The 72,089-nt window shown below is 36.8% G+C and overlaps 1 protein-coding gene across 5 annotated transcripts; it reads left to right on the plus strand.

Moving 5' to 3' along the window:
* Positions 1-29,869: 29,869 nt before the first annotated feature.
* Positions 29,870-31,928, plus strand: LOC131075305 (uncharacterized). Of its 5 annotated transcripts, none has more exons than XM_058012151.2 (7): positions 29,872-30,164; positions 30,254-30,358; positions 30,435-30,560; positions 30,679-30,798; positions 30,879-30,950; positions 31,056-31,226; positions 31,357-31,928. In XM_058012151.2, the coding sequence occupies exons 1-7, from the start codon at positions 30,156-30,158 to the stop codon at positions 31,594-31,596; spliced, it is 843 nt and encodes a 280-aa protein (XP_057868134.2). In that variant the 5' UTR covers positions 29,872-30,155; the 3' UTR covers positions 31,597-31,928. The 5 variants fall into 5 exon arrangements, with proteins under 5 accessions (XP_057868133.2, XP_057868134.2, XP_057868137.2 ...); XM_058012154.2 differs by having other exon boundaries at positions 29,874-30,164; positions 30,882-30,950; XM_058012143.2 differs by having other exon boundaries at positions 29,874-30,164; positions 30,682-30,798.
* The last annotated feature ends 40,161 nt before the right edge of the window (positions 31,929-72,089 follow it).

A 72,089-nucleotide genomic window follows, 5' to 3' on the forward strand; every position in this document is an offset into this window, starting at 1 on the left:
GTAAATGATGTAACACCAATTATGGATCTAGGCTTGGCATATCTGCATAGGACCAAGCGAAATTGATAGGACGTTGTTTGAAAAATTGTATGAATTTTTCCTTTTCTTCTTGGTTTAATGATTTTGCTAAGTGGATATTATGTACAACTTCTCCTTCTATCATATTGACTTCTTTAGTTTCTTCCATGAGTAATGTTGAATTCTCTTTTTCAATAGGGAGATTGTCTAACTCGGTCTTGCCATTACGTTCACTTTGATCCATATCTTCTATCACAAAGGAACTTGCCTCTCCAAAGTATGTTGTTCAGTCCAGGTCTACAACAAATCCTACCTTGTGATCACCTTGTGGAAACCCTTCTCTGACACCAAGGAATTATGCAATAGCTTCATCGTTCTCAAACCAATCTAGAGTTGGTTTTCCTTCTCATCCCCAATCAATCAAATGTGAGTGTACAAGGGGTAATTCATCACTCCCTTCTGTTGCAATAGATTTTGATAACATGCATACCTGGTTATTTGAGTGGCTTGATATACTTTTATCATTGATAGGCGATTTGTGGTCCTCTGTCATGTCTATTTTTTGTGGGCTGGAATCATGATCAGATAGGAATTCATAGTTGTAAGAATATGTCTCACTTTCTATGTATGTTTTAGCTTCTGAGGTTGTATCACTTATCTCCTCTTGTTCTTGCATCTGATTTTGTTGTAGATTCACGGGCCTCCTTTGTATAGTGATCACCCTTCTTAAGCCTGGTATAAGTCATTGTGGTCTTTCTTCATCTGATTCATTGGGTGTAGCTTGAGTTGTTTCTCCTGGCAAAAATATTGACAACAACCAAGGATTAGGCTCATTTACTGATGATAAGCCTATGTCTGTTACCATATTTTCTTGTGCGGATGTTTCAAATACTATATTGTTTGGTGACTTGGTGCTAGCTTCTTGTATAAGTTGTCTCATATCTTCACCATCTGATTTTGTACTTGATATGTTGGCACTTTCTTACTTGTCTAAGATGAAGAGGGAAATACTCATGTTGATAACTGACTTTGGGATATGTACTTTGACAGTAGCCTTGGTCTGTTCAGTATATTTATTGTACATTGTCTTGCTTCTGTTATATTTGGTACATGTTTATATCCTAACCCTTGATTCTTTGGATTTTCATTTGGTACAATGGGTTCTAATCTTCCTTGCTTTTGTAATCCCAATCCTGTGGTACCATCATACCCATGTTTTTGTAGCATCTTGAATCCGTTGCCATACTGATCTAAAGGTAACCTAGGTATTTTCATGTCATCTTCTTCTCTGTATATCCAGTGATTGACATCTTCATTTAGAGATTCTTCTGGTAAATCTCCCCACCTAATGAAGGAGCATAAATCTAAGTATCTTACTATTTATTTTCCTTTGTCTTGTTTCATTACTGTGTTTTGAGGCTTCCCAAAAGAACTAGGAGAAAGAGATAACTGTTTTCCATTTGAGGTATTTGAAATAGATTATTCCCCACAACCAACATCCTTAATATGCAAAGAAGATGTTGTAGGCGTATTCTTCTATATTTTTGTGATCGTTAATGACTCCATTTGTGTAGTGAGGGGTGCTGCTTGATTAATGGGTACCTGGTTATCTATACTTTCCTTTAAGTGATTACAGTGTTGAAATGGATTTGGATCACCCTTTATGGTGATTTCAATGCCATTATACGGGAATTTAACACATTGATGAAATGTTGATGGTACAGGTTGAATGGTATGAATCCATGTGTGGCCCAATAACATGTTGTACCCTAGTTCTCTGTCCAACACATGGGAAGTAACCTCTATTGTTATAGGTCCTATTTTTACTGGTATCGTAACTATACCTTTTGAAGGACGCTCTTCCTCATCATATGCTTTGATATTTATTATTTTTTAAGGATCAATGTGAATCTCAGAATATCCCAATGCCTTAACCAACTTTAATGTATAGATGTTGAGACCATCTCCTCTATCTATAAGTACTCTTTTGATTCTTCTCTTATGTATGTAAGCTTCTAGATGTAGCGAGTAATTATGGAGAAGTCTATCACTGGGAATATCTTGTTTTGTGAATGCAATACGAGTACCACTAGCCAAATTCACCACCATGGACTGGGAGGCATTTTCATCTATATCTCTGTCAACTACTAAATCTTGAAGTACTTTGTCCAGAATAGCTTTATGAGTTGGTGATATATGCAATAGTTCAAAGAGTGATATATGGGTCGAGGTTTTCTTGAGTTGCTCAACAACATTATGGGTCCCTACTATTGGTGGTGGGTTTGATGGTACTCCCTGTAAATTTACTTTAGATCTGCAAGTAACTACTATACAGTCTCTATCTCTGGGAGTTATCGTGATTGTAGCCACTGTATCATCTCTTGTGAGGGAACTGTTTGCAACATATGTTGTGTTATCAAGGTTCATTTCATATCCCTTATTATAGTCATTATGTGCAAGTCTGACATCCATGATATGTGCTATAAGTTCATCTTCAAACCATCCCAAATGAAATGGTTCTTCATGCCCCCAGTCCATAAGATAGAGATTCTTGTCTTCATCATATTTTGGTGCTTCTGACAGCATGCAAATTTGGCTATCATAGATGTAAGTCTCTTGATATTACTCATCATTATCAAGTGCTTCTTTTGAATCATCATTTACTACATCCCCTGAGCTAATGGCATGAATAGTATAGTCATATGAGACTTTTGTGTAGTTAGCTATATTGTCTTGTGTTCTCGATGTAGATGCCTTCCCTTTATCATGTTTGACAAATTGATCCTTAAATATGGTATGATTTGTGTTGGTGTCAATTCTGATGTCACCTTGATCAATCATCTCTTGGATTAAGTTTTTCAATTTATAGCAACTTGCAGGTTTGTGACCTTTAGTACTATGATATTCATAGAAATCACTATCATTCCACCATGTAGGTTTGAAAGGACTTGGTTCATATACTCTTACTTCTAGCAAAGTGATCATGTTTGTCTATATCATTTTTAACGCTGATTCAATAGGTTCCCCTAGAGGTGTGTAATTTCTTTTTGGAGCATTTACCCTTGGGAATTTTGTGTTCATAGTTTGTGTAGCGTTTACACTAGTCGATACAGTGTTATTCTCTGTATGTGGACTAAATGATTGACTTGGGCCTTGTAAAGATAAAATCGGTTGAGTTTTGTTCACTGTATGGGCATCTACAACACCATCATTGGTCACATTTTTGTTTTTTGACCAAAATTTGGATTTATCATTGTTGTTGTTATTACCATATTTTATGAGACCTTGCTCTACTAGTCCTTTCTCACACTTTAAGGATTTTTTAGTGATTTGTTTAAATGTGATCAAACATTGCATTTGTATCGGGTACTTGATTTTAGGGATTAAGTTTTCTCTGAACATGTCAACTTGCTCCATTTCAGGAATAATAGTCTTGCACCTTCTATATAGAGCTCTCCATCTTTGTATGAAGGATGTGAATGTTTCATTCTCATATTGTTTTGTGGCACATAAGTCCATCAAAGTGACTGGGGTTTCAATGTTATGTGAGAAGTTAGCAATGAAGTGTTCAGCTAATTCACCCCATGATGTGATAGTTGGTGGTAGATGTGAAAACCACTCCAAGGCTGAGCCTCCTAGACTTTTAGGAAATAGTCTCATTAGATAAGTGTCTCCAGTTGCAACCTCTATACATGTCGTAAAAAACTCTTTGATGTGATCTCTAGGATCACCTTTCCCTCGGTATCTGTCAAATTATGGTGTTCAAAATATGGTGGGAAAGGCGGCATGTATAATGTGTGATCAAAAGGATAAGGACATAAGTCTTGCATTATGTAGCTCTTTTTATCATTACTAGTTTGCATACTTGCCATCTGTTGTTGTAGTTTCTATACCTATTGGGACAGAATATTTGTTTGAGTCAGGGGCACACTTTGCGTATGTATATTTCCCACAAAAGGATTCGTGGTAGTATAACTAGGAGGTTGTTGAAAGGTACGATAATTATAATTTTGTGTGTTATGGGTTCCACTAAGTACTATGAAATAAGCGACATGTGAACCCATGTTTGACTAGGTTGTACTCATTGTATCAATGAAACTTGGGTTTGTATTCTGATGATTGTATGTAGATCCTATGGAATAGGAAACCGGAGGCTGAGTTGCACTTGTTTTATGAGGAAATTGTGTTTGAATAGGTGTTGAGATACTTAACATTATCGGTATTGTATGAGAGGCTAGGATAGCCTGTGTTGGTGCGCTAAAGTTTATTGTTGAGGATGATGCACTTGATTGAGAAGTCGTGTTTGAAATGGCATTTGTTTGTATAGATGATGGTGCATTCTGAGGAAAACGTAAGGTCATCGCTTGCGTTTGTGTCATATGTGGTATTTGACTGCTATTTGGACCTAAAGTATTTCCTAGTGGTAAGATTGTTGTGATATCAAAATCTTCAGGTAATTTGGCCCCATTTTGTAATAACAATGAGAGATATTTGTCCCTATCATTATGTATAAGAGTGTCTAAGATCATAAGGACATGTGGGTCCTGTTGAGATAATTCAATCTCTTCGTGTGTTAAATTTTGTTGTAGCTCGTGTATTGTGGGCATTGCTTGAGGATTTGACTGTTGTTTGGGTCCATCTTACTTTTTGCCTTTTGTGACCTTGTGATGGTCAATTAAGACTTCTATGCGAGGATGGTTTAGAACCTAATGCAAGATGATGATAATGTAAGACTCTAGGCCTAAATATGGAATATGCAACACTAGACCAAACTCTCTATTGAGGATTTGGACGTGAAACTTGTTGAGTATTTTGAGATTTTTGCAACACAAGTTTTTCAAGCTCTTCTCTTAGAAGTTTTGCAATAATTTCTCTATAAATTCTACGAGCAATTTTATACTCTCTATTTATCTCATACTCGACTCCTATATAATGAGGTGCATTTCTCTTTAATTGCTAGGACAAGTTACCTAAACCGTCAATGATTTCTCATTGACCGTCATTTGGCACTAGATTAGGTTTCTCGAAGGGGAGCAAACCATCACCTGGGAGACCCACTAAGATGCATGATATGACTTTCTAGGATGATTATGCAAATGATGATGGACTAAGATAGATGTATATGAGGTTTAATAAGGACCAAATCTAAGGGCGTATATGAGGACGATAATAAGGATGTAAATGAGGACCATAATAAGGACGATAATGAGGATGATGCAACTTCTAAGGATGATAATAAGAACATAAATGAGGATTATGCAACTTCTAAGGATGATAATAAGGACGTAAATGAGGATTATGCAACTTCTAAGGATAATAATAAGGACATAAATGAGGATTATGTAACGATTGCCTATGGTCACAAGTATGTAAAATTTTGAGTTTGTAGGATCGTCTAATGTTTCAAGATGAACTTGGTTTCCAATAATTTTGTTTGTAGGACAAGTTTTTTTTTCCCAAATTTGAGAACAGTTGTTTGAAGATAGGTATAGCCGACTGAACTGTGTTTTGACCAACTCTGAGAATTCAGAGATACGCAAGATAGGGCCTAAAATAGCCCAAATACTGACTCAATACTGGTCTAGTACAACAATACATATAAAAGCATAGAAGATAATCTTAGGATGGATATTGGAAACTATTCAAATGAGGCCCTTACAATAAAATACCAAAACAAAACGAACAGATAGAGAGTCTGGCAGCACTAGCTCCACTCCACGACACACACTTCTTGGACATGCTAGTCTCTCTTACCCCGAAGATCTGAAGATCTTATCACCGAGGGATTTATGTATCATAAAGCAAGGTACATGAAGGGTATCTATGGGGTGTGACCCGCACTCTCGAAATCACTGAATGTGGGATTTGGGCTACTAAGTTGGTTCTTATTGTAAAATTTTGAGGGGTCCCGATCCAATGATGGATTCTCAGAGAAAGCCACTTAAGACTTTAGTTGAGTTTATTGGTGTAGGGAAGGCCCCCACATATGTCAAATTCACTCAACACTCTAGCCACCTGACTAGTATATTTATATAGCAGCTTGTAAAACCTACTCGAGAGTATGCTAGGAGAGATGATATCCCCAACGCATCCCAATTCAAAGTACCTCTGTGGGGTGATGAAATCCCCAGTCAAAGATACCCCTCACTACTAAAATGAAAAATTTAGGTGTTGTTATCACCTTCTCCCTTTCTCCCAAGACCCCGAAGGCGGGTGGAAAGGTAATTGATGCAACAGTAGGTCCACCCCAAACACGATAAAAACTTCTTTCCCTTAAATAAAATGAAGTGTGAGTTATTCTATTGATAAGCCTTATTCGCGTTCATTTTAAAACCCAAATTTAGGTGTGAGATACGCATGTGCATGTCAATTTTAAAACACCAAATTGAAGTGTGATAACATGCATGTCAATTTTAACTAGGTTTATTTTAAGCCCAATACTGAAGTGTGATAACATGCATGTCCATTTTAACCAGGTTTATTTTAAGCCCAAAAATGAAGTGTGATCATGCATGTCCGTTTTAACCAGGTTTATTTTAAGCCCAAAACTGAAGTGTGATAGCATGATTGTTTATGATTTAGTAATAATCTGATCCTCTCTGTAAATTCATCACATGCCGTAAATAGATAATTAGTAACCCAAGAAAATCCACAGAAAACGGAAGCTTAACAATAAAAAAAATGAATGTGTAATGATACCTGAGCGATTGCATGATTCTGTATGACCAATTGTGTAACAATGATAGAGCGATTGCATAATTATGATAGAATGATTGTGTGATACTGACAAAATGAATGTGTGATCCTATCTAGGCGAATGCGTGATACATAGACAGACCAAACAAAAAAAAAAAAAAAAAAGGTAACTCTGATCTGGAACCTGCAAAACAGATTGTGATGCCCTAGAAAGATCTCTCATCATCCACTCTATGTTAAGAAAATTGTATTTTACTCTATATGAGAGAACTAGGTTGTTGTATCTGTCAATGGCTGGTTGGTCCTCTAGATCTCGTATTTGCTTTTCTACCTTTAGGATTCACTGATAGCGTCTAGCTTGTCTTCTTTGTTCCTCCATCCTCCTTGCACTTGAAATCCTAAATTGTACCTTATGTGCCATAAGATGTCATAATTAAAGCAAGTAATAAGTGTAAACCATATTCAGATTTAACAAATTTACTATAGAATCAAGACAGAACAGAGTGCATCTAATGAGGAAAATAAGAAATACAAAATGCATAAACCAGCCAACGAATGCGTAACAGGATTTGATCATTTGCATGACAAGATCTAGATGATTGCGTGATCGGTTCCGCATGAATGCATGACCCTATGTGCTTGATTGCACGATCCTATCTATGCGATTGTGTGATTCTGAATCTGTTGTGCAATCCGTACAAACCTACAAAAAAAAAATTTAAAAATTGTACGATCTACAAAATCACATAGAAAACAGAGAAGGTTAAATTGTTGTTAGTTCATGTCGGGTTCACCAAAATATCATATGTAAAATTCATAATATAATCAATCACAAATAAGGGAAATCACGAATCCCTATCCTAATAGAATTTAAACAAAACCAATGAAATATAGATGCATATAGAACTATTCTAAACAATGTAGAACTCCCTATTGTGCATCATGGCTTCCATTGCTCTTCTCTTCTTTGTGGTATAGTGGCTCTCAGATATCGCATTGGCAATCTACAAATGACACAAAGATTCAAAGTTCATGATCGTTGAAAATGAAAATTGGATGCTCAATTTATAGATAATTGGATGAGAATTGTTTGAGAGGTGGAACTCAGGTGATCTCACATGTTGATTGATAGTTGAACTGCTGATTTGGAGGTGGAACATAATAGATTGAATAGATTAAATGAGTCAACTGATTGAGAAAAAGTTGATTGAAAGATGAAAAAGGGGGAAAGGAGGAAATAAAGAGGATGAGATAGTTAACTGATTGAAAGCTTATTGAGAGCTTTATTTAGAAAAAGCTAACTAAAAGATAGAAATAGGAATTGAAAAGATAATTGAATCAATTAATTAATTGATTGGATTTGATTAATTTAGCATGTGCTTGAACTTTGACTTTGATTTTGAATTTAAGCTTTGCATGAGATTTAATTCAAATATTGAATTTATTTTAAATTCAATTTGTTATTTGAATATATTTAGAACTTGACTTTGGTTTTCAATTTGATTTTTGAAATCATGCACATGTATTTGAAATTGTAAGAAATTAGAAGAATTTGAATTTGAATGAATTTGGATGAAATAAGATTAGTTAATTAAATAATTTAAAGAAACTATTTAATTATTAAGAAATTGAATTTAACTAAATAATAAAGATTATTTAAATTAAAGGATTAAAATCACAATTAATTAAATAATAAATATTTAATTAAAACTTAGAAATGGGTTGAATGATTAGATGAATAGAGATAGAAATTGAAAATGGAATTTATTTAAATAATAAAGATTATTTAAATTAAGGATTAAAAATCATAATTAATTAAATAATAAATATTTAATTAACATTAGAAAATGGTTTAAATGATTAAACAATGATAGAATTGAAATAGAAATAATTAGTAAGATGGTGAGGAAATATGAAATTAGAAGAATAAGATTAATTAGCTTAATTAAAGAATTAAAGAATTATTTAAATAATTTATATGAATAATTAATACATGATCAATGAGACACCTTCCTTTTAGCCTGAGCAGATGATAACCTCTCATGTAGGGTAAGGATGAATTCTCGTGCAGAATTCAACTCATCTTGCAGCTTCAAGTTCTTCATCCTTTCAGCATCATAGTCTTCAAGTGCTACTTCAAGTTCCTTTTGTAGACTCATCTCCATGGATTCTGGATACAAGATCTTCCCCAAGTTGTTAGACTTATTCTAAGGCACCAAGCTTTGATACCAATTGTTGAAATCTAAGAACACTGAGAGGGGAGGGGGGTGAATCAGTGTTTTGTCAGATATAATATTTTTAGCCTTATTAACAAATCCACTTAATAACTGATATGCATAAAAGAAAGTAACAACAAGTAATATTAATGCAACCACATGAATCAACACCATAACACAAATATTTATACGTGAAAAACCTCAAAGAGGAAAAACCAAGGTGGGATTAGAGACCCACAATATCTATCCACTGGCCAACTAAATAAATATTACTAGAGGGGCCTGCACATGCCAGAAGGCACCCTGATCATCACAAAAGGAGCCTCACTGACTACAGATCCAAAGTACTAGATTACAAACAAAAACTGAACTCAAAATGTGCATCTGCTATGCTGGATGAGTTTTGGTTTAAGCATTGTCTGTACTGGTAGATTAGATCGCTTCCCAAACCTCTAGACAAATAATCAAGACCAATTACAGATCTTTACATTCGCATTCTATCGATCAATATCTCGCTCACATACCATCACATAACCTATCGCATCTCTTATCTGTCATGTCCAAAAAATGCCCTAACCCGGACTGATTTATAAACCCATTTACATGAATAAACACAAATGCCTTATGTTGTCTTACAACCATATTTCAAATGATAAGACACATGTCATCCCAAACAAAATATAAACATGAAACAATATGACCGTTGTCTCTTTCATGCTTGCCAGATCAATCTCCTATGTCAGCCTTAGAATACTGGTTCCAAGTTTGTCGGTTACGTCCCTGTCGATTCACTGAATGCTGGTGAAGTGAATGTTGGTTACCTTGATTGTCATATCTCCCATGAAGTGTGTTGCCATCAATGACAACACTTATAACCTGGATGAGTGTTAATTGCCAACAACTACATCATTAGGTCTATAGCTTTTAGGAATGTCATCCAGTGCTCTTGCAAATCTGAGATTGAAAGTAGGGACCAAATCATCTTCTTCCTTTTGAATACCCATGAATCTTTTTATAACTGAACTTGGATTAACTCTTTCACCAAAGTGTTCCATGAAATTTGTACTAAGTTCATCCCATGAAGGGATAGAACATGTTGGCAAACATAAAAAACAATCTCTGGCATCTTCTTTTAGGGATTGAACAAAAAGCCTCATGAAAACATCTTCCTGACTTATCTCAAAATCTCCCATTAAATCAAAAAACTCCTACAAATGTTGGCATGCTGATCTGATATTTTCCCATTGAACTTTGGTAAATGTTCCCTAACCTTAGTAGGAACAAGGTTTGGCAAACCTTGAATACCATTAAAACTTAATGGTCTATATCTTTCCATAAAGAACATTTTGCTATGACTTGACAAAGGTTGCATACTTTGCACATTTACATTTACATTTGATATTTCATAGGGATGTATAGGCAAACTATACATCTTCTTATTCATTTCCCTATTTATTTCCTTTATCACAATCTTAAATATATTACAATGCATAGCTCAAAACATACTTCATTCAACTTAATACAAAATCTAAAAATTATATCTCAGAAGTATGTTAAATAATCACTACTATTCCCTTTCTCAGTGCCTAGCTCACTTAATAGGGAAACATTTTCTACAAATGATTTTCATGAAAATACATTTGACTCATGAAAATCAAAATACCTAGAAGTATTGTAGTCATTGGAAATCATCTTTCTAGCTTGCAACAGTGATAGATCTGAAGTTGTCTTAACATCTTCATTAGGTTCTTTTGTAGAGCCGCCACCTCTTTGTAGAGGACAAATATCTTGAGCAACTGGAATTTCTTCACATGTCCAATTTGTTCAAAAACCAGCACTGCAACACCTCTTCCTCCATCATATAGATTCTTTCCTCAACTTGCCAGGGTACTTCATCATAAGAGCTCAAATCTGCTTCATCTTTACTGCAAATTATTTGATTCTTCTTTAGTTTTTCTTCAAATTATGTACACTGGTGCAGAGATCTCAGAGTTGCCACTCACAACTTGCGATGTATTACGAAATAATCATGGAATATGGACACATCTAGATAGAACTTACATTAAAAGATGAATTACAATAGATTCTCTGGCAACATTTATGAGAATTGACTCAACTAACAAGGAGATGGACTTAACAAGACCATGAATCTATAAATCAAAATGATCTTCAACAATTTTTCCCCAACAGAGTCACCATTTTTGTTGGTTCCCTAAAATGGGGTTTACACTACAGGAGGGCAAAAACCAAGTTGATTCTTCAGATTATATATGGAGAAGCCAACTCCAACTATCAATATCTTTAAGAACTTGGACCAACATATGACAAGGATTCTGCTAATCCTTCTACACTTTGGGCTCTGCAAGACCTAGGAGGGTGATCCCTTGGTGAATCTGTAATCTTTGCACCATACTCACAATCTTCACCAAAACTAAGCAAATAGTCTCATACAAAATCTCAACAAAGAGGGAGAATTCTCAAGAATGGTGAATTCTTCAGTGATCCTCAACCTATTGGAGCATGAGATGCCTTCAATAAAAAGTAACATACATGAAATGAAAATATATTATGATATTTAGGAAATTATAGCAATTTATCGATGAGTTTGAACACAAAAACGACATTAAAGACAATTACAAGCTATGATTAGTGCCTTACTCCATTGGGTACCTGAATTTACAAGATGTAAAATGAAAATATGACATAATTTTATTTGATAGCATAGGATCTAAAATAATGTTTCCTTACAATATATCTCATCTGTAATCCCAACCTAAAATATTTATCGAAATCCCTGCATAATCCCTACCACTCTACAATTCCACTCAAGCATTTAGTTGACCCTTAGATCGAAGCATGAAAAGAAAATACATACACCACAACAATGCAACGAAAGAAAGAAACCCTTGATTCACTTTCATTCAAAAGATAACATAATTATACACTAGAGAAATGGATTTGAATTAAATTTTATTGATTTGATTGGCTATCTTCTATCACAAAATAATTTACATATAAATCTTTCAAGAACCTACACAAAGCTTGACACTAAATGATTTTCATTGCTCTAAATGACTTTACAACTTGCTCATTTCACCTAGACTCGCTACTGGAACCAAACAAATTTGGACCCTCATCTCATGGCCTTGAATTCCCTTTTATAGAAAATAAGGGATCAAATAAGCTATGGGCCAGAGGAGACACCCGCATTCAAAGTGATCGCTTACCCATAATTTTGTTACAAAAATATTCCTCACAATCTCCCAAAAACATTGTCCACACTAGTGTTCATGATGATGTAGAACCAAAATTCCTAACTGCATTTTGGTAGAAGCAAAAACTCCTTGAGTCATGCCATTACCACCCTTGATGCCTCCAGATGGACTGTGAGATGTGTCATTTTGTCTTACAAAGCATTTCCCTTCCCAGAAGGGTAACTAGAACCCGACAAGAAGTAAAATCGCCCTTAAACTAGAGGAAGAACTTCACACTTCATGCCCAGGATCATTGAAAGTGGAAAAAGGGGCTCCTAGAGGAATATAATAAGAGGGGAAGGGGTTGTAGCTTCCATGTCATTGCAATGCTGACTAGTTACTACCTCCAACCCTATTGTGTCCTACTCCTATCCCTCTATGAGATCCTTCCTAAAACCCCTTGCCAACTAGTGGCAAAGGAGAAGCAGAGGATGTGTCATGAGGGGCTCCTTCAAATGAGAAATTAATTTCAAGCCTCCACTGACTATCCTCCCAACTTTCAAGGCTCCACTAACTATCCTCCCAACTTTCAAGGCTCCACTGACTATAAGCATACTCACTCAGAAAAGGCGACTTCCATCCAGTATCAAATAGTTCACTCTCTCCACGATATTGCTCAAACGTTATCCTTACCTCTAATGAAACCTCTTCATATAATAACTAGGTCTTTGTTCTTTTCTACCCACTGAACCACCACCTTGCTAAATTTATAATAAAAAATCACTTCATTTGGCGATGCTCGTTCATGTGAAAAATCATCATTCTGATGCTTTCTACTCATCCCGCCAGCTATGGACTCGGGAGGTCATGTCTATCAAATCCAGGACACCGTCACATATAAGTTATCAATCCACTGGCTTTTGTCAAGGCTCACCTTATGTGAACGATTTTGTTTTGATCTTATTGTTCCTTGAGTGCATAATTTCTACTTCAGAATCCCTTTTTGGATACCAAGTCATTATCTTTTGACTTCTTTTCAGAGATAGTTCCTTGATTTTACCTTACTAAGAATCCCTGACAATACACATCCTCTGATCTTGTTGACAGATCCCTGATCATTCTATTGCCAACTCAGAAATCATCCTTATCCTTTTATGCCTCTGAAACTTCTTGATGTCATGGCAATGAAATTTGTTGAGATGGCACCTTTGGAACCGTCAACTTTGCTTGCTAATAGCCTTGAGTATAGGTCTTTTGAAAATTAGTCAGTATCCAAGCGTCTTGACTTGTCTTCACTCATCCTATGCCAACAAACTTACATTCTGTCTACCTTTATTTTCCCACGTGGGTGATAAGAAAATGAATTCAATCACCTTTTTGAAATACATCCTGAGTTTCCACCGTAGATTTTATTCAACCTGACATATCATGCGATCACCATCGGTCAACCTGACATTGACCTTCCAATGTGGTAGCTGGGTTCGTCAAAAGCCTGGGTAAGCATCACCAAGTCACCTTCCAACTCAACTCTATCAACGACCCCACTGTCAGACTTACCTCGGCCCGCCTTGGTCACGTGGCATCATCTCGTGATGTCGCAGTCCTTAATCTCCTTGCATTTTCCTTCACGGGACTGCGAGAACCATTGGATCTATTTGCCCTTTATCACCCAGCCACGGTGTCCACCTTCCTTAGCCAATTAATGACCGAGCATCTTCTTGACCAAGATTAAAAGATCTCCATCCATTTAAGAACATGCAAATAGCAAGAAATTTAAGTAGCTTGATTGTTAACATAAAGTCACTGGTAGAAGTATTAATGTTGGACTTAGGAAAAATTAATCAGGTGTTGGCTTAAATATTAAAGGGGACCCACCCATAGGAAAATTAAAATGCAGACTCGAGAAAATATTAATGGGGGCCCGACATAAAAACAACTTAATACCTAGGGAAAGAAAATGCCCCACCAATAGGCTTAGACCCTTGGCCTTAAGTGGAAAAAGGTAACGCAAGATCATAACATGTTTAAGGGTTTTAATAAAAGACTTAATCAAAATGCATAAAACCCTAAACCCCAAGCATGAAGCACAGGACAGAGAGAAAGATAAATTCAAAATGACCAATATTTTGACTAAGTTATGAATATTTTTTGCTAGGTCATTTTCAGGACTATCGTACCCTAAAGGAAGAAGGAGGTCAAGGGTTTTCTTTAACTGTAAAGCCAAAATGCAAGCCAGTTTTCTCTACAAATAAGGGAAAGGTCATGCCTAGTGAATTCCAATCCTTGTTGGAGAAGTATAAGGGTATTATGGTGGATGAGTTACCCAATTAGAGATATTAGTTATCATATTGATATGATACTAGGTACTACATTGCCTAATAAGGTTGCATATAAGATGACCCCTGCCCAAAATGAAGAGATAGAAAAGCAAGTGCAAGAATTGTTGGATAAGGGCCTAGAGAGAGAGAGTTTAAGCCCTTATGTTGTACCTACTGTGTTGGCCCCTAAAAAGGATGGTAAATGGAGGTTATGTACTTATTCAAGGGCCATCAATAGGATAACTATCAGGTATAGGTTTCCTTTTCCAAGAATGGAAGACCTCATGGATTATCTAGGTGGTGCATGTTACTTCTCAAATATTGACTTAAAGAGTGGGTACCATCAAATTAGGATCAGGGAAGGGGATGGGTGGAAGACAACATTTAAGACCAATGAAGGCCTATATGAGTGGCTTGTGATGCCCTTTGGACTCACCAATGCACCTAGCACATTCATGAGAATAATGAATGAAGTGTTGAAACCGTTTATTGGAAAATTTGTAGTTGTATATTTGGATGATATTCTTGTGCTTAGTAAGTCCAAGGAGGAACATTTGAAGCATCTTGAAATGGTCCTAAGGAGGCTACATGAGGAGAATTTGATAATCAACTTGGAAAATTGTGAATTCATGAAAGAGGAATTGTTCTACCTTGGGTTTGTCATCTCCAAGGGCAGCTTCAAGATGGATCCATCCAAGGTTGAGGCCATTCTTAGTTGGCCAACCCCTAAATTAGTAGGGGATGTGAGGAGCTTCCATGGCCCTTGAAATCTTCTACCAGAGTTTATAAGAAACTTGAGCCACATATGTGCACCAATTATTGATACAATCAAGGGAAAAAAAAAAGGGTAAGTTCCTATGGACAAATGAAGTAGACCAAGGGTTTAAATACTTGAAGAAGGTATGTCAACAACCTATCCTCACACTCCCTGATTTCAATAAAGTTTTTACAATTGAATGTGATGCTAGTGGTCAATCAATATGTGTTGTTTTTAGTCAAGAAGGGAGGTTGGTTGCCTTCTTTAGTGAAAAGTTGAATGACACTAAAAGAAAATATTCCTCTTATGATTTAGAATTATATGTTATGGTTCAGGCCCTCAAAAAGTGGAGGCATTATTTGTTACCAAAGGAGTTTGCAGTGTTTACTAACAATCATGCACTTAGTTTCTTGAATGGGCAGGACAAGTTGAACCATAGGCATATGAAGTGGGTTGGTATTTGCAAGCATATACTTTCCACAATCAAGCACAAGAGGGGTAAGGCCAATAAGGTTGTAGATGCCCTTAGTAGGATTTCACTTATGGTTTAGGAAATATAATTACAAAGTGTTGGGATTGATGCACTTAAAGATATGTACCAAGAAGATGCAGATTTGAACGAGGCGTACAAGGTTTGTGATCAATTTTTTAATGCATTTCACAATGAGTATTCTGATTTTGTAATTCATAATGGTTTTCTTTTCAAAGGGGTCGGTTCTATGTACCAAAATGTTCAATGAGAGGGAATTTAATAAAAGAGAAGCATAGTGCGAGCCTCAAGGGACATTTTGGCATTGCCAAAATATTGAAACGGGTTAAGAGGTTCTATTTTTGGCCTAGAATGTAGGTAGATGTCAGAAAGTATGTGGAAAATTGCACTATATGTCAGAGGGAAAAAAGAACTTCATCCAATCTAGGGCTCTATCAACCCCTACCAATTTCCAATGGGCCTTGAGAAAGCATCAACATGGATTTTATGTTGGGGCTGCCTAGAACACAAAGGGGTTTTGATAGTGTATTTGTGGTTGTTGATAGATTTAGTAAAATGGTTCATTTTCTTCCTTGCAATTGTACCAATGATGCATCTAACATTGTAGGTTTGTTTTTCAAATAAATAGTGAGGAAACATGGTTTATCTTTGAGTATAGTCTTTGATAGACACTCAAAAATTATAGGCCACTTCTAGAGGACCTTGTGGAAGAAGCTTGGCACAAATTTGTCCTATAGTTCTTCCTACCATCCACAGATGGATGGACAAATATATGATGTTAATAGGTCATTGGGGAACCTACTAAGATGCCTTACTAAAGAGCATGGCCAATCTTGGGATCTGATATTGCCTCAAGTAGAGTTTGCCTATAATGACTCCATGAACCGAAGTATAGGAAGAAGCCCCTTTTTTAGGTTGTTTATGGCATGCACCCAAGAGGTGTATATGAGTTGAGAGATTTGTGAGGAATCGAGAGAAGGAGTGCTCAAGGGGAATATTTTGCCACCACCATGAGAGATGTTCATCAACAAGTAAAAGACATCCTTCAAAAGAGTTGGAAAAGTATAAGGAAAGGGTAGATTTGAAAAGGAGAGATGTCTAGTTCAACATTGGTGACTTAGTGCTTGCACATCTGAAGAGAGAAATGCTTCCTAAGGGCAAGTATACAAAGCTAATGATGAAGAAAATAGGACCTTGTAAGGTGGTCCATAAATTTGGACAAAATGCATATGAGATTGAGTTGCCTCCTAGGGTAGCCATGTCTCCTATATTTAATGTATCATATTTGTATCCTTTCAAACATTATGTGGTTTCAGGTGATGATATAGGTCTAGCATCTCCTGAAGATGAAGATTGGATCAAGGACTTACCCCCTAGCCAACCCATGAAGCTTGAAAGCATTCTAGATACAAAGGAGGTGAAAAGAACAAGGAGGAAGGTATACAAAGAGTATTTGATCAAATGGAAAGGATTACCTAAAGAAGATGCCACATGAATTACTAAAGATGACATAAAGCGGCATGGGGCTTCTGTTCAAGAGCTAATCTCAAATGGGACTTGTGATTTTTCTCTCCTTGGGTGTATGGTGCAGGAGCACCTAGGGTCTCAATGTTGCCTTATGAGGGATTTAGTCTTGTTTTGGTTGTAATAAGGTCCTATGGACCATTTTATGTCATTTTTAATCAATTCATTTCAATTGTAAGGTCTTTGACTCAATTTTGGTTTTTTAGTCCTACAAGGTCCTGATTGGGTCAACCTTGGTCAAACCATTCCAAGGATGTCCAATATGGTTGTAAATGTTTTTTTTGGTCTAATATGATCCATTTTGATGTGTATGAGTGACCAGGGTCATGTTTGGAGTCATACTGATGTAATGGTTAAAAGTTGTCAAAAATGTTGTAAAAGTTGCTATGCAACTTTACAATATTTACACTTTTTGATGTAAATGGGTTCCCAACGGCCACCCACTTTGAAATTTGGTTGGGGAAAGTTGGGAATACCCTCCTCATTCTTTATAAGGCCTCTTGTGGGTCGAGGCCAAGTTTTTGGTGAATTTTGGAGAGAAAGCAATACTAAAAACTTTGATTTCCTTCATTTCTTTGTTCCCATGATTAGTACAGAATTGTGCGACACTGTAAGGGAATGAGGGTCACATTATATAAGAGGGGAGATTTAAATACCTTTTGGCATTGATTTGGTATAAAAACATTAAGAATCGAGGTAGATATTGAAGATTTTCTGAAAGTGGTCTAAAAACCCTCCTTATCTAGTGTTTGGTCAATTAAAAGACAATTTGTCCACATTCCATCAGGGTTAGAACATGAAACCTGGTGGAATGTTTGTTTTTTGTGTTTTATTTGATATTTTTAAGGTTGTGGGATAGGAGAATGAGTTTGGAGGGAGATATTTGAAACCCTAGGCCTAGCATCTCTATGTGACAAGCCTAGGAAAGTTGACTAAAGGCTGCAAATGACAGTGCTAAGTGAAAAGGTGAATCTTAGGACATCCAAAATTGGTGGAAAGGCCACTGTGGGGACATAATATAACTTTTTGTAACCATGGGTGGGTGCTTGTATGAGTCCTTGGTGTACTTCCTTGGAAAAGGGGTCTAATTACAAGCCTAAAATTGTGACAGTCTTAGGACAATCCTAAATGCTCATAAATAATCTTTGTGAAACTCTCTTGAGTTTTCATCCTTATTTAAATCAACCCATATTTGTTTCCATTGGGTGTTCATTGATGGTTGAGTCTTTTGTTTTCGTACAATATCTACATGAAAGGTTACTAGACCTAGGTGCACCGTGAGGAAGAAGTCACCTTGAAATTGGTTCCCAAGCAATGTCATGGTTGAAACAAGTTGTTTTTGGGGTTTTGTTAAGTGTCTTTAACATGTTCATGTCAATTGTTTCTTGGAGTCCAAAAGTTAACCCTCTGCTACCCCTAGAAGTTCATTTTCCCTGCAATCTAGGAACCCGGGTATGATGATGTTTGAGGAGTTTGTAAGTCCAAAGGTGTTGTGACTTTGTAAGGCCTCATTAGTGATTTGAGATCATCCATTTGCCTCTGTGTCATGATGCTCTATATTAGTCACATGGTAGCTATTGTTAATGATATAATAAATGACTTTCTCTACACATTCTAACTCCCTTAATATTGGTGATGTGTAGGAAGGCAAATGTTTGTAGCAATAAGGAACTTGAGCATAGTTTTTTTGTCCATCAATTTGGTCTACTTGGATGCTTTTTTCTGCAAGTGTGTTTGGATAGGTTCAGAATTGCGTTCAAGCAGTCAAATAAAAAAAAAAAACATGAACGGTCAAGATTATTTGTATCATCTTGCACCTTTCTTTACAATTCATAGCCATGTATTTCAATATGCAAGTCATTCATTTCATATTTGAAAACTCTTCAACGTAAAATAATAATTAAAGTAAATTAAGTATAATTAGTAAAAAAAATTATTATTTAGGGTTATTATTAAAGGATTTTAAATATTTGTATCTATTTATGTTTATACAATAATACTTTATTATATATTATACAAATCATATATACATAAAAATTTAACAAAATATTAAAAAATAATCAAAACATTAAACTAGATAGACAATACATAAATTAGGTAGGTGTTTTTTTAATTACAATGTCTAATTTTTTTTTAAATTGTATATTGAATTGGATAGATACAAATGACACCACAAATGTCATTCAATGAGACAACATAATATTAAAGTCAACAATATAATTTTATTAAGATGTATAGAATTTATAAAAAAATATAAACAACAATATGAATTTTGTATATATCATTCAAGTCATTAATTGAGCTGACAAAATTTATAAAAAAATATAAACAACAATATGAATTTTGCAATGACTATTCCCAACATGAACCAATAGAGACAAAGTTAAATGATATTTTTTAAATTATGAAATAAAAAATGTAATTATATAGACTAAAATTGTTGCTCACAATGATTGGTTAAATTGATAAAAAAAAAATGGATGCATTAGTATTCCAACCTAGGCAGGAGCTAATAATACATTTTGTCACTATTATTAAAAATTGAAAGTCTTTTTGTAAGCTATGGTCATACTTGTGCACTAATTGTTATGGTGTTCAAGAGTGCTTATCCTTAGAGACCCTTGGATTTAATGTTATTATGAGAATTTTTTAATGCCAACATATTGCAATCCCCTATTACATATATGTAGGTTAATCTAATAAAATATATAATTAGTTATTTAACCTAGATTTATTTGAGGTTCTCACTTTCACATTATTGAAAATTAGATGTAAGAGGATTCAAAGCTTTTTTTTTTAAATAATGATGAAGAATAATAATTAATATAGTGTAAAACTAATTTGTCATGGTGTATAAAATAATATCAATTTTGAATATGCACTTGAGTTCTAGAGGATTTTGATCTAAATGTTAAATCATTGTTATTTTTAGATGATAATTATATGCACAAATGTATATCTTAAATAGTAAGACATAAAGACCGGTCTAATAAACATGTATTGAGCCAACTTCTAAATGATTAGGGGAGATGAGTAGGAGTCAACAATTTGAGGTTTAGGCATTGTCTCATTCATAATAACACAAGGGGTTTTTTCAACTATTCTCTAGAATGGAGGGAACAGCGGAGGGAACAACGTTTGCAGGGGGAAATTTGAATTCGAGAAATGGAGGGAACAACAATGCTGGGTCCTCTGGGTTTGAATCCACTGCAGCTCGAGGACAAACAATTGATGATGAGGATGGAAGATAGGATGGGGACCCACGAACATGGGACCCTCCTCCTGATCCTGAAAAATTAAAAAACATGCAAGGTTCTTGCACTGAGGCGGTGCAGGCTGATTCAAGTACTACCAAGGAGGGGCGAATACCTAAACCATGGAATAGCCTCTTCGCTAGACATGCATCTGGTAAACCGACTAGTAAATATTCTCTCCCCTTTGTGAAGGATATATCAGACAATAGAATAGGTAAACTTGCGATTGAGGTTCCTGATCTGGTTATTGACCATAGTATTTCTTTAATGACTCTTTCTTTGGTGGGAAAATTTGTCAGACCCCGACCTAATATTGAGGATGTTAGATCCTTTGTTAAAAGAAAATGGAGAATGAAAGGACAGGCTAAAGTTTCTGCCTTGCCACGGGGTTTTTTTGTGTTTTCTTTTTCATGCAGGGAAGATTTGGAAGCAGTTCTAAGTGGAGGCTCCTGGATGTTTGGTAAATCATCTCTTTCTATTAGAAAATGGACCCCTAACATGGAACTAAATGATTCCTTTTTTGAATCTGCCCCAGTGTGGGTTAGACTGCCTGGACTACCTTTGGAGTACTGGGTGGAGGATGTTTTCTCAGGAATTGCTAATTCCTTTGGGGAGCTTATTGTGATAGACCCAATGACTATAGCTCGCAAGAGACTAGTGTATGCACGCATCTGCATCAACATTTCACAGAATATGGATCTCCCCAGTACCATTGATATAAATTCCAAACTTGGGTTATGGGAACAAGCCATTGAATTTGAATCTCTCCGTTTTGTGTGCTTTTCTTGCAAAAAAGTAGGTCACTGGGCTAAGGCTTGTCCCAGCAGCCCTAAAAGACCTAGGATTCAAGACAAAAATATTAATAAACCGATATGGAAAGAAAAAATTAACAACAAAGTCTGCAATAAGGCAGAAGAAAAAAGTGGAAATCTAATTTCAATAAATCAGGAAAATGAATCCAATGACTTAACTAAAGACCCCACTGTGAAGGGGAACAAGAAGAATGAAACTAAGGAGTTTGAGATCAAAATAGGTAATACCTTTGAAGCCCTTCAGTTGCAAGAAAAGGAGGATGAAATTAGTACAGAGACCCTTGAGGATGGTGAGATTGAGGATATCACTGACTCTCATCATGAGGAACGATATGAACCCATGTCAGAGAAAGAAGAACCCTGTTTAGGGAAAGAGCTTTGGGAACAGGAAATAGAAATGAGAAGGAGCAACAAGTTTGGATCACCACAAGCAAACTTAAATGCCTTATTCCAGAACATAGAAGTAAATATGACCACTTCACCCCGGAAAAGAGAAAAGATTTGGAGTAACAGACAAGATGAATCCAGGGCAGATGATGAATCCAGGGCAAAACAACAAGAAGAAAATACGATAGAAAATGAAAAGAAAATTAAGACCAAGAAGATAGGAGGTCCTAATGTAGTAAAAACCAGAACCAGGTCTAAGGCAGATTTTGGGGCATCAAGATCCCCACCAGGACGCAAAACCATGAAATGGCACAGGGACCAGGAGAGTAAACAAAACATAGCTGATGGAAGGCAGAGAACTATCAAGGAGTCTTGCCCCCAAGTTTCAAAATGAAGGTAATATCATGGAACATCAGAGGCCTAAACGGTCTCAATAAATAGGATATATTAAGGAATCTTATTCGAGATCCAAATCCGGATATTATCCTCATTCAGGAAACTAAAATGAGCAAAGAGAAAGTGGAGAAACTTAAGTTTTTTAAAAATGGGGGAGTCTGTGGCAGTAGCTCAAATGGCACCTCTGGAGGAGTTGCTATATTCTGGAATAAAAGCACAACTTCCGGAGATATGATAGATGAGGATGGCAATATTCTATCCTTAAAAGCTAGAAATATTTATGATGAGAAGGAATTTGTTATAACTAATATCTATGCCCCTAATTCCAAACATGCTAGAAGTAAATTTTGGGAAAAAGTTCAGCAAAAAAGGAAAAATTTCTCTATGAATAGTTGGATTGTAATGGGAGATTTCAATACTCCTCTGCTAGATAGAGAAAAATTTGGAAGTAGTCAAAGCTCAACCTGAAAGCAGATCCGACCTGATGGACTTTATCAATGACAATGCTCTCATTGACTTGGATCTTAGTGGAGCCACCTACACTTGGTCAAACCGAAGAGATGCTGAAGATCTTATCCAGGTAAGACTTGATAGAGCTCTTCTCTCTAATGATTGGATTCTTTCTCATAGTTGTTCCCTTTCTATTATTAATAGAATTGGATCATATCATTATCCCATTTCCTTTGTTGCTGAGAACTCTAAGCAAAATCAAAGATTCCCTTTTCGCTTCGAAAAGATGTGGATATCCCACCCCAATCTTGAAAAGTCCATTGCTGAATGGTGGAATCTTGATATTAATGGAACAACCATGTATAAAGTTGCCAAAAAACTTAAAAATGTCAAAATCAACATTAAGACTTGGAACAAAAAGGTCTTTGGTGATATTTTTGATTCAAAGAAAAAGCTAAAGGAGGAACTGGACCAGATTCAAATCTCCATCCAGAAAGAGGGCTACAAAAAGTATTCCAAAGCCATGGAAGATAAGGTCCTTGACAACATTCATACCATAATTTCTAGGGAAGAAATATATTGGAGACAGAGATCCAGGGCTATATGGCTAAAGGCAGGGGATAGAAACACTAAGTTTTTCCATATGACTTCCCTAAAGCATAAGGTAGCAAATAGAATCATAAAGTTAACTATTGAGAACAACACTCTGACAAATAAGGATGAAATCAGGGATGAAGCTGTTAGATTCTTCAAGTAGCTTTTATCTAGTAATGAGGATCTTGATCAGACCCATCAACTCAATCTAGTTAACAATATTCCTAATATTATAAACCCTTTTCAGAATAAGACCCTTGCTGCCATCCCGTTTGCTGAAGAAATCAAAAAAGTTGTCTTCTCCTTTCAAGGGGATAAAGCTCCGGGCCCTGATGGATTCCCTATGTTTTTCTTTCAAGAATTTTGGAATATTGTGGGGAAGGATACAGTTAATGCGGTTAAAGAATTCTTTGGATCCAGAAGAATCCTTAAGGAGTTGAACTCCACTTTTATTGCCTTAATCCCCAAAGTTGCTGGGGCAGATTCTATGGGAAAATTTAGGCCTATTAGTCTATGCAACTCTTTCTATAAAATAATATCCAAAGTGATGACGACTAGAATGTTGGCGATTCTTCCCTTCATCATATCTGAAGAGCAAAAAGGATTTGTTCCTGGTAGACAGATTCTTGATTCAATCATTCTTGTTCATGAGAACATACACTCTCTCAGCGCTGCAAAGAAAGAAGGTTTCTTGATAAAGTTGGATTTGGCAAAGGCTTATGATAGAGTTGAATGGGATGTTCTATTTAAAATCATGGGGGTTTTTGGTTTTGATGGTAAGGTTATCAAAATAATCAGAGAACTAATCACTACTCCTATGTTCTCTATTTTGGTTAATGGATCTCCTACAAAAAAATTTAAAAACTCTAGAGGGCTAAGACAAGGAGACCCCATATCTCCTATCCTTTTTACCATTCTGGCTGAAAGTATGAGTAGAATGATTCATAAAATGAAACAAAGCAAAACTATCAAAGGTCTTCAACCTTCTTCTGCCAATGTGTTTTGCACTCATCAACAATTTGTTGATGATACTATCATCATGGGATACTCTTCAGTCAAGGAGGCTGAAGCCTTCAAAACTGCTCTCAACTCCTATGCTTTGGCAACTGGTCAACTAGTTAACTGGGATAAATCAGCTATGTACTTTCTCAATACTCCAGTCATAAGACAACAGAGAATAGCCAATATAAATGGTTGTAAAGTGGAATTGTTTCCTTCTACCTACCTAGGTCTTCCCTTAGGGATGGCTCCCCCAAATTCTTTCTAGAATATGATCATTGATTAAATTAATAAGAGACTTGTAGGATGGAAAGGTTCAATGTTATCTCGAGCTGGGAAAATGCAGCTCCTCTAAGCAACTCTTCAAAATCTCCCTGTTTATGCCCTCAGTCTGTTTGGTATTCCGGCTAAAATTGTTGAAACTATGGAAAGAATTCAGAAGAGATTCTTATGGTCAGGAGTTGAAGAAAAGAAGAGAATACCTTTGATTGCATGGGACAAAGTGTGTAGACCAAAGAACAAAGGAGGGTTGGGGATTAAAATTATTAAAACTTTTAACAAAGCTCTTCTTGCCAAGCAATTATGGAGAGCATATGACACTAAGAAAGACTGGAGTCAAATTTGGTTTGACAAATACATTAAGAATTAGACTATCCAAGGGATCCTCAATGATGAAGATATCCCGGCTAGATCTTTCATCTGGAATAGTGTAACCAAAGCCATAAAAGTTGCAAAAGCTGGAGTTGGATGGGTCCTTGGAAAAGGTGACAGAATAAGGTTTTGGGAAGACCCCTGGATGAAGAATGAAGCCCTATTTGATCAAAACAACAATCAAGTTATTGAAGAATGTAAAAGGAGGTTTGGGCTGATGGTTTGTGACTACTGGAAGGAGAATAAATGGGCCAATCTTGAGGACATCCATCCTGGTCTTTCCTCTATTCAGAAAGAGTTGTTGTCCTTTTCCCCTAACAACAACTATGATGATGTTTTCCTTTGGAAAAGTGACCCTAAAGGTGAATTCACAGTTTCTTCTGCTTATAAAAACACTTTTTCTCAAATCCGCAATCCCTTTTGGAGTAAAGTTTGGAACAACATCTTGATCCCTAAAGTCAACATGTTCTTTTGGCTCGCTTCTCATAATAGTATCCTTACTATTGATAATTTAATTCGAAGGGGCTTCAAATTCCCTAACAGATGTGAGCTCTGTCAGAAGGAGGGGGAATCAGTTGATCACCTATTTTTTCATTGTTCTTTCACTAGGGAAATCTGGTGTAAAATGTGGGAAAAATGGAAAATTAATTGGGTCATGAACAAAAGCATTAAGGATATAATATGGCAATGGAATTATCCTACCAAATGTCAAATTATTAAAAACCTGTGGTCCCTGACCCTCCCCATGATATGCTAGGGCATTTGGAAAGAAAGGAATAACAGGATATTTAGGGAAGAAAAGTGTAATACTCAAGTTGTCTTTGAAAAAATATGCAGGGCTATAAAGGAGAACATCAACATCCCTCACAAGAATAATCAGCAATGGGCTAATATAAATATGAATGATATGGAAAAAGATATTATTACTCAATGGAACCTGATTCATAAGGTCTATAGAGTGGATAACAAGAAGAAGAGAGATAACATTGTTTGGAGGTTCCCTGATTATGACTGGATAAAAGTTAATTTTGATGGGGCAGCCAAAGGGAACCCTGGAAAGGCTGGTGGAGGTGGAGTTATCAAAAATGCTCAAGGAAGGTGTATTGCTGCTTTTGCTTCCCCTTTTGAAATCCAAAACAACCATGTGGCTGAAGCTATGGCCATGCTTAAGAGCCTCCAGTTAGCCCAGGAATTCAAATTTAAAAAAATCTAGCTTGAAGGGGATTCCTTAAATATTATACAAGCCCTCAAAGGTATTAGTTCAGTCTCTTGGAATATTGCTAATATTATTAAAAATGCTAAGACTACCCTTAATAACTATGTTAGCATTATTTTAACCCATACTTTTAGAGAGGGTAACAAGGTAGCAGATATCTTTGCTAATGAAGGGGTTAATTTGGAAAAGGGCGTCAAATATATAGGGGAAGATCACATTAAGTGGGAGATTAAGGAACAATTATTTTTTGATCGCCTTAATGGAGCAAGCAAATATTATGATTGAATTCTAGGGAATGAGTACCAATGACAGATTATGGGGGCGAATGAACTGCCAGTCGATGAGTGCTACTCAGCATCATAACCAAGAACACATGTGTGAGAGAGGTAATTGTAATAATAGCCAGGTTCATATGAACATGAATGGCAATCTCAAAATTGTGAAAGTCTCTCTTCAAGGAGAAACCAGAAACACAGAGTTTTACTTGCGGGCCGAGAGTTGTAACAAAGGTGATTGTGACCTGGAAAGCAGAATGGGAGGCAGCCTTAACAGGAATGAACCGTCCGGTTGTGAGCACTGGAAGAGCGAAAGGAAGGTGTGGAGAAGGCTCCACCGACACGTGTTCACGGATTATATGGAGAAGCTCCATGGTAGTAGAAGCTCTGTATCTCAAGGGTTCGCAAAAAGCTAGAGCAATAACAGGGCTACCCTGTTTGGGGAAATCTGGCACATCGATGAAAGTCTGATCTCAAAGGTAACGAGGCTCAAGATGGAGGGGACCAAATTCTATAGGGATAGAAAGTACGCTGCTGAGGCCTTCAAAAACTTCCCTAAGACGGAGGACGAGAAGAGTAACCTGGAGAAGAAGGACAATATATCATACTTCACCCCCCAACAGGTAAAACCTTTCTGGCAAAAAATTCTTAGGGCTTTAATGGAATATTTAACTGTGGATGGTAGGTTTACGAAAATTTACAATTATCACTTCGCCATCCTGAACCACTTCCGCCATGGGGTGAAAATTTCCTTGCCCTTCTATTTAGCCTCTTCTCTTAACGAGAGCTTGGCCGACCATATTAAAAAACCTAGTTCCTACCCTCTAGCACACCAGGGTCTCATTCTGCTGATTTATGAATATATGAAGGATAAGACTAGGGCAACAAAGGATGACCCTTTAATTCTCAATGCTCAGATTTCTGAGAAAAGCATAGACTCTGATTCAACTGGGGAGACCAGAACCCCTACCCATAAAAAAAGGAAGGTTGATATTGTTCAGGAAAAAAAGGATGTGCTTTGTGAGGAAGAAGAGGGAAAGAATAATGAAGAAGTTTCTGAAAAGGAGATCAATAAGGAGGAGAATTACGAGGAAGGAGAGGAAGGGGGCAATTCTAAGAATCGTCAACCTAATATTGAAGGCTCAGAAACTGAGAAAGAGGCTCTGAAGCCTAAGGAAGGTGAAAACCCTAATGCGGAGGAGACGAAACAAAGTAAGGATTCTGCAGAAACCATTCTGGATATCGCCCGCAATTGCACCCTTCAATTCTTCAATTTTCAGAAGTGGGTGGTGGAAAACATTACCAGCATGCAGGGTAAACAGAGGGAGTTGGAAGTTAAGATCAACAAGCTGATCAACATGTCTGACTCTGGGAAGCAGCACAAGGAGATGGAGAATAGTGAAGCGGAGGAAGAAATGGAAATGGAAGACTGGCTGGAGAAAGACTTGATTAAAGGCGACCTAAAACATTTGGAGGACGTCATCAAAATATTGAAGGAACAGGTGGAGGAGGATAAGGACAATGTCAATGCCCGGATGGCTAGAAACGAGAAAGCCCTGAAAAGCCTTATGGATCATAGCCTCCAGGTTCTAAAAGTCTCCTCCCAGAACATGAACGCGCTGGTGAATCATCTAGAAAAGAAAAACCAGGAGAAGAACCTGGTGGTCATTGAAGAAGCTCCTACTTCCAGCCTAAGCCACCAGACCTCTAGGCGCAGAACCAGACAGACTACGGTGGAGAAGGAAATGAAGATGAAAGATAACCAGACTACTCAGGAAAATACTGATTTGAGGGAAGCGGCAAAGGCTATGATGCTTTTGGTACAAGATGCAGAAGAAACCATGAAGAATTTCTAAATTTTGTTTTTTGCTAGGCTTGGGGCCAACTTCTTGCTGGCCTTTTGTTGTCCTTTCCTATGTTGTTGGTCTTTTTGCTGGTGTTTCGTTGCTGTTGTATTTTGTTGCTTTATTGAATATCTTTCTTATGTATCTGGGTTTTGGGTCCCTTAAAACCTATTTTTATTTAATCAAAAACAATTTGAGGCTTAAAATTTTTATTTTAATTAGAATTTTAATTTTAATTTTATTTTGAGGTCAATTTTGTACTATACAAGATTGAACCTTCCCATTGCAAAATTGACCTAGGGATTAGATTATGGAGACGTAGGCTTATAATAAGGTGATTATGTATGTATAAGTGCAAAAATTGACCGAGGGATAAGGTCAAATGCATAGAAAAAGGATTGGGAAGGAACCAAACTTAGCACTTAATGTGTCAATATGTAAATCAAGTTGAGACAATCCATCAAAACAAGACACAGATGTGGGCTAATAATGAATGATTATGTATGTATAAGAGCAAATATTGACATAGGAAGAAGGCCAAATGTATAGAAATGCACAAAGGTACAAGTACATGGGGATGAAAATGGATTGGGGGATGATGTGGTCCAAGAAGGGGAAATTACATACTTATACATTATGTTTGATATAAACTGTGTGAATTTTCTCTCAACATTTTGGATCAAACTCCATGATCTATCATTAGAAAGTAGAAACCGAGAGAAGAGAAATGAATCAATGCATAGTAAAAATGTTCGAAACTCTTTGATCCATGATCAAGAAGTAGAAAGAAGGAAAAGAAAATGAATCAATGTATGCTAACAATGTTGAGGGAAAAAGTTCACATCGCATAAACAAAAAACATAGAAGGAAAAAGTTCCAATAGTTTAAAGTGGAGACAATGCATGCTAACAATATGGACTATAACAATTTTTATAGAAAATTATTTTGAATTTCTATGTTTTTTATATACTCTTGATACATTTTTTTTTAATAATTGGTTTAAGATATAAGTCATTTATATTGTAAAAATCCACAGTTTAAACTAGAAATAGTCCATACTAACAACATGGACTAAGGAAAACTTTCTAGAAAATTGTTTTGAATTTCTATATTTTTATATACTCTTGAAATCTCTACAAATTTACTTAATAATTAGTTTAAGATAGAAGTCATTTACATTGTCATACACAAGAGAAACATAATTCTATGCTTCATTGTTACTTTTAGAAAAATCTATCTAAAATATATTAAAAAATATCCTTCTCAAAACAACTATTTTTAATCAATTTAGTATATACTAGTATAGATATCTTAAATACATCTATCTAAAAAAATATCAAGAGATGATCAAATTGGAAGTATTTTAAAAGCATTATGTTTATTATTAAATATTACTATTTAAATGTGTAAATGACTTTCAAAATGAAGATAAAAGATGAGAGTTTATGTTCACACATTCACACCATTAAAGTTCACCCCTTCTTGTCATTGTATTAATAAATGAAATAAACTATCTATTAAGATACTTTAGATAAATTTCTCTATGCTAATAAAAAAAGTGTTATGTTCTTTATTAAGATAAATACTTTTGACCTAGAAACAAATTTTGAAAGGATCCCAAATCTTTTAATCAACAAAAAAATAACATCAAAAATCGAAAATCAATGAACATTAAAGAAACTAACCTAGGGAAGAACCCAAAATAGTGCTATGTGATATAAAGAAAAAACCTGTTCAATTTATAGGGAGGGGCCCTCCTTTGGAAGTAGTATACAGAGATTTGAACTCTACTCATCTTTTAAACCGCTCTGCACTCGAGGAGATAACATGCAAAAACTTTCGTCCATGTTAGACCAGGCAAAATATGACCGTTGGACTAGACTGGCAGTCCCAGAATTAATAAAAAATAGGAAGGCTTTGATGTGAAAGGCACGGTTTCGATTCCCAAAAGAGGAGCCGTTTAACCCACCGTTTTGTCTATCAGATTTCATTCATTTATAATTTCATTGGGTAATTCATTCATTCTGCTGTAAAATCCCTCTCTCACACCTCTGCATTTCAAAAATGGTGATGGTAAGGATTTTAGAAACCTCTCAGACCTCCTGTAACTTTATTTCAGTTCAATTTTTGTGCTTTCTTTCTTATGGATTTCAAATTTGCAGGGCCGTTTGATGACTCCTCAGGAAAAGAGCCCATTGAAAGAGGATGAGGAGCTGTGGAATAGATTGAACAAGAGGAGCAGATGTCTTTCAGATTCGTCATCAAATGTATATGCACTGCACTTCCTGCCTTGTAATGCCTTTGCCTTGCAGATTTTGGCTTTAACACGCTTGCACTTTGCAGGATGAAAACAAGAAGAGGAAGAAGGAGGATATGAAGTTGTTGGATGAGGGAATGCAGGCTGTGGCCTCTTCTCTAACTCAGCTCACCAACGCTCTTACCACTGCAACTGCTGATGCTGCTGTGGAGGTAAGCCATTTGCATTTACTGGGTAAACAATCCTGTGTTAATTGGATGCCTAAATAACAAATTACCTTTTACCTCTTAATTCATCCATCACAAGTAATTGAATGAATTTGAACATTAGCAGGAACATGAAGAAATGAAAATGGGAGAAGAAGCGCTATCATTATCATTAAAAGAGGTGATTTCCGTTGCAGTTTCCCCTAGCCCAAGCTCCAAGGGAAATACGAGAGATCATCAACACGTAAGACTTGTATTTTCTGTTTTTTCTTAGTGGTTTCTCTGTTTTGTTTTCAAGGGTTTTAAAACAGGGGTGATGCTCAGCAGGTGGCGAAGGCCCTAGCTAGCAGCCCAAACCCTAAGAAGAATGCCGAGAATCTGGGAGATAATCTAAATGTGAGATTTGTGCTTATCATTTTACTTTATGGTTTCCCTGTTTTGCTCTCAAGGGTTTCCCTATTTTGCTATCAATATTTTTGAAACAGGGTTGATGTTCAACAGGTGGCGAAGTCCTTGGCTTGCAAAGCCAAACTCCTTCAACGGCAGATGACATCCTTGAAAGCGGATCTGTGCTTTGTGAGAGAGCGCTGCGCTTTTCTTGAAGAGGAGAACTCACGGTTGAGGGATAGGGATAGGGTTGGTGATGGTGTGAGGCCTGAAGAAGATGATCTGGTGAGCTCTCTCTTTCAAATAAATGCTTTTACCAGAACTAGATTTTTACAGCCCTCTTACCTAGATTTTGTCAAAATTTAAATAGAATCATGAAAATAGTGTGAATGTGTGAATTTTGTGGACTTTGCAGGTGAGGCTGCAGCTGGAAGTTCTTCTGGCAGAGAAAGGTCGCTTGGCTCAGGAGAATGCAAACCTGACAAGAGAGAATGAATATCTTCATCAATTAGTGGAATATCATCAGCTAACATGTCAGGAGGATATCATTGGCATGTGTTCAGATTTCTCCTCCGTTTCTCCTCCTGTGAAAAGGATCAGAGAAAATGGAGGATCCTCTCGCCTCCATTTAGATGCTAATGGCGTTTTGGAATGAATACCTATTGTACTGTCTCGTTCTTTTCCAAAAATATGATTCACTCATTTCTCCATCTCATTCAATAATACCTTGTCACTATTATTTAAAATTGTAAAGAGTCTTTTTGCAAGTTATGGTCATACTTGTGCATGCATTAATTGTTATTATGGGAAGTTATGGTCATGCTAGTGCACTAATTGTAGTTCAAGAGGGCATATCCTCGTAGAACCTTGGATTTAATGTTATTATGAGATGTTTTTAAGGCCAGGGATTGCAATCCCCTATTACAATCCCCTATTACATAATCTGATAAAATATATATTAGTAGTTGCAGGATTTTTCATGTGCAACGGAATGTTGATAGGTTTCATTTGTTTAGTGGATGATTCTTTTTTTTGGACGAAATTGACAAATAGTTCAATGATTGATAAATGATTTCCATGTTTGCAATCTTCAGTCATACTTCTAGATAGTGATGGTCTAGGTAATATGCATTGGTATTCACAATTCATACCACAAATTCATAATCTTTAGCCCCATCGTGGAGATTTGTTAGATTTCTTAATGGTTTTGAATGATCATGAAAATAAAGAGGGGAATTTCAACTTACAAAGTCTTAAATTATCTCTTGATAAAAGCCATGCACCATGACCAATACTAAAATTGCAAGTGTGTCTTCAGTCATACTTCTAGATAGTGATGGTCTAGGTAATATGCATTGGTATTCACAATTCATACCACAAATTCATAATCTTTAGCCCCATCGTGGAGATTTGTTAGATTTCATAATGGTTTTGAATGATCATGAAAATAAAGAGGGGAATTTCAACATACAAAGTCTTAAATTATCTCTTGATAAAAGCCATGCGCCATGACCAATACTAAAATTGCAAGTGTGCATATGATGATTCCCTTCTTTATAAATGTGTTTGATTATAAAAGTATATTTTTTTTATTGAATTAGGGTCAAAATTTATTTTCAATTTTGTTGATTTTCCAATTCTCAATCCCTTTTTCCTTGTTGCATTTATAATAATATGAGATGCACCTTCTATTTGCACCTTATTTATGCCTAGGCGTGAACAAGTCTGTAGGCCTAAAAGGAGTGTCATATGCTCTTCAACTTATACAACCAAAAGCTATACCAATATGAGATGTTTTTAAGGCCAGAGATTGCAATCCCCTATTACAATCCCGTATTACATAATCTAATAAAATATATATTAGTAGTTGCAGCATTTTTCATGTGCAATGGAAAGTTGATAGGTTTCATTTGTTTAGTGGATGATTCTTTTTTTGTGGACGAAATTGACAACCAAAAGCTATACCATTATGAGATGTTTTTAAGGCCAGGGATTACAATCCCCTATTACATAATCTGATAAAATATATATTAGTAGTTGCAGGATTTTTCATGTGCAACAGAATGTTGATAGGTTTCATTTGTTTAGTGGATGATTCTTTTTTTGTGGACTAAATTGACAAATAGTTCAATGATTGATAAATAATTTCCATGTTTGCAATCTCCAGTCATACTTCTAGATAGTGATGGTCTAGGTAATATGCATTGGTATTCACAATTCATACCACAAATTCATAATCTTTAGCCCCATCGTGGAGATTTGTTAGATTTCTTAATGGTTTTGAATGATCATGAAAATAAAGAGGGGAATTTCAACATACAAAGTCTTAAATTATCTCTTGATAAAAGCCATGCGCCATGACCAATACTAAAATTGCAAGTGTGTATATGATGATTCCCTTCTTTATAAATGTGTTTGATTATAAAAGTATATTTTTTTATTGAATTAGGGTCAAAATTTATTTTCAATTTTGTTGATTTTCTAATTCTCAATCCCTTTTTCCATGTTACATTTATAATAATATGAGATGCACCTTCTATTTGCACCTTATTTTTATGCCTAGGCGTGAACAAGTCTGTAGGCCTAAAAGGAGTGCCATATGCTCTTCAACTTATACAACCAAAAGCTATACCGATATGAGATGTTTTTAAGGCCAGAGATTGCAATCCCCTATTACAATCCCCTATTACATAATCTGATAAAATATATATTAGTACTTGCAGGATTTTTCATGTGCAACGGAATGTTGATAGGTTTCATTTGTTTAGTGGATGATTCTTTTTTTGTGGACAAAATTGACAACCAAAAGCTATACCATTATGAGATGTTTTTAAGGCCAGGGATTACAATCCCCTATTACATAATCTGATAAAATATATATTAGTAGTTGCAGGATTTTTCATGTGCAACAGAATGTTGATAGGTTTCATTTGTTTAGTGGATGATTCTTTTTTTGTGGACGAAATTGACAAATAGTTCAATGATTAATAAATGATTTCCATGTTTGCAATCTCCAGTCATACTTCTAGATAGTGATGGTCTAGGTAATATGCATTGGTATTCACAATCCATACCACAAATTCATAATCTTTAGCCCCATTGTGGAGATTTGTTAGATTTCTTAATGGTTTTGAATGATCATGAAAATAAAGAGGGGAATTTCAACATACAAAGTCTTAAATCATCTCTTGATAAAAGCCATGCGCCATGACCAATACTAAAATTGCAAGTGTCTATATGATGATTCCCTTCTTTATAAACGTGTTTGATTATAAAAGTATATTTTTTTATTGAATTAGGGTCAAAATTTATTTTCAATTTTGTTGATTTTCTAATTCTCAATCCCTTTTTCCTTGTTGCATTTATAATAATATGAGATGCACCTTCTATTTGCACCTTATTTATGCCTAGGCGTGAACAAGTCTGTAGGCCTAAAAGGAGTGCCATACGCTCTTCAACTTATACAACCAAAAGCTATACCAATTATATGCTCTTCATGGTCTCTGATAATACAACCAAACCCAAAGGTGCTTGGATTGCCCCTAAAAATCTTGCAAAAATTTAATCTGCTTATTATTTAAAACATATGTAATTTATTGCATAATATAATACTAATAAATTTTAATTTTTATGATAATTATTTTATTGTATCTATATTATTTATAGAGTGAGGAAGATGTCAACAAAAGAGATTTACTTATGCCAGCTTCGTGGTGAAAAGGGGCTTCTGAACAACACTATACGGTTGAGAAAAAAATTGAGCAACCTAGGAGTTTTTCTCAGGTGGTTGCGTTGGATTCACGGGTTGTTGCGGCTTCCTCACCGGAGACCACAAATGGTGGGAAAGTTGATGCGACATCTTCTTTAGATGTCTCAAAGGGAGGGAACGTTGATGCTAAGCAGGTTGTACATGGTGATTCCCCAAATGCAAGAGGGATTGGACCTCAGGTTGATGTGTCTTGTGACAACGTTCCGACTATCAATCTCAGTGGCTCTTCTAATGTAGGGAGGAATGTTGTTGATTCCCCTGATATGGTGAATGCTCTTTTTGCTAGTTCTCTTTCTTAGATTGATGGTGGATTTCTGTTGGCTTGGCATAACAAGGCAGCACAGGTGGAGGAGGTTTGGATTGCTATTAAGGGTAAGAAAGCTAAGCTTTCAAAACCCTCTTTTGATATGACTCTCCGCTCCCACAAGAGTAGTGCTAAGTGTGAATCTTGATGGTTTTAGTTTGGAGGAGCCATGGTTGGATTTTTTCGAGTCTTTCTCTGGTTTTGTTTCAGGTTTGGGGAGCCTTCTGTTTAAACCCATGTCTTTGTTTTTGGGAGTTTTATTCCCTGATTGGCTTTGTCTCTGCCCCATCATTGTATTATTGAAAATGTTTTCTATGGGGTTGTTTTGTTGTTGTGGTTTGTTTTGGCTTAATGTCTTGCTAAGTCCAAACTGGTCTCCTTTTGTAAAGGGTTTTGGGTCCCTTCAAAACCTGTTTTTGCTTTAATAAAAAATAGAAGAGATTGACTTTTAATTGCCTTTTTTGTCAACAATTAAAACATGATGTGTGTTCATGGGGAGCTATGACCATTCCAACACATCATTTGATTTAAGTACTCAATAATTTACCTTTAATACCTCTTAGATGTACCCATTACATATAATACTAAGATGTTTTATTCTAAGGTGATGAAATACATCCAATTAATACGAAAAGGAAGTAGACATTGATGGACAGAGTAGATGCGTGATTTTCTTACGATGGGGAGATCTAAAACTTGGAATTGACAATGTTGGAATATCATGTGGGACATCTAATGTTTCTAGTAGTTTGAGAGCAAATGCAATGTATTTGTAAAATTTTAAAATTTTATTAGATGTTGGCAAGAGATTAATAGCTTCACACCTTATTAATCATTCATTTTCAACAAAACCTCTCAAATTAAGTAGCCCTACAATCTAACAATGTCCATGTAATTCAACAACATCTCTCTCTCTCTCTCTCTCTCTCTCTCTCTCTCTCTCTCTCTCTATATATATATATATATATATATATATATGTATGTATGTATGTATATACGTATACGTATACATATATATGTATATGTATATGTGTATATGTATGTATGTGTGTGTGTGTACATGTGTGTGTGTCTATGTGTGTATATATATATATATAAATATATATGTATATATATACGTGCACATATACATATAAATATACATATATATACATATATAGACATATATACATACATATATATATATTTACATACATATGTATACATATACATATACATATACATATATACATACATATATGTGTGTGTGTGTGTGTGTGTGTGTGTGTGCACGCCTTGAGGAGGACTCGAACCTCCACACTCAACAGTCACACATGTTAGGTGTTTACCTCATGCATGTCGTATGCCTTTTATAGAGCATGTCTGCTCTTGTTGGCCCGCATGGCGGGCAATATACCTCTCTTCTTGGGGGAATAATATAGACCTATTCCATCCTCGTTGAGTAGGTAAGGAGATCTACGTGTCTATAAGGTGGACAGAGGTACTACCGCTCCGTGTATCAGCACGTTTGTGTTGTTCTTTTAGCAAGCACATGTGAGATACGTGGGGTATGCAGGGTATAAGGGTCATTTTGTGGTGCATGTCTACTGAGACGAGACTGTTTTGGTCTCGTGTGTCTGCCATTTCACCATCAAGCCAAACAATAAAAAAAAGAAAAGAAATAATTATTTCCCTATTTTGAATCCTATATTAAACTAGATAGTTTAGGTTTGTCAAATACATTCAATATATCAAGTATTCAAATAATATATTAAACCAGGTCGTTTAGTTTTGTTAACTTTATTTTTCAAATTCATTTAAATTATCCCTCAATATTTTATTTTAATATCTTAAAATCTTGAATATGGAACAAATAGATAAATTTGAACTTGCTAGCACATCTCACATCGTTAGAAACAACGACCCTGAAAGACCCCTTATTTCAAAAAATAAAGTTCCTTTAACTATCAACCATATTCACACATTACAACACGAACCAACGTGAAGTCTGAGAAACTGCACGGGTTCTTTTAGAACTAATTATTTAAAATGTATTAAATGCATTTAATATTATTTTATTAATTTATGTGACACACACACACATGTGCGTACACACACACACATATATACATGTATATATATGTACATATATACATGTATATGTATACATGTACATATGTACATATACATACATACACATATATATACAATACATATACACATATATACATACATACATACTTATACATACACATATATATACATATATATATACATATATATATACATATATACATATACATATACATATATAGTGTGACATATCAAAAACCAATGATAAAAGGAAGCAAACATAGTTACCCGAGGCACTGTGCAAGTATTTGTTCCTTTTTGCTCGGAAGTGTGTGCTTCCACAAGGAATTCTCTAGAACACGACAAGATCACTGTATGTATAATTGAGAACCTTTCCTACGTAAAGTGAACATACTCTACATTGGGTTGTTGAATTATCTGACAGAATGTAATGATCGAAAGATTATGTATCAAATGGTATTGTCGAAATGTTTTAAAAGATTTCATAGTCGGGTTTTCAAGCGGTTGATGAACCACCCAATTTCCCGATCTAGTTCGATGGTTACAAAATCAATCACAGATCCGACTAGCATCTTATGGGGTAGTTTTGAAAGGTTTTGAAATCCCATATAATGTCAGAGCATTGGCACTTTTTTTGTACTTTAGAACCAAACGAAATTGAGGTTCAAAAGTTCGAGAATCGTGCGACTCACCGATAACAAAGGTAGTCCGTTTGGCAACACAATATGTTCAGTCCTGGCATCCAAAGAGGCTTTTTATTAAATATTATGCCAACTGTGGAAGCATAGACATCACGACTTGTAATGATTAAAGAAGCAGATCCATACCACATGAACTCTTCTATTGAATGCCAATAACAGATGTGGTCTCAAGAGATAGATGTAGAGATTAGGGAGCGTATGCAAACTGTTTAACATATTGCCTGAAAAGAAAATGGTCTTGTAAAATGCATGATTACATGCGTGCACAAAATTCATCTACTGAAAAAGCTTTAGAAACTTTCAAGCGAAAGCAGTTAACTGTTTTCATCCAAAGCTAAATGGCACCCTGTGTATTTGGCACTCAGCTCATAAATTGCTCCAGTGACATCAACAAAAAAAAATGGACTTGAGGCGACAACATATGTATATGTATGTATGTGTGTGCGCATATATATATATACACACACATATACATGCATACATACATACATGCATGCATGCATATGTATATATATGTATGCACACACACACAGATATATGTATGTGGGGTGGGTGGCGGGAGAATTTGGGGCGACAACATTTGTATATGTATATGTATGTATGTATGTTTGTGTGTGTGTTTGTATATACACATATATATGCATACATATATATATTTATATACATATGTATATGTATATGTATGTGTATATATACATACACACATATATGTATATGTATATGTATATATATATATATATATATATATAGATATATATATATATATATATATATATATATGTATATGTATATAAATATATATACATACATATATATACATATATAAAATATATATATATATATATATATATATATATATATATATATATATATATGCATATGTATCCAATCCTATTCATACAATGATCATAGTAAAGATAATAGTCCTCTATAGCAACAAAGAATATGCTAATAAAGAATCTAAACTTAGTTTCTCATAAGTATGAAACTTGGGAGACAAACATTCGATAACAACCTATGGCTATTAAATTAACAATTTATTCAAATTGAGTGATGGCTTCCTTATTAAACCCCAGATCTAAGAGTTGGCTGGTATATATATGTACACACACACACACACACACACACAGATATGTGTGTGTGTGTGTGTGTGTGTGTGTGTGTGTGTGTGTGTGTGTGTGTGTGTGCGCGCGACAATTTTTAAAGCAATTATGGAATGAACAAACGTATCCAATCCTATCCATACAATGATCGTAGCAAAGATAATAGTCCTCTATAGCAACATAGAATATGCTAATAAAGAATCTAAACTGTAGTTTCTCATAAGTATGAAACCTATATATATATATATGCGGCAATTTTTAAAGCAATTATGGAATGAACAAACGTATCCAATCCTATTCATACAATGACCGTAGCAAAGATACTAGTCCTCTATAGCAACAGAGAATATGCTAATAAAGAATCTAAACTGTAGTTTCTCATAATTATGAAACCTGGGAGACGGACATTCGATAATAGCCTTTGGCTATTAAATTAACAATTTATTCGAATTGAGTGATGGATTCCTTATTAAACCCCAGATCTAAGAGTTGGCTGGTATCATCCTAATAAAATAAAAAGAAGATGAGAAGCAAAAATTCAGGACTCATAAATGTCAACCATATCAAACAGTCCCTTCATGAAGGCCTAGGCAACATAAATGCTAAAGTAATCCAACACAGTTAGGTAGAGGAGTAAGGAAACATAGGCGATGAAAGGAATCTTAGATGCAATTGTGAAAAAAGTAATAAGACAAATCAAAAAATGATTCATGGGAATCAAATATCTGCCAAAGTCATATATTAGTATGCATTATTATAAGATCCTCATTGGTAAGTTTTTAATTTATTAAATATTACTCCCACGAGGTTTTGGAAAGGCATTTATTATTCTCGATAATCAATTCTTTAAAAAAGAATCAGTTAGTGTAACTGACAGACGGAGTTGAAGAAACTCTTTAGATATGGAATTAACAAATGAAGGGGAGGATTTTCTCTGAACCCCCATTGCAATTTGATGCAAGAGTGAGAATCGACTAAGAGAAAGGTTTTAGTTTTCAGTTCTGAAAAAGGGTTGAGCAATGTATTCTCTTTTTTCAAGCATAATCTTTTGTAATAGAGAAGAGGAGATTGTTGTTGGACATTGTTGCTGCTAGGATATGTTGTTGTCATTGATGTCAACATATTCCTGTGATTTATTGCTTTGGTACTTGCAGATTGGTTTATTGGGATTTTGGTTTGGTGTATGTAGTATTTCTAGTATCATTATATTCTTCTGTATTAGTTTTGGTGATCCGAGATGCTTAATTGATCATACCATATGGTCCGGTTTGTAGTTTGTTTTTCTGATCATTGCTTTGCAGAGTTTAGTATTTCCTCTGGTATATTTCGGTGTGATCAGATCTTGAGCTGAGTCTTTGGGAGATTGTTTGGGATGGTCTTGTGTATCTTAATTTTTAGATGGTTTATGATTTGGTGCTCCGCAAGTTATCTTTCTTCGTGATGGTTGCTGATGTTTAAGTGTTCTAGAGTTTCAGACATTGACAAATGAAGATTTGATAAGTGGTGTTGGTGCAACTGTTACTGATGATTCTAACGTGCTTGTTGGTGATCCGCATTGATTGTTGTGCAAGTTGTTGGTTCTTTGCTGATCCATTGATGTTCTTCGTGTTATGCGGTATTTCTGGTGGTGTAGCGTGTTGCGATTGATCTTGGCGTGATTACCGGTGGAGATGAGCATTTGAAAATTTGAATCAGGTCATTGTTATGTCATGTATATCATTATACTAGTCTGGTGGTTGATCCTTGTATCGTGTGATGCAATTTTGTAATTGTGAGTTGAGGGTTTAGCCAACCTTGTTGTCAAGGTTGATGAATTGTATAAATAGGTGATATTGTCATATAATTTATGTATAAAGGGTTGTGTCTGCCTTATTAGAGAGTGGTGTATGTGCGAACAAGGATTCATCTTTCAGTGTGTTGTATTGAGAAGAGATTGGTGTTGTAGAACAGACAATTGTGCTTAACCAGATCTTTCATCTGACATTTGGAGATGCTATTATTGCAGTTCATTCCTTCTAGATTGTAGTCTGAATCTTGTTGTAAATCAGTGAGACTTCCTTGAGGGTTGTATCCTTTCGGGTCATTATCTTTTGAGCAGTGAGCTCTAGGCAGTGTGCTTGAATGCATGTGCATTCCCCATTGTAATACTTACACATACAACTGCAGAGTATCATCATATTGTGGGTAGGTTCCCACCGCGGTTTTTCCCTTAACCGGGTTTTCCATGTCAAAATCTTGGTGTTGTGACTTGTGTTATCAATTTTCTTATCTTTGTTATTGTTGCATTTTATCAAATCTGTATTTGTGATTAAGTTTGTAGATCTGGTGAAAACCGGTTCACCCCCCCTCTCAGTTTTCCTTCATTATTATTGCTAACAATTGGTATCAGAGATAGATCCTCTGGAAGAAGCTTAACCTCTTGGGGAGATCCGGGATGGCAACTGGAACTGGAGGTGTTATCTTTAAGAAGGCGAGTCCAAGATTTGATGGAAGTAACTATGCTATATGGAAGAACCAGATGTAAGTGCACTTGAGATGCCTTGGAGAAGATTACTAGAAGATTACAAAGAATGCCTATTCTGCTCCTTTGAAGGCACTAGTTACTATTGATGAGATCAAGGAAGCTGAACATAACATTAGAGTGAAGGAAGCATTGTTGAGTGCCCTGACTGATTCAGAGATGACAAATGTAATGGGACTTCAGACTGCACATGAGATCTGGGAGAAGCTTGAGACCCTATATGAAGGAGACAAACAAGTGAAAGTTGCTAAGTTGCGGAGCTTGAAAGGAAAATATGAGATGTTGAAGATGGGAGAATATGAGAACATAAATACCTTTATGGCTAAGGTGAATGATCTTGTCCTATGCATCAGATGTGTCGGTGGAACCCTTGAAGAAGATGAAATTATTGCTAAGGTGCTGAGATCTTTGTCTCCTACTTGTAAATGTAATGGAGGGAATTTTCCACCTAAAGGATGATGCATCCTTTAGAACAAATTGTCCTTTCGATTACCTCTGCAAATTGGCGTTGACATGAGCCAGGAGATAAAATAACAAACTAGGACAATTATCCATGATTCGAGACTCATGGACGGCTTTGTCAAGCCTCTATCCTGAGGATGAGTGTGCGGAGCTGGGACACCAACGCGGCGCTCTGTCATCCTATACAGACAAAGTACAAAGTTTCGAATACGAGAATAATGTAATGAAACACAGAAAGTGAATAAACTAAACTAAAAGTTGCGAGATGCCAAATGACTGAAATAAAACAAAGGGAAGGGAGAAGGATGAAAACACTCACAATCGATCCATGATTGAAGCCTCCTATTGAATGATGATTCTCTTACCTCCGTGAATCTACACACAAGCAAAAAGTAAAAATGTTGGGGTTGTGTTTTGGAGCCTGCCTAAGTCAGACCCCCATTTTGGTGTTTCTACCTCCACGAACAACCCAAGATGCCACAAGAATAGCCATGGGAATAATAATATGATAAAGATAATTGAAAGGATGCAACAAAATATTAATAAAAAGGTATTGGAAAATGAAAGAAAGAGATTAAGGAGCTCCCCTTTTATGAACAATAATTGGAAATGCTGGTGTAGTGTGCTTGAGGTGTTGCAACAATGGTGGTGTTGATGGAATGTTGTCCAAGGTGGTCTCCAAGAACTTAACCTACAAGAAGATTTCCAAACTTGCCAAAGAATCCCTTCAAAGTGCCTCCAAAGTGAAAGATAAAAGCCAAGGAAGGAATTCAAATGTTGGTGGGCGCATGCAGAGGTGTTACGATTCCTTTCGGGCGTAGATTTAATGCTCAAACAACCACCTGTGGATTGTTGAATATTTACGAGATGCTAGCGCGTTGCGTGGACATCTTCGTGCCATGCCTATGTCCCTGAAGGTGATAGGTTGGCAGAGTTGGTAATGCTTCAGCGAGAGTTGACATGGATGGTTTGAGTGGACAAAAGGACATAATGGTGGATCTTGACCTCTGATGACATGGAAGAAAATCGTTATTTGTCACATTAATTACAAGGGATAATATTATTGATATTACATTTTACCCTCACTTTAGCGAGCTTGCCTTTGCCGAGGTATGCGAAGCTAAAGTAGAGGAAGATACAGAGAAAGAAAAGTCGCGATAGGGAGGCAGATTTTCGTTGACCAGACGAGGTTTCCCCCAGCGAGATGATGCTAAGATTTAGAGTAAATATTGGTACTTGGTACATCGCAAACACGCTAGCTGTAGACTAGCATGATGGATGGTAAGGTAAAGGAAAGGATAAGATAACATAACAGAAACAAACCTTGCCTTGGAGGAAAGCCCCTGGTTACGGAAAGATACGAGATAAGTGGTCGTCATTGGTATAAGATACGCCAGTATGGGTAGCAAGATGCATTATGCTAGATAGCCATATGATACAACGTGATATGTCGGTATGGATAACCATATGATAGGGCATATAAAGATAATTTTTTTCCGGCATGGATAGCAACATGCTAGATAGCCATGCAATAGGAAAGATAAAGATAGATTTGCTAGAATGGGTAGTGACGCGCTAGATAGCCATGCGATAGGGAAGATAAATTTGGTAAGTAGTAGATTGGCCCCTAAAAAGGTACTTAAGAATGGTTTGGCCCCCATGTAGGCGATCTTGGAAAAAAAAAAAGATCAAGTGTTTTGGCCCCCACCTAGGCGAACAAGGAAAACAATTGATAAAAGACACCGATGCAAAAGTTGAAAGGATAAATGCCAAAGCTAAAAAGATAAGTGCATATATGATGGCCCCCCCTTAGAATGATAGGCATGAAAGGCATGTCATTCTAAGGAGAAGAGCAGTTGTGGTATGTCAACATAACAAGATGTTTCCGTGGAATCCCACCAAGAGAAAGTGGCACATAGATATACACAACATCAAAAGATGCAATGGAAGAGGATAGGGGGATCTGATAGTCTGGCATAAGAATCCATAGCAATTTCAAAAAGATATATAGTATCACTGCGAGATGGGTGTATTGTCATAGTGCCAAATTTCTCGGATCTGAAGAAGATCACATGAAGATAAAGAGAAAATAAAAAATCGGGTCAACATGGAAGAAGGCAAAGAATGCCCCCAATGCTTTGGATCGTTCCTGAATGTCGAAAAGCAATATACGACAAATAGAGGAATAAGTACGACGAAAAATCACCTGTATCCGAGCACCTACGGAGTAACTCAGGTCCCTCAGGAGAGCACAATGAATAAAAATAATCAACCTCCCGTATCCAAGTACCTACAAAGTGACTTGGGTCCTCCGGGAAGGAACAAACAGATAAAGCAAGCATGGGGGAATAGAATCACACACACATGCAAGCAGATGTAGATGAGAAATAAAAGTCCTAACGATCATCCCTTAGGAGGGGATCGTACTGTAGGAGATCATCATCGTCAAGAAGAGCCTTGTCCTCCCAATCTAGGTAATAGGAAGAAGGAGGCGAGCTCAAAGAGGGACTACCACAAGGGCTACACCAGGTGCCTCACCAAGAGACGAAGCAACAATGATGTCTTCGTCTTTAGGCTTGGAGGAGGCAAGGGTCAACAATCGTGTGAAGATCATAGACAAGGTTGGTATGTCCTCCAAGGAGATGAACATGCAGGCCTTTGTGGAGGAAGCAGGTGACTTGCTTGAAGAAAATGAATCAAGAACAGGATTGTCAGCCTCTGGAAGAGGGGCAGTGACAAACTCAGGAGAAGGCAGGGCATATAGAAATAGGCAAACCAGCAGGCACTGAGACAGGCAAAGGGATGGAGAACATACTTGCGAAGAATTGCGTCGTCGGAACTTTGGAATAGGGCCCTGCTCAAATTTGTGTTTACACAGGTTAGGAGTGTCAAGCCTCCTATCAACCGTAGCAAGCTGAAGGACCCCAAGAAAACTCAGATGCTAGAGTGGTGGCGAAGTAGGCAGGGCAGAAAAAGATGCACTGGGCACCACCTGCGTATGTGACTTGTTAAGGGGCCAGGACAAGGGAGGCATGTCCGATAAAGAAGTGATAAGAGTTGGCTCCAAAGAAGGAGCAATTAAAACCTACACTCGTTTAGAGGGAGGTTGATCAAAAGCCCCTGAAGCAAAAGGGAACGAGATCAAAATAGGTGTAGAGATGGGAGCAACTGAGGGAATAGGCTCTGAAACAACAGCGTTGGGTGTCAGAGCCACACTAGCAGACTGTAAGGAAGCATTGCGCTCTTGAGCTTGAGCCCATTGAAAGTGTTTACACTCACATGCATGTTGATTCCGACGAAGGTGAGGACCACCAACCCAAGATGGAGAGGATTTAGAAGCATCATGTTCCATAGGAGAGGCCTCCGAAATTGTGTCAATGATAGGAGAAGGCCCAACCGATGAAACAGAAGGTGCATCCTAGAGAGGCACCACATCCACAACAACGAGTGCCCGATCTTGTTTCACTTGAGGATTGGTCAGAGGAACTGAGGGTTCCTGTACAGGCTGTGACAAAGAGACACGAGAAGAGCGCTTCATTTTTTCATAATGAGAGGGTCGAGGAATATCAGCCATGATCGGGAGCTCGAAGGGAGGCCAGGTCATGGACTTTGACAATATGGGTCCCTTTCCCTTGGCTACACTGGGTGCAGTCACAGGAACAATAGGCATCATTGGAGGTTGCACAGTCCTAGGTGGACGTAGAGGTCTATTCGAGGGAGCAAGCTTAGCCTCAATCCCCGATGATGAGGATACATGAGGCACAACCTGCTCCAAGACCGGAATCGATGGAGGAGGGTTGATGCAGAAGGTGGCAATGAAACAATAGACTGCACAGATTTAGGGGCCGACTCCCCCCATTTATAGTGATAATAAGGGCGGTACATTAATCACTGCGGGAATAATGGCCCCATCGGAGTAGGCCAAAAGTGGTCCAACAAAAAAATCCCCATGGGCGATCAGGGGTCGGTATCTAGTGTCCTAGATGATATACATCGTGCCCTCATGGGGAAACTTGAGACATTTGTGCACAAATGAGGGGACTGCTTCCATAGAAATCAACCAAGGAATGTCGAGCTTAACTTGGAAGAGGTTTGATTTGGGAATAATGACAAACATAGAAGACACTACCTTAGGTCCTATGAGGACTGTCAAGGTGATACTACCCAAGGGGTAGATATAGAACCCATCATGCACCGTCAAAGTTCTGTGACACTCATCATACGCCGGTCTATGCCTTTCGTTCACAAAGAGAGTCTCCTCTATGATAACATCAATCCTGCTAGATGGGTCAACCATTACACCTATGACAGTTTGACCATTCAGTTTGGTAGGGACATAAAGAGGAGAAGGCTCTCCACAATACAGGACATCCAAAGGGGTAAATGACAAGGATACATCAGATACCTTCCCCTTTTGGGATGAAGGTGAGCTAATGGGGGTGATGGTGACCATGTTCACATATGGAGCATCATTTGAAGAAGGATCCGATGCAGAGATAAAGTTTGGCAAATGCGGAGAGAAAGGATTGGTATAAATTTGCAAGCCGTTGTTGGTTTTATCAGCAAACTTGTTTAATTTGTGCTTTCGTGCATCCACCTTGATTGCACCACCGTCGATGTGGTCTTGGAAAACATGTCGAAGATGATAACATCGCTCAGTGTCTTGACTAGGCACATGATGATAATGACAAAACTTCAAACCATCATACCAACATGGATAAGGTCGACTATCAGACAATGGTTTGATTTCCAGAAGGGTAATAAGGTTGTCTTTCAACAACCGTTGTATTATGCTCAAGTAGGAGTCATTCAACTTAGTGAATACTATTATGTTGCGAGGCTTGCGCAACAACCATTGGAGGAATATCTGCAACATTAGCGACAACCTTATTCTTCCAGGACCCATCTGTGGTCGTGCTTGCAAAGGACCCACCGTGAGGGTTCGAAGAAGTATCTTCGAACTGCGACATAGTGTGTTGGTAATCAGCGAGAGAAGAGAACATTTTAGGGAAGTTCTAATATCAGTTAAGAGATAGTTTCTCCCTCAATGTCGGCTACAGATTGCTAATAAATATCCGCTATAGATCACTATCTGGTAGGGAAAAGGGGATCTTGGTTGAGATACCTTGATATCTCGAAATCAAAATCAATGATCTTTTCATTGGGTTTCTGTTTACAATGAACAAGGTCGGTGATAGTGACCCTGCTACCAATGTTCGCTTGAAACTACTTGAGGAAAAGATCCATAAGCTGATCAAAGGTACGAATAGAGTGGTTAGGTGAGGAGCTATACCATTCTAACATTGTCCCTTTGAGGGAGCGCAAGAATAGTTTCAGCAGCACGAAATCTAGACTATGGTAGTCACTACACATGGTCATAAAGGAATCTATATGCACATTTGGGTCCCATCACCATTGAACCTATCAAACTTCAAGGAATCAACAATAGTTGGAAGGATAGTATTTAGGATGGTAATGTCAAGGGGACTTTTCCTGTAATACGCAGGCACGAATGATTGACCAGAGGTAGAGGCTAAGTTCGTCAGCTACAACTGTAACTACCCCATGTTCTGTAAAATTGTATTTAGGACAGACTTAGAAGGCAAAGGAGGTGGAGGTGGGCCAGATCCACCGCCACCTCCAGAAGGACTAGTGCCACCGACAGATATAGTGCTAGCGTTGATTACTGAAACCTGAGAAGCAACAAAAGCTGAACTACTAGCCATGCTTGTGTAGTCCAATGGAGTGAGTGAAGCACTGACACTAGGTATGGTGGAGACCACCATGTGCGCGCTCAGCCTTGGAATGGTAACACTAACATGGGAACTTAAGGGATCATATTGATTGTCCACAAGGGGTACATCTGCCAAGGGCACATGGATTTTAACAATCATGGACAAAGCCCTCAACATCTCCAGGCCTCTCTTGTTGGAGATTAACATGTCTCTCAAGGTACCCATGGCATTCCTGACCTGGGGGGGACATATTGATCTTCTCAAAATCTACAGTGACTACAAAAAACCCTCAAAGTCTCTCAGATTCGACTCCAACATATTGATCTTCTCAAAATCTACAGTGACTGCAAAATCCTGATTGACCAAAAGAGGGGAAGACAGGGTAGAACTCCTAGGAGAGTTAGGTTGTGAATTAAAATGAGAAGGCCCCCCAATCAAAACAAATTACAGATTGTGAGAGGCTAAGAACTCATTGGGATCAGATGACTGCTCACCTTGCATGGTGTCAGGTAGAGGAGGACTATAGCGATCAAGGGGAAAACTCTTCCTGGACAACCTCCTGACTACGGCTCCTATTGTATTTTGAGATGTAAATCTCATAGACAAGACACACGACATTAAGGACCACACTACAGGGACACCGAATGATAAAGTTGGTTTTAATTGATAAACGAAAAAATGCAGAAATTCAAACTAAATGCGAATGAAAGTTTTGGTTTTTGGTTTTTCTCTTTTTTTTCTTTTCAAATTTTAAAAATTTTGAAAATTTAAAAGACTAAATGCACCTAAATGAAGCAAAAAGCAAGTAATTAAAAGTTAATCCCGTTTCACGTTAGGTTCACCAAAATGTAATGGAGGTAATTTGCCACCTCAAGGATGATGCATCCTTGAGGACAAATTGTCCTTCCGAGTACCTCTGCGAACTGGCACTAAGATGAGCAAGGGGAAAAAATAACAAACCAGGGCAATTGTCCACGTCCGGGACTCACAGATGGCTCTGTCAAGCCTTTGTCCCCGAGGACGAGCGCGCGGAGCTGGGACACCATCATGACGCACTGTCATCATGTACAAACAAAGTACAAAGCGCGTACAAAAAGTTCTAAATATGAGAATAATGAAATGAAACACAAAAAGCGAATAAACTAAACTAAAAGTTGTGAGATATGAAATGACTGAAATAAAACAAAGGAAGGGAGAAGGATAAAAACACTCACAATCGGTCTACGATTGAAGCCTCCTATTGAATGATGATTCTCTCACCTATGTGAACCTACACACAAGCAAGAAGGGAAAATGTTGGGATTGTGTTTTGGATCCTGACTAAGTCAGATCCCCATTTTGGTGTTTCCACCTCCACGGACAACCCAACAAACCACAAGAATAATAATATGATAAAGATAATTGAAAGGATGCAACAAAATATTAATAAAAAGGTATTGAAAAATGAAAGAAAGAGATTAAGGAAACTCCCCTTTCACAAAAAATTGTTGGAAATGTTTGTGTAGTTCACTTGAGGTGTTGCAACAATGGTGGTGTTGATGGAATGCTATCCAAGGTGGTCTTCAAGAGCTTAACCTGCAAGAAGATTACCAAACTTGCCAAAGAATCCCTTCAAAGTGCCTCCAAAGTGAAAGATAAAGGCCTAGGAAGGGATTTAGATATCGATGGGAATATGTAGTGGCATTATGATTCCTTCTGGGCACAGGCGTAATGCTCAAATGACCACTTACAGACTGTTAGATTCGGGGGATGGTAGCACACCACACGGACGTCTCCAAGCCGCACCTGTGTCCCCAAAGGTGACAGGTTGGTAGAGTTGGTAATTCTTCAGCCAGCAATGACATGGATGGTCTAAGTGAACAAAAGGACATAATGGTGGATCCTTACCTCCGATGACATGGAGGAAAAGCACTGTTTGTCACATTATTTACAAGGGATAATATTTTTTAATATTACAATAAACACAAGGTAGCTGCTAATGATGAGATCTGGAGTGTGACTACAGTAACAAGAGATATGTTGGTTGGAAAGATTGCTGCATTTGATTTGAGCGAATTTAGTGAATCACATGGAAAGTCTGAGACAACATTTAGAGCATCTATATCCGAAAAGCAGAAGTATGATCTTGATGAATGTAGAATATCTAGATATGAAAGAGAAAGGAGAGAGATAGAAGAGCAAGAAAGAGAACTGGATGAGCTTGAAGCATTGATTGCCCAGAGATTGCCTAAGGGAGCTGGTAAGTCTGATGGAAAATTGCCTTTGAAATGTTTCTCTTGTACTAAAATAGGACATTTTGCTTCTAGATGCCCAAAGAATGGCTAAATATGATACGCATGATAAATTTGATAAGCATGATAGGAATGATAGATATGAGAAGCATGAGAAGTATGATAAGCCTTACAAGTCTAACCAGAAGTATAAGCATCAGAAGAACTGCTATTATGTTGTTGATGAAGGTGTTACAGATGAAGAATTAGAAAGATAAGAAGTTGTATTTATTGCTATCTAAGAAGATAGACCAGTACCTATTAATTCCACAAGTTGCACTATTGAGTAGAAAACTTTAGCTGCTAAAGTTGAAGAAAAAGATGAATGGGTAATTGACATCGATTGTTCACATTATATGATCGGTGATAAAAGAAAATTGTTGAGTATTGAAAGGTATGATGGTGGAATAGTGAGATTTGGAGATGAAAAAGCCTGTGTGATCCGTGGTAGAGGTTCTATTTCATTTGATGGTAAGCATAACACTAATGATGTCTTGTATGTTGAATGTTTGAAGGATAATCTTTTGTCTTGGACAGATGGTTGACAAACTTTATGATTTGCAATTCAAGAATGGTAAATGCAAGATCCTAAATGCCTCCGATATAGAGATTGCATTTGGAACTAAGACTGAAGGTAATATTTTCATTTGAATGTTGGTGAGAAAATTTGTTTGATTGCTCAGATTGATGAAAGTTGGTTGTGGCATAGGAGAATGTGTCATGTTAACTTTGATTCAATGATTAAGATCAATTATACACAAGTTGTTAGAGATCTGCCTAAGATTGTTCAGCCTGCTAATTTAATATGTAAGGAATGCCAACTGGGTAACCAAACAAGAATTTCTTTCAAGAGAAAATAGTATACATTTGATGGATTGCTAGATCTTGTGCATACTGACCTATGTGGAACAACAAATGTTAGAAGTGTGTAGGGAGAGATATTTTATGTTGCTAATTGATGATTATTCCAAGATGATGTGGGTTGTCTTTTTGAAGGAGAAATCTAAAGCATTAGACAAGTTCAAGATATTCAAAGCAAAGGTTGAGACTGAGTCAGAATTGAAGGTGAAATGTCTGAGATTTGACAGGGGAGGAGAATTTTATTCCGGTGAGTTTGATTCATTATGTGAGAAGCATGGGATTAGAAGACAATTATCTGCTCCTAGAACCCCTCAGTAGAATTGAGTTGTTGAAAGAAAGGACAGGATTGTCTTGGATGTTTGCAAGGACTATGCTAATTGAAGGGAATGTTCCAAAGATCTATTGGAGAGAAGCTATTAGCATTGTTGTTTACACATTCAACCGAGTTCATATTAAAGGTGATACCGATAAGACTCCTTATGAGCTATGGTTTGGTCATGTTCCTATAGTGAGATATTTCAAAATATTTGGTAGCAAATGTTATTGAACTAAGGGAAACTTTTCATGCAAGGTTAGCAGGTTGGTTAAACCAAATAAGCATAAAAGCCAAATTAAAACAACAAGCTAGCTATATTATACCTTGCAAGAGAGGAGTCTCTCTTATTCCTCTGATTGAGCTTGAGGAAGTAGAGGCACCCTTATGCTCCACTTGTTTGGATGTGCTCTTCTTGATGGATGTGGAATGCTCTCCAAATACATAACAAGATTGGTGGATTATGATTGGATTTGAATTATGATGGATGAGGAATTGATAGGTTTGGATGAAAAAGGGATTTTTCTTGGATGAGGGATTATTTGGATATTATGAGGACATTATGTGGATATGATAGAAGAAGACAGAGGAAGAAAGGGGCAGCATAAGATTAGAAGAAGATTCCATGTAGTGTTTTGTGAGGAAATGAGACTCCAATTTATAGATTGGAGGAGGCCAATGGAGAGCCAAGATTGATTTGGGATGGAAGACATGGATCAAGGTGTATTGGGAGAATAAAAAGGAATATAAAATTCCTTGGGGAAAGGAGAGAGGGATTAAAAATTCCTAAATAAAGGATGTGTGGGAAGACTAAATGAATAAAGGAAAAAATTCTTTGGGAAGAGGATGCATGGGGAGATTCAAGGAATTTGAATTTCCTTGAAAGGATCAAAGGTGATGTGACATGAGTGGAGGAATATAAAATTGGAGAATATTGATAAGTATGATTAAAGAAGAATTAATTAGGCTAAGTGGGGATTAGAAAAAGTTATTTGTAGGAATCGCATGACTTAAGTTAATTAATTAGAATTAATTAACTAAGAGGAATTTAGAAGACTTAATGATTTGGTTGACTTCAGAAGAATAGGTAAATAATTAATTTATTTGATTAATTAATTATTGGACTATAGTGACAAGATTGATTAAATTTGATTTAATTAACCTTAAGAAGAAGGGAATTAACATAATTAAATTGGTTAATTATGATGACAAGCTTAAATTAATTAAATATTAATTTAATTAATGTAATATTAATTTAATTAATTTTTGGTGTCTACAGTTATATCAAGAGAGATGATGACATAGGAAAGTTTGATGCAAGAAGTGATGAAGGAATTTTCTTGGGATATTCAACAAAGAGCAAAGCCTACCGATGCAACCGTGGTCCAGTGGGTCCTCAAAGAGAACTGACTAGATCATGTAGCAAGAGTAACACAACGAAAGAAACCACAACACATAGAAATATTACAAAATCAGACATCCGCACTGTCATATATTCATCATAGAACATCTAGTAATAAACTGGTTACATGCACGCTAACATGTCAAATTACAATCCATCTAGAACTCTCAGAATTATCCGGATCTCTAACCATGAATCTAGAATCTCATGCTGATCGATATCCCCCTAATGACTATAGAAAACAATATATATCCTTTGGAACACATTTGGGCCGGCCATAAAAGATTACATTAACCAAGGAAGGAAAACAAAACATGTAAGACAGGTCAGCCCCAAAACGTGAAGATCTCATCTTCCAAGAACAATCCGGAAGTACAGACCACAAAGGAAGGTGGCCAAGGGCCTAAGAATATCAAGTGTGGTGCTAAATCGATCTACAATCCAAGAAATCACTTCAGAAAAGAACCCAAATGAACTAGAAATCTGGAATAATGCACAAGAACCCAGAAATCTGATCTACACGAAAGATAAACAGCTACCGGAATACACAGAATCGACTGAACAAGAATAAAACTAAGGAAATATTTTTTGTTGATGCAAGATTGCTCATAGACCGAGGATTCTCTTGCATCACCTACCGGTGCTACAATAAGAGACTGAGAAAGATAGTGAAAAGTGCAAATGTGAAGGTGGATGAGAACCTTGGAAAAGAAATCAGAGCCTGCAGATATGATGATGGTCAACATATTGTTCTAAATCCTACTCAGACTGAATAATTGAAGCAGAATGGTCCGGTAGAGACAGTTAATCTGGATGTTGCTACTACAGGTGGAGAGGTGCAAGAACATGAAAATCGGAACATTCAAAAGACTCTGAGCTATATAAGATTGAATCATTTAGAAAATCAGATTATTGGAGATAAAAATAAAGGTGTGATGACTAGAAGAAGGCTAGTTGTTGAAGAGGTGTGTTCGATTTCTAAAATTGAACCTAAAGATGTTGTTGAGACTTGCAAAGATGAAAATTGGATGAGAGCTATGGAAGAAGAGTTAAATCATATTGAAAAGAATAACAAATGGGAGCTTGTGCCTAGACCTAAAGATAAGAAAGTGATTTGTACTAAATGGGTATTTAGGAATAAATTGATTGAAGTTGGTGAAGTTGTTAGAAATAAAGAAAGATTGGTATGCAAAGGATATTCACAAAAAGGAGGGATTGATTATGAGGAGACTTTTTCTCTGGTAGCCAAACTTTAAGTTGTTAGACTATTGCTTGCATATGTTGCCTATAAAGATTTCAAAGTGTATCAGATGGATGTCAAGTCAACTTTTCTGAATGGTGATCTTGAGGAAGAAGTCTACATTGAGCAACCTAATGGATTTTCATTATTTGATGATGGAGACATGGTATGTAAATTGAAGAAAGCTTTTTATGGATTGAAACAAGCCCCTAGGTATGCTAGATTGGATAAGTACTTGTTGAAATTGGGATTTAATAAAGGGATTGCTGACAGTAATTTGTATTTTAAGATTGAGAATGATAACATCTTGATTGTTGAAGTCTTTGTTGATGATATTATCTTTGGAGGAGATGATGACTTGAGCATGAAGTTTGTCGGTGATATGCATAAATAATTTTAAGATGCCTATGATAGAAGAGATGAAATTTTTCTTAGGTTTGCAGATTTCACAGACTGGAAAAGGTATTTTTCTATCTCAAACTAAATATGTGAAGGATTTGTTGAAGAAGTTTTGGTTAGATGACTCCAAATTGGTTGGAACTCCTATGGTGATTGGTTGAAAATTGTCTAAGAATGATGAATCTATGAAAGCTAATCAGAGTTTGTACAGATTTATGATTGGTGGACTGCTATATCTTACTTAGACTAGGTCAAACATTATGCATGCTGTGTGCATGGGTGCTAGATATCAAACTGATCTGAAAGAGAGTCATGTCACTACTGTAAAGAGAATATTCATATTTGAACGAAACTATGGATTATGGTTTGTGGTATCTGAGTAATGATGATTTCATGTTATGTGCTTACACTGATGTTGATTGGGTTGGTGATGTTGATGACTGGAAGAGTACCTCCGGTGGTTCTTTCTTTTTAGGTAGTAAATTGGTTTCATGGGCTAGTAAGAAACAAGATTCAGTATCCTTATCTACTATTGAAGCTGAGTACATTGATGTTGTTGGTAGTTGCACTCAAGTAGTTTGGATGAAGTAAATGTTGAAGGATATTAGAGTTATCTATGATGATCCTACTATCATATACTGTGATAATTCCAGTACTATTAACATGTCAAAGAATTCGGTGCAACATTCAAAAACTAAACATGTGTCAATCAAATATCATTACTTGAGAAAAAAAGTCAGTGAAGAGGAAGTGAACCTAGAATATGTGTCTACAAAGGAACAAATTGTTGATATTTTCACTAAGCCTTTGCCTGCAGATACATTTGTTTATTTGAGAGAGAAGTTAGGGGTATCCACCCCTCTTTATGAGAACTAGATGCATTGAGTTGCATCAATCTATGGACCTCACAGTATTATTTAGATTGATGAGTTGGTGTTGCTCCTCTGGTGGAGTAGTCTGTTGGATTTGTTATATGTTTATGGGTGAGAGAATCATGACTTGTTTATCTAAGGGAGTGAGTTTAGTTTTCTATTTTGAGATCTTTGGCATTGTTGTCAAAGGGGGAGAGAAGCATGTGAAAAACTATTTTATCTGCTTGATCTTAGGGGGAGTCTGTTGGAGATGTTTTTCTTTCTTTGCATTGATTTTTTTCACATTTATATGTTTCCATCAATGCCAAATGGGGATATTGTTGGACATTGCTTCTGCTAGGATATGTTGTTGTCATTGATGTCAACATATCCCTGTGATTTATTGCTTTGGTGCTTGTAGATTGGTTTATTGAGATTTTTGTTTGGTGTATGGAGTATTTCTAGTATCATTATATTCTTCTATATTGGTTTTGGTGATCCAAGATGCTTAATTGACCATAGCATGTGATCCAGTTTGCAGTTTGTTTTTCTGATCAGTGCTTTGCAGAGTTCAATATTTCCTTTGGTATATTCTGGTGAGATTAGATCTTGAGTTGAGTCTTTGGGAGATTGTTTGGGATGGTCTTGTGTATCTTCATTTCAACTAGTTCATGATTTGGTGCTCTGTAAGTTATCTTTCTTCATGACAGTTGCTGTCGTATGAGTGTTCTTGAGTTGCAGACGTTGACAGATGAAGATTTGATAAGTGATGTTGGTGCAGCTGTTACTAATGATTCTAATGAGCTTGTTGGTGTTTCCTAATTGTGTCCTATTTATTTTGATTATCTACATTGATTGTTGTGCAATTTATTGGTGATTTTGCTAATCAGGTGATGTTCTTCATGTTATGTGATATTTTTGGTGGTGTAGCGTGTTATGGTTGATCTTGGCGTGATTACCGGTGCAAATGAGCATTTGCAAATTTGAATTAGGTCCATATTATATCATGTATATCATTATATTTGTCTGGTGGTTGATCCTTGTATCGTGTGATGTAATTTTATAATTATGAATTAAGGGTTTAGCCGACCTTGTTGTCAAGGTTGATGAATTGTATAAATAGGTGATATTGTCATGTAATATGTGTATTAAGGTTGTGATGTAGGAGCATCCCTGGTTCATAGCAATCTTCCATCAACCAAAAACATTTTACTTTCTATTTGTAGTTTCTGTTTTCCTTTCTGTGTGTCCCAGTTTTGGCTCATCGGATCATGTGGAGTTGGATTCTACTTGAAGACTTGATCATCTTTCTTGCTTCTAGACCACATCGCATTTGGATCATTTTCTGGCAAAATATTGCTATCGATTTCCTTGACAGTTTCCTATTACCGATTGGCAGTTCTTGTTACCGGTTGCTTGGACCTATTTTGGTTATCTATCGAAACCCCTTCCGAAGCTTGCAAAGCCTTGGGCGTTGATTATGATGTTACTTGGCATGTGGCCAGCCTTTTCCCGTGCTCTCCATTTCATCCTTTGGAGTTTCCGTACGAATATCTTAGCGGAGGTTGACCTTGTTATTTTGCATGTTAGGTTTTGTTCTCTGGGTTTTTATCCCTTTTGGGCCGACTAGATCCTTTGGATCGATATATATAATTGTAATTGCGCATTAGAATCAATTAACTAGAGAATGAAGTAGCTACACTGTGCATAGAAGATAGATCTAAAGATTCAAGGTCCTGGTTGTGACCTATTTTGTATGTTCTACTAGGAATGTGAGTCAGTATGCTATAACCCAGTTGTTACCGGTTGGATGTAATCAATTTTCGTGTAGTAAAATAATTTGTTATGCATTGCCTTCATCATATATTTGTGTTTCTGTTGTGTTTACTCTTGTTGACTAGTCCAGATTGATCTCTTTGAGGTCCCTCCTCACCGGTGACTTCTTCAAGTGGTATTAGAGTGAAGTTTCATTCTGGAGGTTGCGTGTCCTGATATTTTGTTGTAGGGGGGCGAATTGCGGATCTGACATGCAGTTGTAGAGGACTACTATGAACGATGGCACGAAGAGGAGCTAGGAATTGTGGAGCGCATGGGAATACAAACCCTGTTGTGATGGAGATGTTGTGAGGTATAGCAGCCAGGTTGGAAGTCGTGGAGATAGCCCAGAGAAGAGGTCGATATATTGAAGATGTAAGTGAAAATGAAGGAGAAGAAGCCCCGAAAGAACAAGCAAACCTACCAGCGGTTGATCTGGATGAGGAAAGGTTTTTGAGGGTTTTGAGTAGGGTGAATATAAACCTCATTTTTCCCCAATTAAATATGATGGGAAGTTAATTTCAGATGAATTGATGGATTGGATCTCAGAGATGGAGAAGTATTTTGATTTTGAAAACACTACAGAAGAGAAGAAGGTGAAATATGTCTGTGCCCAGTTGAAAGGTCATGCATCTCTTTGGTGGGAGAATTTCCAAGTTGATAGACAGAGAAGAGGTAAGGAGAAGATTAAGACATGGGATTGGATGATTGCTAAGTTGAAATCAAAGTTTATGCTAGCTGGTTATCGAGTGAATCTATTCCAGAAGTTGCAAAATTTGAGACATAAGGAATCTAGTGTGAAGGAGTACACCGAAACATTTTACAAGTTGAATATCAGATCCAGACATGTTGATGATGAGGTTGAACAAGTTGTAAGATATTTGAATGGATTGCGAATGTCTATACAAGATGAACTCAATTTGATCAAATTAGAGTGTTGAAGAGGCTTACTAGTATGCCCTAAAGGTAGAGGAGATGTTAAACAAAAGACATGAGCATTGGCATAGAGGAAGAGGTGGAAGGTTCACCAGAGGAAGAGGATATATAGGAGGAAGAGGAACCAGTATAGATCAGAGCAAGGACAAGGAAGTGAACAAAGAAGGTAATTCATACTGGAAGGATGATAGAAATTTCTATCGGAGGAGAGAACCAGATGGTTACTGGAATGAGAATCTTGGAAGACAATACAAAAGAACATTTAGATGAACTTGCTTTAAGAGTGTAGGAGAAGGACATCATGCATTCAAGTGTAAGAAGACAAAACATACCGAAAGAGAAGCAGTGGTGGAAGAAAACCCCACTAGATCAGACAATAAACCGGAAGATGGAGAACTGTTGGTGATGAGGAGAGCTTTGTGTCATATCAGAGGAGATGAAGAGCCCTTGCAGAGGAAGAATCTGTTCAAGACCATATGTAAGGTATCCAGTAAGTGTTGTAAAGTTGTTATTGATAGTGGTAGCTCAGATAATCTTGTTTCAGAAGAAATGGTGAATAATTTGGAATTGGAGAGATTGAAACACCATGTCTTATCAGATAGCATGGATTCAGGATGAACATAAGTTGTTATTAAGTGAGAAATCTTTGGTAAAATTGAAAATTGGGAATTATCATGATGAAGTCTTGTGTGATATTATGCCTATGGATATTTGTCACCATTTGTTGGGTAGACCTTGGCAATTTGAAAAATAGATAGTACATGATGGGAGGAAGAATGCATACACTATTGTGTCCAATGAGATGAAGCAAACCTTGTTACCCTTGGAGGAACCTTTAAATAATGAAGTCTGTATGAATGCTAGAATCTGTTTGGTAGATGGAAGGAAATTCCTGGATGGATTGAGACATGAGAATGTGTGATTTGCCTTAATTCCTAAGAAGACTGAGAAACCAAAACCAAAAGGAGAACACTTGGAAGAGATAAAAGATTTGCTGACAGAATATGAGGACATCATTTCAGATAATATATTTGATGGATTGCCACCTGTGAGAAGTATTAGCCATTGCATGGACTTGGTTCCTAGAGCTAGTTTTCCTAACAAAGTTGCACACCGGTTGACACCGATAGACAATGAAGAACTGAATAGACAAGTGCAGGAGTTGTTGAAGAAAGGTTTGATCAAGGAGAGTCTAAGCCCTTGTGCAGTACTAGTAGTATTAGCACCTAATAAGAATGGAGAGTGGAGAATGTGTACTGATTCCAGAGCAATAAACCAGATCACAATGAAATACAGGTTTCCTTTTCCTAGGATGGATGTCATAATAGACTATTTGAGTGGAGAAAAATAATTTACAAAGATAGATTTGAAGAGTGGATATCATCAGATCAGGATCAGAGAAGGTGATGAGTGGAGGAAAACATTTAAGACAAATGAAGGACTGTATGAATGGTTGGTGATGCCTTTTGGATTGACTAATGCACCAAGTACTTACATGAGGTTGATGAATGAGGTATTGAAGAAATTCTTGGGTAAGTTTGGTATTGTGTATTTGGATGCCATTCTAATTTTCAGTAGGACAAAAGAGGAGCATTTGTTGCAGTTAAGACAAGTTTTGTAGAGGTTGAGAGAAGAAAAGTTGTTGATCAATAGCAAGAAGTGTAATTTCATGAAGGATGAGTTAATCTATTTGGGATTTTTGATATCTGAGGATGGTTTGAAGATGGAACCTGAGAAAGTGAAAGCAATTGTTGAATGGCCTACACATGAAAGCATTGGAGAGGTAAGATCATTTCATGGATTGGCTAGTTTTTACCAGAAGTTTATCATAAATTTCAGTTCAGTTTGTAACCCTATGACTAAGACCATGAGAGGAGATCATAAGGAATTCAAGTGCACCACCAGAGAAAACAAAAGTTTTGAATTATTGAAGCAGAAAGTGACTGAGCAACCCGTGTTAGCTTTATCGGATTTTAATAAAGTATTTCAAGTGGATTGTGATACAAGTGGAACAACAATAGGAGCAGTCTTGAGTGAGGAAGGGAGATCAGTAACTTATTTTAGTGAGAAATTGAATGATGCCCAGAGGAGATATTCAGTGTATGATCAAGATTTTTATGTCATAGTTCAAGCCTTGAAGAAGCGGAGACATTACTTGTTTCCTAAGGAGTTTGTGTTGTATACAAATCATCAAGCTTTGCAGTATTTGAATAGTCAGAGTAAGTTGAATCAAAGACATATGAGATGGGTAAAATTCTTGCAGAGTTACACCTTTGTGTTGAAGCATAGAAGTGAGAAATCTAATAAATTTGTTGATGCATTGAGTCAGAGAAGGAATTTGCTGACAAAGATGAGAGTGACAGTATTAGGATTTGAAGTTTTGAAGACCTTGTATGATGATGACCTGGATTTTGCAGAGCCTTGGAAAGCATGTAGAGGACCGGTTATGGTAGATAGAAGCAAGTGGTTGGATTACTTCATCTAGGATGGGATGTTATTTAGAGGAGTTCAGTTGTACATACCTAAGAGTTCTATGAGGTAGAATCTAATAAAGGAGAAACACAGTGGAGGACTAGTTGGGCATTTTGGTATTGACAAAATAGTAGCATTGGTGAGTGAGTAGTACTTTTAGCCCCAGTTTTATAAGGATGTTAAGAGATATGTGTAGAGTTGTAGAGTTTGTCAAGTTGCAAAGGGTAGTAGTCAGAAAGTGGGATTGTATAAACCTTTGACAATATCGGTAAGACCTTGGGAGGATATAAGCATGGATTTTGTACTTGGATTTCCTAAGACACCGAGGGGGAATGATTCTATATTTGTGGTAGTGGATATATTCTCGAAGATGGCTCATTTCATACCTTGTAAGAAGACATCAGATGCATTGCATGTAGCAGACCTATTTTCCAAGGAAGTGGTAAGGTTGCACAGATTACCTAAGAGCATAGTTTCAGACAAAGACACTAAGTTTGTTGGCTATTTTTGGAGAACACTTTGGAAGAAGATGAAGACAAATTTGAAGTTCAATTATACTTTTCATCCACAGATTGATGGATAGACATAAGTTGTTAACCATAGTTTGGGAAACTTGTTGAGATGTTTAGTGGGAGACAAAACCGAAAGTTGGGATTTGATCCTTGCACAAGTAGAGTTTGCCTACAACAATTCAGTGAATAGAAGTACTGGAAGAACACCTTTTGAGATTGTTACTGAAGTGCATCCTAGAGGTATATCAAAATTTAGAGACATTAGTAGTGAAGACCAGAGAAGCTCAGAAGCAGAAGACTTTGCAGATCACATGGAAACATTGCATATTCAGGTTAAGCAACATTTGGAAGACATGAACAACAAATATAAGGAGAAGGCAGATGAGAAGAGGAGACATAAGGAATTTGAAGTTGGCAATGAAGTGATGGTATATCTAAGAAAAGAGAGATTCTCGGTTGGAACTTATAACAAGTTGTAGATGAAGAAGTTTGGACCTTGTAGGATTTTGAGGAAGTTCAGTTGTGGAAATGCATATGAAGTGGAGTTACCAGATAGTCTAAGTATTTCACCTATGTTTAACATTGCAGATATTCATGAGTATCATGAACCACAATTCAGTGAGAACAGTGTTGTAGACTTGGAGAAACAGTTGCCCTGAAAGGAACCGGATCAAATTGAAGAGATTTTGGATAGTAGGATTGGGTGTAGTACCTAGAGCAGTCAATATAAGGAATATCTTGTGAAGTGGAAGGATAGACCAGTTGAAGATTCATCTTGGATTTCTCAGGTAGAGGTAGACTACCTTGGTTTCCCTCTGACCCCAGCAAAGTGAGAGGCTCAATTTTTCAATAACCCCATGTTGGAATCCAAGAATACTGAGAGGGGGGGGTGAATCAGTGTTTTGTCGGTAATATAAGATTTTACCTTATTATGACATACACATATAAACCGGTAAATGAAGAAACATATAACATGAAGTAAATAAACCAGCCACATGAATTAACACCATAACCCACAAATTTTATACATGGAAAACCTCAAAGAGGAAAAACCATGATGGGATTTGTGACCCACAATATCAATTCACTAGCCTTATGAAAGATATTACATAGTATGGAGGCCTGCACATGCAGGAAGGCACACTGCCTAGAGCACACTTCTCAACACAAAAGAGTCTCATTGACTAAAGCTTTTGTTGAGATAAAACAGTAATGGTGAACTCATAAAATGCATCTGCAATGCCAAAAAGAGTTTTGGTTAAGATTTGTTTTGTACTGGTTCATAAACCCTGAACCCTTCTACCGGTATCTCCTATATTACAAGAATGCTTTACAAACCCTCTACTAATCATAGCATGCTACTACATTCGCATACAAATTACCTACATACATATCCTTTGCATCACCTTGTTCTACTACCTTAGCCATCTTACAAAATGACCTAACAGACTGACTTATATACCCTTTACAAACAATATGCCTTATGTCATCTTACAATACAAAAATATATTCAATGTTGGCCTTATACAATAATTACAAAATAAAACCTTTTGGATCCTAGAATGATTTTGGCTTCACTAAAGTGCTAGATGTCGGTGTCGGTGTTGGTGATGATCCTGATTACTCCAACACCGGTATCTGCCGGTGTATGCCTCCAAATATCAGTATATGCCTTCAATAGAATCTTGTTGCCATCAATGAAAAAATATGAATCCAATGAGTGTCAATTTCCAACAATCTCCCCCTTTGGCATTTATGGCAACACTCATGTGAAAAATGGATTCCCTCTCGGTTCAACTGAAACATGAAACATGCTCCCCCTGAGCTGATTGACTCTGTCAATATCCTCCCCTAGGATTATGTACATATTTTTCACATAATATACACTCCCCCTTTGGCATCAATGCCAAAGACCGATGAAAGAATTGAAAGAATAATTACAGATTACTTTACCGGAGCTTGACCAATCTCAAGATTTTTGGATAAGCTTTCTCTAGCAACTGTACATAGGTATCCTAGCTGGTTTTAAATGTTTCAGATATGGATACAAGTACACTCAGTAAATGTGCAACTGTTTCTTTCTCAGTGACTTCTGTCAATGTGGGCTTCACAAGCATATCCATACATTCCCTCTTATGTACACCAAGTGAATCTAATCTTGGGCTCACCAAACCTCTAAGACTCCTTGCTCTCTGAACGATCTTATCTCTTTCCTTTTCAAAAGAAAAAAATCAGTTCTCCAAGGTCAAAATTTGTCCATCAATAGAATTTGTGATTTAAATTAGTCCATCAAAAGAATTAGCAATATTAGCAATCTTTTCATGTAATTCTTTTAACCTCTTATCTACATTTTCTATAAGAATCTCTATATTACAACAGACCCTGTAGATGTTAGTACATTGTTTCAAAGAATTTTCAATGAGTACAAGTTTCTCTTCAACCTTCCTCTTCTTTGTCTCAATAATCTAGTCAAAATCGGCTTTCTTGTCGGAAATTTGCTGCAATGATTGAAAGTTTTTAGATATGTGCTTTGTTAATGCCTTAAGCTTTCCAGAAGGGCTTGCTTCATTTTCAATCATACAATCAGGAATCAATATATGCAAAATTGTTATTGATTGATCTATTATTCCTTTGTCTGCAGATCCTTCCTTCATTAGCTTTTGAGTAGCCATCATCATTAGCTCTATGGGACTCATCTCTGTGATTGATTTCTTCTCAACTTGAGAAGTGTCAATTGCCAAAAATTTTGCAAGGGAATCAACTGTCGGTATGGTACTGGGTGTCTTATTAGTCTCTTTTTCCTTATCCTCTCCTGGTGTATCCCTTTTCTCATCCTCTTTTGCATCGGTGGCTTCGCCACATGGTGTAGTATCTGTTACTACCAGTGGAGTATTATCCACAATATTATCTATAACATGTACATTATCTATATTACCTTGCCCAGACTATACAAATGTAGTCTCTGTCGGTTTAGTCTATACACTCTCATCAGTTTTAGGACTATTTGTCTGTTCACTCAAAATTTGATTTGAACTTCCCAAAATTCCTTTCCCTTTAGATTTGTCCAAAATGGTGGGAGCAGTTGCCTTAGCAAATTCTTCTTGAGAAGTGAGAAAATCAGGATTCTTTTGGAAGAATTTGGCCCAACCATCTCTGGTCTCATTTATTATCTCATTGACTCTACCCATCATTAGGCCTATTTGTCGAGTTTTACTGCTAAAGGTTGTTCTATTTGCAACATCTATATACCTTTTCATTTCCTCATTATTTATAGAGCCACACATACTCAAAAGTTCAACTTCTTTGATTTCTCTGTCCCTCCTGATTGCATCTAATCTCCTTGCATCTAACTTATTGTACAATGATAAGGGAATTTCCTTCAAAATCTCTACCAAATCCTTCTTATATATGTCTAAATATAACAAAATTGCTTCTTCTATTTCATTATGCTCATTAGCATCTAAATATTCATAAAAAATTGACACATTCTTCAAAATTCCATCTTTAGTTACCTCATCAATTAACTTTGCACAAGTCATTTTACCATATTCAGTTGCTTTATCACTCTTTTTCTTCTTGTTGGGGGTTGCAGGAGCGGATGGAGCAGGCTGCTCTTAGTAGGTTTCCTTGCCAAAGGTGTGGTTGCAGTTGTTACCTTTCTAATTAGCTTTCTCCTTGGTTCCACCTTCTTCTCCTCTACAGGGCTTGTCAGCTTTCTTCCTTTGTACCCTTCTAAATGCAAGAGGTTGATTATCCTATGGATCAGAGTCAGAAGTGATAGAAGAAATGAAATTTTCAGCCCTCTTCACCTTGGGAGCACTAACTGTTGCCGGTTGATCTACCAGTTTAGATCCAGAACCTAGTTTTGTATCTATCTATGAATTACATTCTGAACAAATGCAAACATTTTGTCTATCTTCTTTTCTCTTATTTTCTTGTTGAAACCAATTTTCACCTCAAGAGCCTTCTCCTCTATAGTGCCAAAGTGTTCAGCCTTATCATCCAAAGGAGCATCAATCAACATTTTAGCATATAGCTGCAAAATGTTGTCATCTACTTCATAACCCAATTCAATGACCCATATAGTTCTAGGTTCCACTTCTTCCATCAATGTCTCATCTATTTTAACCATGAAGCAAATATCAGTGGAGTATTTCTCCACAATGTGTTTGGAGATTCTCTCCCTTGGTCTCATGTTCTCCTGAAAAGTTTTGAAGTATCCCCAAAGCTTCTCATCCCTGTTACTACCAAGAGTGGTGATTGCATCTTTGATTTGCATACCTACCAGTATGTCATGAGCCTAATGTTTCTTTCCCAAATTCAGTAGCTCGTTCATGAAGTACATCATCAAATAGACAATACGATTGCCAAACCAGAAAGTTCCTTTCTTAACACCTTTGATCTTGCCAAGATTAATCATTAATTCACTCCTTAACCATTCACACAAGTCATACTTTTCATTATTCTTTATCATTTGGTGTGCAACATGGCTATAGGAACTGACAACAGAGTTCAATCGACTTGATTGAGTTACCTTGTAGCCAACAATCATACTGACAAATTTCACATCTATGTCTTTGATGGTGTTGACCCTCATTGATATTCCATCATGGGTTGCATCGATGAGCTTCTCAACCACAGTGTTGGAGATCTTCTTACCTAGTTCCTGTCCAACTTTGGGTAAGCCGGTGACCTCCTGAATAGCTTCTTTGGTGATCATGTGGGGCCGGTCCAGCCAGATGAATTCATTATGGACCCTCCTAAGAACATATTTGATCACTTCATCCTTGAATTCTGGTATGTATTGGATTTTGGTTAACCCTAGATCCTCAATGATTTGATATTCTGTCTTGATTGTTTCGGACCTGCCTAGTACCACAAATTGATACATTCCCTTGATTTCCTTTGTGCCTAAATCCTCCAATGTGCAGTGAATATAGGCCTTGACATCTTCCGTATAAACCACGCCATCAGGAACCCTAAAAAATGCACCAGTAGAGTCTTCCTTCATAGAAATTTGGGGAACTTCCTTGAAAACAAGCCTAAGCCTATCCTTAACCTCAACAATAGTGGGATTTGTGATGAAAGTAGGAGCAGATGATGATCCGGATGCCATTTCAAAGAAATACCTAGAAAACAGTCATCGGTTGAAGGGTTTTGATTACTCCTTAGATGATTGCTAGAAATTATTTGGAATGCCTTTGCTTGCTCTTGTTTTCTCAAGTGTTGGGTGAGTGAAAATGAGTCCATTTTCCCTTTTTATCAGTGAGTAAACCCTAATTCATCACTGTCATAAATGCTTAGCGATGTACCCTACCAGATGTCGGTTTCATAGTTTTATGCCGAATAAACCTCCATAAATGATCAATACCACTCTCCAGATCTCTTTCGAGGAATATGCAAGATTTGCAATGAATTTTCTAACCCCTAAGGCGTATGCCTCACTTACCAGTTGAATTTCCTATCGGTGCAGGAATGCTCTATTCTACTGGTGGAGTCACAGGTGCAGTTACTGGTGTAGCTGCATCTCCACTTGGTTCTTCATATTTTATAACCCATCTCTTGGTGTGATCTTTTTGTATTTCATCTACCTTCTTCTTTCCTTTCTCATTTTCTTTATCATTGCTAACCGGTGTAGTCTTGCTTCTGCAGTACTTAGCAATATGACCTATTTTGTTGCATGCATAACATGTAACATTGTTGTTTTGAATTTTTTTGACATATTCGGTGTCATTACTTGACCTACATTGATTAACCAAATCTCCAAACTTTCCACATGCATGACATTTAACATTCATTCTGCAATCTTCTAACTTATGACCATATTTCTTGCAATTTGTACATTGATTAGGAACTGAATTGTAGTTTTTATTTGCTCTATTTCTACATTATCTAGCCATATGCCCAAATTTATTACAAACAAAACATCTACCATTGAATTTGTAAGAATTATATTGCCTTACCAGTTTCCTCTGGTTAGATGAGTTCTGCATACCGGTTTTTTGATCTTCATTTGCAATGCCAGAGCTTTCACCTTGTACAAATCCAAGTCCTCTAGAATATTCACTTTGCTTTTGTCTTTTCAATGAATCATCCAACCGTGCAACACTAATCCTGATTTTTTCTTTATACTCACTTGCAGTAGTCAGATCATCTCTTAGAGTCATTGTTTGTCTCTCTAGCTCTTGTTCATTATTATGGGATTGTACCGAATCAGTTCTCAATAGATTATTCTCATGAGTCAATCTGCCACATTCTTCAAATTTGTTCTTCAAAGATATAGCAAGATTTTCTTCCTTCTTCTTTTTGTCCTCAATATCTTTTGATAACCTCATAGTCAGGTCTTGCATTTCATTCTTCATGAGAATGTTTGCTTGACTCAGTTTCTAACATTGTTCCTTAAGTGCATTTTTCTATTCATCATCCTAGTTTTGCAAAAGTTCCTTTCTCTTAGCTTGAGCTGATGATAACCTTTCTTGTAGAACAAGAATAAACTCATTAGCAGAATTCAATTCATCTTGCAGTTTTAAGTTCTTCATCCTTTTGACATCATAATCCTGAAGTGCCATCTCAAGTTGCCTCTCCATAGCCATGTTCAATGATTCTGGTTTCAGGATCTTCCTCAAGCTATTAAACTTCCTCCGAGGTACCAGGCTCTGATACCAATTGTTGGAATCCAAGAACACTGAGAGGGGGGGTGAATCAATGTTCTATCAGTAATATAAGATTTTACCTTATTATAACATACACATTGGGGAAGAAAGAATGGAGAGGAGTGGAGAGGACAAGGGGAATGGTCGGGCCCAAAATTCAATTTTTTAGGGCGGGAGAACTGGTTCAGCAGCAGGATAGAATGTAGCAGGCGATTCAGGGAGTCCTTTGGAGGGGGAGAGTTTAGATGGTAAGGAACCCGTTGCCCATTTGGACTCAGGGGACCCAGGTGGGGATCCCAGATCTCGCGTGGAGCAGATTGTAGCAGACAAGGTAAATGGTCAGGTTCAAAATTCAAACTTGGTGGGCGGCAAACCTGAAGCAGTATTAGGATAGCAGGCGCCAAGCAGTTCAAGGGGCCCTGTGAAGGGAATATAATCTAATGGGAAGGATCTCGAGACCCCTTTGAATTTGGGGGACCTAGATGGGGGCCCCAGATCGAATGGACCCATTGGTAAATGGTCCTCTCTATTTGGTATCAAACCCAAAGGTAAGTCATCCTTGCCTCTAGTTGAAAATACATCGAATGTTTCTTAGGGAAAGTTCTCCATTTCCATTTTGGATCAAATTATAGATCAAAATATTGCTCGGATGGAAATTACCCTTATAGGCAAATTATTTGGGGCGAGACCTAACATTGAGGTTGTTCATGGATTTGTCAAGAGAAAATGGAATTTGAAAGGACATGTTGATGTGGTCGCTATGAATAAAGGATGTCTTTCCTTTTCTTTTTCATGTGAGGAGGATCACAGACAAATCCTTTGCAATGGTACCTGGTCGATAGGTAAATATTTAATGTATATCCAGAAATGGTACCCTAATGCAGGCATGGATGATAAGTTTGTGGTCCAAGTTCTGGTCTGGATAAAGCTACCTGGGCTTCCTATGGAATATTGGGAGGAAGATGTGTTTGCTGGGATAGCCAATGCTTTTGGGGAGCTTCTCACCATTGACCCGGTCATGACATCCAGAAGAAGACTTATTTATGCTAGAATTTGTGTAGGGGTTGGGCCTGAGACGGATATGCCAGAGGAAATAGAGATAGAATCAAAACTAGGCAAATGGATGCAATATATTGTTTATGAATCAATCCGTTTTGCTTGTTTTCATTGTAAGAGAGTAGGGCACTGGGATAAAAAATGCCCAAGCAATGTGACCAAAACTCAAACCCAAACTAAAGTATGGAAAAAGGTGAATAATTCTTTGAAAGTCTCTCCTTCTGATGGTTCAGATCAAGAGAAACGGTCCTAGGTAGGAAGGACCGAGGAGGTATTAGTTAGGGAATCGGGAGATGAAATGAAGAAAGGAGAGAAATATAAGATCTCCCAGCAGGAAAAGGAGCAGGAGAATAGTGGAAAGGATTCTAACAATGGAGAAAGAAAGTCAAAAGTCAGCAGTCAAAACAATCAAAAGGATATGACAAAACAAAATTTAGCTTAGAGTGAGAAATGGGATAGTAGTCAGATGGATAAGGGAGATAGTCAATCCAAAGATACCAAGAAAGAGGGAGACAATTTTAACTCAGTAGGAAAAAATTTCGAGTTAGAAAATGGAGCAAGCTGGATCCAAGATGCTCAACCTAACAATATCTTTGAGCAAGGGCTCTCAGAGATATCATTAGCCTTCCCGGCCCAGGTCAAATTGACTTTCCCGGAGGAAAATGAACCAAGATGGGGAGATGAAGAAGATATAAAAAAGGATTTGGGAAAGAGTGGGACAAAGCAGGAGGAAGAAGTAATGGAGGATAAAAGAAAGAACAAGAACAAAAAAAAGAATAATAATAGTAATAACAATAATACAACCACCAGAAATACGAGAAGCACACTAGGGGATGTGGGAGCTCAGCATACATCACCTGGAAGATATTCAAATGCAAAGAAGAGGATGACAGAAACAACCAAGAATCTAGCAGACGGGACTCAAAGAACCATCTTTGAGACAGGTATTTCTAAAATGTCATGAAGATTATCTCCTGGAACATTCGAGGATTGAATAATCCTCACAAACATGATTTAATAAAAAGTATGATTAGAGACAAAAACCCGGATATTTTTTTGATTCAGGAAACCAAAATAACTAAGGATAAGGTTGAATGTTTGAAAATGTTTAGTAATAGAGGAGTTAGTGGTGGTAGTTCAGAAGGGGCATCAGGAGGTATTGCTACTTTCTGGAATAAAAATAATGTAAAAGGAGAAGTGTTGATTCAAGACAACTGATGTCATGGAAATCAGGACAAGGGAACAACAAAGTTCAATGTTAATAAGTTAGTTTCAACCATAAAAACAAAACAAAGAACTAAAAACCATTCCAAACATATCAAAAGAGATTTCAAAAAGCATGAAAGAAGTTTAACAAAATAAAAGAAAGGAGAAGAGCCTCCCTAAGATGCTTCCATGATGCCTTTCAATGCTTCTCCCTTGTTTCTCCCCTCTCCAAGTCCCAAATGAGTGTAGCTCTCAGCTTTTAGCACTAGCCATGGATGCCATATGGAGATTCAAGATGGTTGAATATGATAAGCAAATGCTATGCAAGTGTAGATAGTGATGCTATGAAAAAGCTCTATGCTAATGCCAGTATAACAACAATACTCTAATGCTACCTCCTTTGCTTGAGGAGAAGGGTTCTATTTATAGAAGAAATGGGGAAATGAAGGGTTAAGATTGAGAAATATTAACAAGGGTTAGGATTGAAAGATATTCAATCCATGTGAGACTTTCAACCCAATCCCATGTTGACAAGTGTCACCATGAGGAGGCTTGAGAGGAGAGATAAGGAGCATTAAATGCTTGAGGGGACATGATGGTTACCCTAGTCAAAGAAATAAATGCTTTGAAGAGACACATGGGTTACATGAGGGTTAAGTTAGGGGTCAAAGTCCTTAACCATGGGTGCAAGTGGAATTAACCATTAATGGTCATGTAAGAGCCATAAGTGGTTTGGAAGACTTTAGAGGTTAATTTGTTGAACACACAAAGCATTAATTGCTTTTCAAAGACTTTGGAGTCTTTGAGAAGTGACTCCAATTTGCTTATGAATATGACAATATTTAGGGGATGGATTAGGTTAATTAGGAAGGGTTTAGAAGAATCTAGAAGGGGTTTAGGCATGCAAGTGGATTTTGTAGGAAAATGCAAGTGGGAGGAATTTTGGTATTTTCAATTAAAATAAAATCATTTATTTCAATTAAATGGTGTAATTTGCATTTGGATAAATATTCAAATAAATATTAATTTATTTAAATGAGAAAAAGGAAGATAAAGATTAAAATGCTTGAAGACTTTGAGGGAAACCATTAAAGGCTTGAAGACTTTAAGGGAAGCAATTAAAGTCTTAAGAAGACTTTAAGGGAAGCCATTAAGTTTGAAGACTTTAAGGGAAACCATTAAAGGCTTAAGAAGACTATAGAAGGAAGCCATCAAGTTTGAAGACTTTAAAGCCATTAAGTTTGAAGACTTTAAGGGAAACCATTAAAGGTTTCAAGTGGGTGAGGATAAATAGGATTTTAAATAAATAATTTTTTTATTTAAAATAGTTGTGCAACTTGCATTTGCAAGAAAATGCAAGTGGGTGGAGGATAAAGGTGATTTAAATAAATGATTTATTTAAAATAGTTGTGCAACTTGCATTTGTAGGAAAATACAAGTGGGTGGAGGATAAAGGTGATTTAAATAAATGTTAATTTATTTAAATGTGAGAGGTGGGATTTTGGGGGAATTTAAATAAATATTAATTTATTTAAATGTGAGAGAAGATTTAATTAAATAAATATGATTTATTTATTTAATTAATGGTCTGAATTTGGTTAAGTGAATTAAATGAAATAAATTCAATAATTTATTTAATTAATAGGAGAAGAGGGTTAAGATGAATTAATTAAATATATTAATTTAATTAATTATTAATTGATGGTTAAATAATCAAATAAATATTAAATATTCATTTAATCAAGTGGACAGATTTATGTGACTACAACAACAATTTGGCCTGCATTAGATTTAAGCATTTGAAAGAGGGTACTTCTTGGGTCTTGACTAATGTGTATGCCCCAAACACCAATACTGGTGGAAGTGATTTCTAGAAAATTTTATCCTCATTTAGAAGTAAGTTTTCTGAAGATAGCTAGATTATTATGGGGGATTTCAATACCGCTTTGAGGGAAAATGAGAAAAAGGGAGGGAACCAAACCAATCTGGACAGCAGATTGGATTTGATGAAGTTCATCAATAATCATGCTCTCCATGATCTGGATTTGCAAGGGGTTAAATATACCCGGACCAATAGAAGGAGTGGTGAAGACTTAATTCAGGTCAGGCTCGACAGAGCTTTAATTTCTCTGGATTGGTTTAATTCTCATTTTTGTTCTTTATTAGCTCATATCAGGGCTGAGTTGGATCATTATCCTATATCCTTTACGGATGATGCCAAGAAGGGAAGAAGACATTTCCCTTATAGATTTGAGAGAATGTGGACAAAACACCTGGATATGGAAAGCAAAATCAAGGAATGGTGGCAGGTTAGAATTGAAGGAAATGCTATGTATAAGGTGGTCAAAAAGTTCAAGTTTGTGAAAGATAATGTTATAAGATGGAAAGCTACCATTCTCTTAGATCTAAAAGATATCTAGGATGAGATTCAGAATAATGGCTATACCAAGGTCTGCAGAGAGGTTGAAGACGAGATTCTCATAAAATATCATGA

This window comes from Cryptomeria japonica, chromosome 11 (genome assembly GCF_030272615.1).
Source record: "Cryptomeria japonica chromosome 11, Sugi_1.0, whole genome shotgun sequence".
NCBI classification, from domain to species: domain Eukaryota; kingdom Viridiplantae; phylum Streptophyta; class Pinopsida; order Cupressales; family Cupressaceae; genus Cryptomeria; species Cryptomeria japonica.

Bases quoted from the DNA above. Each gene is read 5' to 3' on its own strand.
- LOC131075305 (XM_058012151.2), top strand. The intron at 30,359-30,434 runs GTATATGCACTG...TGCACTTTGCAG, and splicing joins TTTCAGATTCGTCATCAAAT to GATGAAAACAAGAAGAGGAA. The intron at 30,799-30,878 runs GTAAGACTTGTA...GGTGATGCTCAG, and splicing joins ATACGAGAGATCATCAACAC to CAGGTGGCGAAGGCCCTAGC.